The sequence below is a fragment of the Cottoperca gobio genome, chromosome 24, assembly GCF_900634415.1.
Source record: "Cottoperca gobio chromosome 24, fCotGob3.1, whole genome shotgun sequence".
NCBI classification, from domain to species: domain Eukaryota; kingdom Metazoa; phylum Chordata; class Actinopteri; order Perciformes; family Bovichtidae; genus Cottoperca; species Cottoperca gobio.
The window spans coordinates 5,151,435-5,223,523 of NC_041378.1; the positions used below are offsets into that span (position 1 = coordinate 5,151,435).

The 72,089-nt window shown below is 41.0% G+C and overlaps 2 protein-coding genes across 23 annotated transcripts in view; one reads left to right on the forward strand and one right to left on the reverse strand.

Moving 5' to 3' along the window:
- The window catches only part of ptprk (protein tyrosine phosphatase receptor type K), a 93,080-nt gene extending 81,800 nt beyond the window's left edge, over window positions 1-11,280 (forward strand). For 3 of the 19 annotated variants that reach the window (XM_029425196.1, XM_029425203.1, XM_029425198.1), the window contains 17 exons: window positions 1,168-1,179; window positions 1,358-1,545; window positions 2,022-2,121; window positions 2,365-2,510; window positions 3,577-3,594; window positions 4,119-4,155; window positions 4,240-4,337; window positions 4,734-4,850; window positions 5,077-5,231; window positions 5,375-5,510; window positions 6,173-6,322; window positions 6,668-6,841; window positions 8,443-8,574; window positions 9,214-9,339; window positions 9,450-9,613; window positions 9,874-10,009; window positions 10,545-11,280. In XM_029425196.1, the coding sequence (XP_029281056.1) occupies window positions 1,168-1,179; window positions 1,358-1,545; window positions 2,022-2,121; window positions 2,365-2,510; window positions 3,577-3,594; window positions 4,119-4,155; window positions 4,240-4,337; window positions 4,734-4,850; window positions 5,077-5,231; window positions 5,375-5,510; window positions 6,173-6,322; window positions 6,668-6,841; window positions 8,443-8,574; window positions 9,214-9,339; window positions 9,450-9,613; window positions 9,874-10,009; window positions 10,545-10,598 (1,943 nt within the window). In that variant the 3' untranslated portion in view covers window positions 10,599-11,280. The remainder of the gene's footprint in view (window positions 1-1,167; window positions 1,180-1,357; window positions 1,546-2,021; window positions 2,122-2,364; window positions 2,511-3,576; window positions 3,595-4,118; window positions 4,156-4,239; window positions 4,338-4,733; window positions 4,851-5,076; window positions 5,232-5,374; window positions 5,511-6,172; window positions 6,323-6,667; window positions 6,842-8,442; window positions 8,575-9,213; window positions 9,340-9,449; window positions 9,614-9,873; window positions 10,010-10,544) is intronic. The other 16 variants (XM_029425201.1, XM_029425204.1, XM_029425206.1 and 13 more) reach the window with 10 other exon arrangements.
- A 12,284-nt stretch (window positions 11,281-23,564) lies between these two features.
- Window positions 23,565-60,154, reverse strand: dlgap2b (discs, large (Drosophila) homolog-associated protein 2b). Of its 4 annotated transcripts, XM_029462710.1 has the most exons (12): window positions 59,017-60,154; window positions 51,844-52,061; window positions 48,992-49,142; window positions 47,627-47,846; window positions 38,748-38,783; window positions 33,982-34,038; window positions 28,954-29,312; window positions 27,724-27,809; window positions 27,215-27,621; window positions 26,848-26,939; window positions 25,154-25,306; window positions 23,565-23,780 (listed from the first exon to the last, which is right to left on the reverse strand). In XM_029462710.1, exons 1-12 carry the CDS (start codon window positions 60,094-60,096, stop codon window positions 23,565-23,567), a joined length of 3,075 nt encoding a protein of 1,024 aa, XP_029318570.1. In that variant the 5' UTR covers window positions 60,097-60,154. The 4 variants fall into 4 exon arrangements, with proteins under 4 accessions (XP_029318570.1, XP_029318571.1, XP_029318572.1 ...); XM_029462711.1 differs by lacking the exon at window positions 38,748-38,783; XM_029462712.1 differs by lacking the exons at window positions 38,748-38,783; window positions 47,627-47,846 and adding an exon at window positions 47,847-47,919.
- Between the last annotated feature and the right edge of the window lie 11,935 nt (window positions 60,155-72,089).

Sequence of the window (72,089 nt, forward strand, 5' to 3'; positions counted from 1 at the left end):
GCTCCAGCGTTGCGCTGCAGTGTGTTTAATTTTAGTGTTGACGCTGCAGCATGATGCGGAGTTCCAACACACCCTCAAGGGCTCCGCAATGCACGGCGCCACCAAGCTGTGTTAATTAACTGATCCATAGCAACTAATTTGGAGTGAAAGCCGCAGTTACAATCTGTCTTGGCCAATCACGTCACAGAGTGGGAAGAAGGCGCACGAAGTAGCAAATTAAGAGGCGGTGTCGGGTCAAGTTTACTGTTAATTGGCCTGACGGGGGCTCAGCAAACCTTTAACAATCAGTAACGAGCTAACATGTCCTCCGAGCAGAGAGAAGCATCAGTTGGATGAAATAAACAGTGTCAGTTAATAAACAGTGGTGAAGATGAAATCAGTGGGTTGTGCTGAAAGCCCAGGCCACTCCATTATACGAGCTGTCAGTCTGTGCATTACTCCTGCCGACTCACATTATCCCCCACCGCACACACACACACACACACACACACACACACACACACACACTCACCTGGAAGCTCTGCAATAATTTGATCTCATTTGATCCTGCAACTGAAGTACTTCTTTCCCAACATACAAGCTTCAAATGCAAAGTTAATTACATTGCAGATGCTATACTCGCAAGTTCTAATTAAAAGCTGCTGCCTCTCTGCATTATATATATATATATGTATATATATATATATATATATGTATATATATATATATATATATATATATATATATATATGTGTATATATATGTGTATATATATATATATATATATATATATATATATATATATATATATATATATATATATATATATATATATATATATAGAGGATGTTTGCTCTTCTGTGGTTTTAAATGTATTGATTTATTCCACATATAACAGATGTATCATATAGCTCCATACGCTGATATATGGTAAAGCGGTGAAGTCTGTAAATATTGAATGAAAAATACTTTTGCTATGGGAATAGAAGTTTGGGATAGTCGAGTGACTATCGAGCTCCATTATTTTGTGCCATCGTTTTCTTTTTCTTTCTTGTTTTCATCCATTACGTACGAACCTTTGAGCTCCTTGTAGCTGGAACAAGGTCTCCTGTAGTTCACGTTCAACTAACAAATCCTCCGATCCTAAACCTTTTCACTCTTCTCTTTCTCTGCTGCTTTGACACGCAGTTCCAATCACAGGTGAGTAGCAACAGAGAAAACAAAGTCACTAATGCTTCGAGTTCTGGGAAGAAAACGTTCTTTTTCATTGTGTGCAACTTACCTTAACTTACAACATCTGTTTCATGCAAACAAATGCAAACGCAAAGTTTGGTTGACTTGCGACCGAACTGAGCGGTGATTTCCTCCCTTGCTGTAGATGAGAACCACAGTGCCTCTGCAGCGGAGAACAGCCGGCTCCTGGACGTCCCTCGGTACCACTGCGAAGGAACCGAATCTCCTTATCAGACGGGACAGCTCCACCCCGCCATCCGAGTGGCCGACCTCCTGCAGCACATCAACCTGATGAAGACGTCCGACAGCTACGGCTTCAAGGAGGAGTATGAAGTAAGATTATTATTAACAGTTCTTTTAGCCATAACGGTGGTATTAGTAGCCCGGTTGGTTACAGCGGTAAAAGCTGCGGATGCGTGTCGAGTAGAAGGAGTCATGTTCATGTTAAGTATAATCCAGACACGGATATGTCTGATGTATATCGGAGGACTTGACAGAGCAATACAATAAATCTGAAATGTATTGAGAACAACAAAAAGCGTATTATGAAAATCAATTCACATTAAAATGATAAAATGACTATTAGGTTTAAATCGCCTCTTAATTTGAGAGTATTTTCTGCCTTATCGACGAAACAGTCAAAGAGATAAGAACCTGTTTTTATGAATCTAATAAGCTTTATATCGCAGCGCGTGTACCTATAGAACGAAGCCATTCAAGTCCTTCCCTCTGCTCAGATTCATCCAGTGCGAAGGTTGTTTTGCAGGATCCATGACGTGTAATTTTCTTTTGTATTGTTTTACGTGTTGTTGGTGATACAGAGCTTCTTCGAGGGCCAGTCGGCCTCCTGGGACGTGGCCAAGAAGGATCAGAACCGCACCAAGAACCGCTATGGGAACATTATAGCATGTAAGCCACGACGTTTTTATTCATGTATGTTCACAACAGAAGTTACAATGTGCTCAACAGGAGGAAGAGAAGGTGAAAGAGGGGGGTAAGAGAGAGAAAAACACTGTCACTACATCTACCTAAAATGCCCTAAAACCAATATTCTCTCTCTTTTTGCTTTCCTCTCTTTCTCGCTGCCTCTCTTTGTGTTTGTCTCTTTCCCGTCTCCTCTCTCCAACACTCTCTCCTCTCGTCTTTCTTCAGATGACCATTCACGGGTTATTCTCCAGCCCATAGAAGACGACCCCTCCTCCGACTACATCAACGCCAACTACATCGATGTAAGTGGAAACGCATCGAATGCTACTATTGGCTCCCAACGAAACCAACGAAACCACACTCCCTCGCTCGTATGTCAGGCCTCTATACCTTTATTGCGTCTACTAGTCATCCATCGTGCCATTTTACGCATCCAGCCACCCCGAAAACACTTCATACATACAAGCATATGTGTCTTTCTCCTGTGTCTATCCATGTGTTCATCCTGAATGTACCATCGTGTCCTGATGCAGCCCTTTTAAATGACTCTTTAGTCTGAGTTACATTTAATAAAGTTATCATTTGGATTTAGTTTGACTCAGTTGTACAGAAATGGGACAACCAGCTACGAGCTTTTACTTTATAATCTGCCTCTTTAAGTACATAAACATGATACACAACATGTTAGTTAGTGAGCTTTGAATGTGATTGTGTTACGTTGGGGCAGAGCCAGGCAGTACTTATGCTATGCTAAGCTAACCGGCTGCTGCCTTCATAGTTATTGTACAGACATGAGAGTGGTATCAAACTTCTCACGTAGCTCTCCACGAGAGAGAGAGGAGAGAGAGAGAGAGAGAGAGAGAGAGAGAGAGAGAGAGAGAGAGAGAGAGAGAATAAGAATATTTGTCTCTGAGTCGCTGCATTCAGCCTTCAGTCCATTCATCTGTTTGATCCATCTGTGTATCCACTCACCTGTCACTCCATAAATACACACACGCCTATTCATGCACTCTTCTTTTTCCATCTCCACCTCTCCACTCTGCTTCACCTTTGCATCAGTCATCTGCATGTCTGTCATATTGTACTTTATTTGAGAATAAATAATGCTGCTTATTACAGCATGCTCCTTCTATATGATCACAACCTTCCATTAATACTATGACATGCATGCCACCACCCATATGAAGCTAGAGTTAGCATGAATAGAGAGGACACTCCCTGCTGTGTCAGGAGGTGTCCCTTCTATTCGGCCTAATTCTGAGCTTTCGATCATGTTTTTTTTCTTTCTGCATGTCCTGTTCAAACTCCCATAATATCAATGCAACTTTTCTTTTTCTGATCGACACTCACTGACATTGTTGTGCTTTCTTTCTTCCTTCCTTCCTTCCTTCCTTCCTTCCTTCCACTCGTTCTTTCTGCCTGTGGCTTGGGCTGTAGATTTGGCTGTACAGGGATGTAAGTATCACTGTGGATTCTTTCATTCGACCCCTCAACCTTTACACGCATACGTCCATTTATATCGCCGAGTTGCGTTGTTCGTACATTTTGAGTTGCTGCTCCGCTGCATGAGCGATTTCCCTCCATCCTGCCTCCTTACGTCCCACTATGTGCTGCACATTTGCTCATGCGTGGTTCCTCTTTTTTGTCTTTGTGGTTTTTGCACCTGATAGTTTCAGATTCAGATTAAAACTAATAAATGATGATGTGTTATTATACAGATTAAACTACCCAGCAGTGCATAAAGTAGCTCCACCACCAGCTGCAACATTAAAGTGATAATATAATATGTTTTATTTTGAAAGGGGCCATTCTGCGTAATGAGGTGCTTTTGTTTTGGTGCTTTAAGTATATTTTGACTCTTAAGCAAAGTTTTAAATAAAGGACTTTAACGGCTCCAACTGTGATAAGAACGTTTTACAATGTGGCACATAATCTTTGTCTGGATACTGAGTCTTCGTGTCGTGGTGTTTTGTTTCCAGGGCTACCAGAGACCGAGTCACTACATTGCTACTCAGGGTGAGATTCTGCAACATGCGAGCTTCAGATCTACTGCTCTGCACACACAAAGCACTAAGTGTGTGTCTTTTGTCTCGTGTTCAGGTCCTGTTCATGAGACGGTGTATGACTTCTGGAGGATGGTGTGGCAGGAACAGTCGGCCTGCATCGTCATGGTAACCAATCTGGTGGAGGTCGGCAGGGTAAGTCGCTCTTTTTCTTCGCTCGGTTGTTCAGTTCGACATTTTATTCTGGCGCCCTGCAAAGCTTTATTCGGGCTCTTTGGCTATCGGGTGTCCAGATAAAAGACATCGCAAGTCAGAGAATGGTGAATCAGAACCACGTGACGCTTTTGAAGCAGCTTTAGCTCGTGTGCCAGGAAGATATTCTGCACGCGTTGTATTGTGCGATGGCGTTAATGTCACTTGAGTTTGTGCAAATGGGAAAACAAATGTAGCTCAGCTGACTGTTGCAAAGAAATGAGCAGCTGCCCTACTTTATTAGGGCATTATATTGTTACTTTATCTGCCACTTGATCCATGTTTTATTATCATCATTATACTGTATTTGATCAAATCTTAAATCCTATTTGTTAACAGGTTAAGTGCTATAAGTATTGGCCTGATGATGCCGAGGTGTATGGAGACTTCAAGGTGACCTTTGTGGAGGTCGAACCTCTCGCTGAATATGTGGTTCGCACTTTTACACTGGAGAGGGTGAGTGAAACATCTAGATCTCACAGTTTGCATCATGTCTCTGTGTTGTCTTGCATTTATTTTGAGCTAAGTGTAATTTACAGTCTCTTGTCTTGTCTTGTCTCTTCTGTGTGAGTTCATGGAGCTCCACATTAATATGTAGTTATAGTTCTATTCAATGAGGGAACATATATAATGACAGGTACCTGTGAAATGTAACCTAAAGATGTCTTTTGTCTTTACTCAGCGTGGTTTCAACGAGGTGCGGGAGGTCAAGCAGTTCCACTTCACAGGCTGGCCGGATCACGGAGTTCCATATCACGCCACGGGACTACTTTCCTTCATCCGCAGAGTTAAAATCTCCAATCCACCCTCTGCTGGGCCGATAGTGGTCCACTGCAGGTATAAAAATAAATTCAGATCTGTATATGCTCTACCACACAGATAGGTGACGTAGATCTGACATGCACGTAAATAACTCTGACAACAAATGATTTGCTTTTCTCTATCAATTACGGACATAAAGAATGATTTTCTCTCTGCAGTGCTGGAGCAGGGCGTACAGGCTGCTTCATAGTCATTGACATCATGTTGGACATGGCGGAGAGAGAAGGAGTGGTCGACATCTACAACTGTGTGAAGGCTCTTCGCTCTAGGAGGATCAACATGGTACAGACTGAGGTGACTGCATTACCCATCCTCCATCTGCATCCACATCTTAGGATACACTGAATGAGCCCTCACTGTAAGACTCGGCCGTCAGCGTGGTGCGGGCTGAAGTGACTACATCTATCAGCCACCCTTTCACAAACATGTCATGTCATTACATAAACACGATTTAACGTGGCGTATATTTATCGGTAGGAGTTATTTATGACTTGTACAAAGGGGAAATTCATCTGTTTGAAGGATTTTAAAATATCTCACTTTGGCACCACCCAGTGGTAGGATGAAGAATTACACCGTGGCAGACTGTAATGCACCTTAAATGAAGCACCTCCATGCCACAATGTTTTAGCGGAGCTGACGTGGTAATAAAATATGCGCTATTAACAATCAGTCACAAACACTTTATGTCCTCCATGATATCAAAGCCATTCACTAAAACAGCCTTCAATTCACTCGGTCGGTTCATTGAAAGCTCGACGGTCATCATTGCATCTCATTCATAGCTCCATCTCCCATCAGTCACTCGCTCACAATGTCAGCATGCTCTCTTTCAAGTGGCATCACAGCTGCTTATGTTATCCACGTGACACGTTGTGAGTGCTTTATTATTTTTCCAATGTTTTTATTTGATGTGTATGTATTAACATGCCTTGTCTTGGATTTCATGTCTTCAGGAGCAGTATATATTCATCCATGATGCCATTCTAGAGGCTTGTCTTTGTGGAGAAACAGCGATACCGGTCTGCGAGTTCAAGGCTGCTTTTTATGAGCTGATCCGCATCGACTCGCAGACCAATTCGTCACATCTGAAGGACGAGTTCCAGGTAAACGTCATTATAATCTGTATCTTCAGACCCTTAAAGTCATGTTGCTCTTCACAATGCGCCCGTAAGAAGATTGCACTTTGTTTTCCGCCAAGAAGAACAGAAGCTGTATTTTTTTGTAATGTCAATAGAGGTGTCTCAATGCAGTGTAATCCACATCTCTGCTGTTCATCCATATGCTTCGTGTTTTGCAAACAATCGTAGCTTCGACAAAGTTTATGTCCGTTCTTGAGCTTCTGACTGACACGCCTGTTTTTCTAGCATGATTTTTTCATTGCATATTGCAAAAACTCTGCTTATGCACTAACTTGCACATTTGATCTCCCTCTCTCTCTCTCTGTCCAGACGTTAAACTCGGTGACTCCTCAGCCTCAGCCTGAAGACTGCAGCATCGCGTTGTTGCCTAGAAACCAAGATAAGAACCGCTTTATGGACGGCCTTCCTCCTGATCGATGCCTCCCCTTCCTCATTACAATAGACGGAGAGAGCAGCAACTACATCAATGCCGCCCTGATGGATGTAAGTGTATAACACACTCACACAGTGAGGTTGTGTTATTTTCAACACATCAAGCAAAGAGTAGTTTGGGACATTAGAAATATGTCTGTGTTGCTTTTAACACCATTTTGAATGTATGCAACGTGAAAAAGTCCCAAACTGCATTCATATAATAAGGTGATAAAGAGAAATATTTACGCACACGTGTTTATACAGACAACACTCACTCTCACACACACACACACACACAGACTCCCCTCCCTGTTTGTGTGTGATGCTGTGTTTGTGGTTTTAGCCGCAGAAGGCTAGAGACAAATCCAGGTTCTGAAAAAGACCACTAGCTTCTCTGGCCACCATCTTTACCAGCTCATTGTTGCAGGACGTTGTTTAAATTGGCAACAGCTGACAACGTGTTGCCCGTGTACCGTGACTTGAAAAGCAAAGTCATTAAGTAGGTTGAAATGTAAGGTGGTCATTGTCTGACTTAAGTACAATTTAATGATGACGAGCAGGTCTGTTTTCATAGAAATGAGACAGAGGGAAATATATTTACGGGGGGGGGGGGCAACAGTCTGTGAGTTTATAATAACGGTTGAAACACAAACTGTAACATATGCATGGTGTTGAAAGAAACTTGGCTTCTCTCCAACAAAGCTGTCGGAGGACCAAAAGAATACTGTTAATGGCTGTAAAAGTTAAAGTTAAGTCCGTTCCCTTTGGCCTCTCTCTAACCAAGCTCTCAGAGGAGTTCCAGGTAAAGGGGTTTTCACTTCAAATCTCCAAAACTGGATTTGTTTCATGGCTTCAGTGTCGTTCTGCCACCAGGTTCATGTTTAGCAAAGCCATTGACCCCCCCCCCCCTCGACCCTCACATTAGATTCTCCTCATGGTTACAAGTCGCCAACGTCATTCACACCTACGTCACACATCTGGCTGCACATCTTCATTCGGGACGAGTCGGGCTCAGTTCATCTTCCAGTTCAGTCAAAAGAAGCTCTGCGAGTCTTTTAGTCCATTTTCTCTTTAGTTTTGTGACAAATTTGCCTTTTAGAGATATTTTGAATGTGAACTTTATCTGAACATGAAGTGAACTGACCCTTTCACATTAGGGCTGGGCAATATATGGATATTATATAGATGTCGTGATATGAGACTGGACATGGTCCTATATTTTAAATATAAGTGTTCCTGGTTGTAAAGGCTGCACCAGTAAAGTGATGTAACTGTAACATTATTTAGTCTATTGTCAACTCTATCGAGGCATTTGGTGAACGATATCATGATATTTCCTCTACATCGCCCAGCCCTGTATTAGTTATATATGTAGATATGCTGTACGTAGTGTATTTGTATCTGCAGTGCATGCCCCTCCCCCTCACGTCTGATAGGCCCACTGCATGATCATGTGACCAAACATCAACCGTGTTGCTTGCTGTCCCACTGATTGTCCCATCAGTGTGTGTGTGTGTGTGTGTGTGTGTGTGTGTGTGTGTGTGTGTGTGTGCGTGCGTGTGTGTGTGTGTGTGTGAGAGAAAGATATCGATATATTTAGGTAACAAAGCAGAGATGTTAAGGATGTGAAACTTACTGCTTACGTTACTTCTGTTGTCTGTCTCCTGCAGAGCTACAGACAGCCCGCTGCGTTCATCGTTACCCAGCATCCTTTGCCGAACACCGTCAAAGACTTTTGGCGTCTGGTTTACGACTACGGATGCACCAGTTTGGTGATGCTGAATGAGATCGACCTGGCTCAGGTGATTCACTTTGCAGTTGCCGCCTTAGTATCATAACTTCACCATTTCATAACGTCCAAGATCTGCCGCTGTCTCTCAGATATCTGAGATATATAAAGCTTTCACCCAACAACCTCAATAACTATAGTAGTATAACTTTATTATAAACACACTACTATAAATGCTTGTATACACAGAAGAGGAGCAGTTATTATAGTATGTTGTAATGTTTTACACTCAAAGTAAAAACTCTTGCAGAACACACTGGAAGGATTTCTATGGTCATCTAATGAAACTTCCTTCTGTGACCTGAGATGGACCTTTTATAAAACTGAAGAAGATAATCCTGTCTTGTGGTTACTGCACATTTGTATTAAAAGGACTAATATTGGCTTAAAAATTCAGTCTGGCCTTTACAACGTCAGCATATATGAACAGAATTTCACTGTCTGCTAAATGGGGTAACCCTTCCTACAGTCCCTGAATTAGTAAGTATTTACCCGGTAAATAGTATTATATCATTAGGTAATTACCACTGATACATAAGTAGGTAAATACAGAGAAATATTGTGTTGCACTGCTATTTACTGCGTCTCTATGTCTTTGTTAAAGTGTTCTTTGCACGTCCTGTATCTAAATGCCGTTTCTGTTTGTGCTCAGGGTTGTCCTCAGTACTGGCCCGAGGAGGGCATGCTGCGCTACGGGCCGGTCCAGGTGGAATGTATGTCCTGCTCAATGGACTGTGATGTTATCAGCAGACTCTTCAGAGTCTGCAACCTCACCAGGGTTAGTGCATTTATATTGTGTCGTTATGTTTGTGTGATTTACTCCACACAGAAACAGTGTTAACTCATCTCTACAGTGTAACAGAATGTGTGTGTCGTTTGATCTCTCAGCCACAGGAAGGCTACCTGATGGTTCGTCAGTTCCAGTACCTGGGGTGGGCGGGACACAGAGAAGTGCCCGCCTCCAAACGCTCCTTCCTCAAACTGATCCTGCAGGTCGACCAGTGGCAGCGTGAGGGAGAGGAGGGAGAGGGAAGAACCATCGTGCACTGCCTGTGAGTTCACACCAAAAGTCTCAGACACTTTGCACATTCAGCATGCATGTGCAAAGTGTACTGTATCCAGCAGTGACCTAATGAGGACGGGTTAATAACAGTTGGTGATTATTAAAGACTCATGAAACTGACGATGCACTAACTTCACTGACAGGATGGTTTGTGATCTGTGTGCCGTGAACACTGAGAGGTGGCAAAGCTACAAATGAAAATATAAAATTCTGTCACTTCTGACCGTATTACTGTCTCTGGGTTTACAGAAATGGAGGTGGGCGAAGTGGAGTTTTCTGTGCCAGCAGCATTGTGTGTGAGATGGCCAAGAGACAGAGTGTAGTCGATGTCTTCCACGCCGTAAAGACCTTGAGGAACAGCAAACCCAACATGGTGGATACTCCGGTGAGTGAGAGAGAAGTGGAGACAGAGGCTGCGGTCGAATAGTAAAAACACTTTTCCTTGACCTCAATGGAAAAGGTCATTAGAGGTCAAGGAAAGATGTGAAGGAGAATGAAAGACAACCTTGTTCGAAACAGAATCACAGCTCCTAAGAAGGATGTGAACGAGTAAACAGTGAGGATGTTGTGGACGGCCGAATGGTGCGTCGCTTTAAATGTTGCTGCCGCAAAGGATTGTGGGATGACATTATCTCCTCTCCTTTGGTAAAGGATGGTACTATGCTAAAGGAGATAAGAAAGGACGCATTGAAGCACCTTTCCTTAGCGTTGAGAGCTCTTCTCACGGCTGCCACTTTAAATAGTTCAGCTCATTTCATTCAGTTTGTGACTAAGCAAAGAGTAACAGGATGATATAAACCTTAAACGTTTGCTCTGGTTTTATAAAAACACAACACATCAGACATTGTGAGAGATTGACCTAACATATGAACCTGTTATCTCGCAGATATTAAGTCCAGTTTGTCTGTCTGTGTCTACAGGAGCAGTACCGGTTCTGCTACGACCTGTCACTGGAGTTCATCGAGTCCTCCTAAACAAAGGGAAGAAGAAGAAGAGGAGGAGGAGGTGAAGAAGAGCAGAACATCTTTTCACTTCACGTGTGTTTAATCCTTTGCTTTCGCTTGGTCCCGACTCCCCTCTGCGGTGGCCGTTCTGTGGCACCCATTTTGCGTCCCCACAAATGGAACAAGCGACATCGGCTCCTTGTACAGCGTTGTAACAAAGGGAAGCATTCAGACTATGAACAGAAGGAGCTGCTGGGAGTGCACCAGAGGGGGAGATGTTACTCCTTTTATGCTTATTGTACAGCTTTTTGAGTGCCAGCGGGCCCCTGTATGTTTTGGGCCCCCATTTAAATGTTTAGCCTCTCACCACAGCCCCCCCCTCCCATGGACTCGATGCCTCATGCTGTTTCAGCTGCAGTACTAAACCTGCCCTGTAGATGTCTCCCTCCCCCCCTTGTAAGCTGAAACCACAGCTTTTTGGAAAAACTGCGAGTTTGCAGTGGCCCCACATTCCTGCTCTCATGCTAATTTCAGAGTAACAGTGTTGAGCGTCTTATCATGTGATGTTTGAATATTTGCAGCCAGTACTTTTGTATAGATAGTGTGCAAACACGTGACAAAACTGTGTGACGTATGCGAGCGACGCCATGTTGGTTGGAATACAAATCAACAATGGGGTCTAAAGCGAACAACAACAACTCCGACTTCTTCAAAGTATTGTGACTCTCTGGAGTCCTCTGCAAAGGAAAGATTCTGAGAAAAAGTCCAAATGTGCAGGCCGTGACCCGTACACGCTAAAGCCGTCGGATTATATTGAGGATTTAGATTCATTACCGCCGATTGAATATCCGGATATTGTGAACTACCTTGTGCTACAAACGTCGTGGGCAACCAACGCACACATGAAGGCATACAAGCGCTTAGATGCTTATAATGTCTTTGTTTCTGGCTGGGTTGGTAGTCTTCTTACCAAACCAGTGAAAGATGACAGGGTGCTCGTCCATGCCCGTGTAAATCACTCGCAAAGAGCTGGAGATACACCGCTCAAGCCGTGGTTTGTGAGTGAGAAGAGCGGTGATGTTATCCTCGCACACTGTGATTGTATGGCTGGAGTAAGCAAAGCATATTCTCACATTGGTGCTTTGCTTTTCACAAGTGAAGTAGTCTCAAGAATACGCAAAACAAAAACATACACAGAAGAAAAGAGCAAATGACTGCTGTCATAAAGCTTTGCCGCTTCTCCTGGTGACGAGAAGTAAGGTCTTACGGCGTTCGGTAGACAGCAATTCATCCCTCTTTTGTGGATCGTTGTTTGCGATGATTGTAGGAAATCTAAAGAACCGTTTCTCTGGGTCACGAGTGGCGTTATTACTACAATTATACACTGCGCACACGGTTGGCATTTTCTTTCAATCTTAGACGTTTAAATACAAAGAAAGTTACGAAGCGTTGCAGCAACTCACACGTGAACGGGCGCAGTCTTAGTTGTGTATTCCAACCAACATGGCTGACTTCTGGGTTGGGATGATAAGTGTGACGTCACATGCACACGATCTATTAGAACAAGAAACTTAAAGTTACAGCCTGGCCAAACTCTGTGAATGCTTCTGTTTTCCACTCCATACATCAGCAGCATCTTCATGTTATTTTCAGGACATTATTATGTATTTAAGCACCTAATAGCCACTTCAAACCCATTTCCCATTGGTTACGTACATAACAGAATACATAGACACGGAAAATGTAAGCTTGCTGATTTAGATGAAGTAGCATCTTAGGAACAAGATTGACAAGAACGGAACGTTTACACGGGGAGTATTAGATTTTTAGAGTTTGTTTTTTACAATATCATGAAGTGGCAAGTTGAAAATGTTACATGTAGGATTTATGCTAAAATGTATACGTTTAAAAAAAACAAAAAGTGATATGTGTCATTGTTTATGTTTTCTGCAGTCGCTGCAGAGTTGATTTGTTGCATCATGTATTGATCTACCAGAAGTCTTCTTTAAACCCTACATTGTACAACTTTTGTTCAACCATGTGACATTAGCATAATCATGTTTGTTTCAGGGCTGGGCCCAACTGCACTTTCAATTCAGACAATTCACAAATGGACAGATTTTGGGTGCAAGGTAATCGGCTTACTCTTCAAATACACTGAGAATAAAATGCTCTTTGATGAAGCGTTGAATTACAACTTTCCATTTATGTTTTGAGTGGAATTGGAAGTGAACTGACCCCGGGCCTCATTTGTTTTGTGCACTGGTGGCCAACACTTTTTATTATTATTTTGTAGCTGATGTTTATTCATAAGCCAAAGACTTTGTGTAAATATGTCTATATGGATAAAGCACATTGTTTGTATTTATTGTTTGTTTACTTGCATTGCTTGTAAGAACAATCATTCTTCATTCCATGTTTACTCTACCACCAGCGTTTCTTAAACTGTGGGTCGGGGACGCAAAATGAGCCGCAAGTCTGTTCCCTCTGGAGCAGTGGGAGTATTAGCACGACGTAATGAGCCCATAATGGGTCCTGAGGTTAGAGGCTACGTCTGCTCAATTTGGGTCCATGAAGAGAAGTTTAAGAAGCCCTGATCGAAGCTGTATATTAAAGCATTAGAAGTAGCTTTTCAGTATTTAGGTGGAATTCAGTAGTATTGTCTTGTTTTCACTTAATGAAACTGTGATGTTACCGTGGTTTATTTGTGTAAAAGCCCATTGCTCTGTTTGTGGACAGTAGAACATCAGTGCATTTAAATGCACAGAGTATTTTGGATAATAGCTCGTATCCCTCTTAACGTCTTAGTCGGGATAAGCTGTTTATCTTCATCCTCACATCCTGCTCACCGTCATCCCTGAACACACACACACACACACACACACACACACCCAGTATACACACAGTGATGCAAACAGGCTTAGTGAGTGAAACATGCAGGACTGTGAAACAAAAAAAAAACATTTATTGTGCCTAATCATTTGAATTTCCTTGTGGATACAAGCATTTTAACCGCATCTTTAGATGGCAAACCAGGGCTTTGTTGAACGCATTCTCACGGACCATGTTTCCAACAACCTTTTGGACCATGATTCAGTCAGTGTGTTTTATTCATCGGAATGCTTCATGAGTCTTTACGGTCGTACTGAGAACCAGATGTGTTTCTGTTGTGCTCCAAAACTGATTGAGGAAAAAAAAACTAAACTTTATTGTATATAAAATGTCAGAGGTTCCACTTGGTTGGAACAAGAGTAGCCCGGGTCTACTGTTACGGATGTTATTGTAAATATGCTATCACGAGTACTCTAAAAGGCTCTATTGTTGGAGGAACAGTAGAGACGATGGATGCAATGTCAGAACATTAGTTCTGTTGTAGATAAAGTCAGAGATTGTACTCCGGTAGGACTCCACTTCAAATTTTGACAGATATTGTTTAAAAAGCATTATAGTCCACTGAATACAGAACTTTATTCTGCTGGTGGAACATCAATTTCCAGGTTTTATTTTCCTGCAGCCGTCTGGTTTGACCCACAGCCGAAACACAGTGAGTTTACCTCTTAGACAGAACTGATGGCCGTCTCTACAGCATGCACAGAGAGAAAAGAATAACAAGTTTGTCAACAGAATTTAAATACAGTAAATCAACCTTCTTAACGACACACCTGAGGGGGAAGCTAAGGAGCAAATCCTCTTAAGATGCCCGTAATGCCTCCTTAACCAATCTGAAGTAACGGCCCTGAGGAGTGACGCAGGTGTCTGCATGAGAGGCCAGTCTGAGGAATTGATATTCATGGTTCATAATTATTCTTGTCTGTAATGTTTGGCTTCTTTGCTGTAATAAAGACCACTTCTTTAAATAAAGCGTGTGTGTGTGTGTGTGTGTGTGTGTGTGTGGATTGTTCTGTTGCATCTGATATGTAGCTGTTCTGATCCAACGACCTGATGATATTCACACACACACCTGTAGTCCACAGGTGTTTTCACTTGTGCTGATCTCCTCGAGACTGTGAGGCGTTCATATTAGTTCATAGAGTTTGACGATGGAGACGCCTGCGCCGCCTGACTCGAGGTCGAATTAGCCGAAGAAATTGAGGACAGCTGTGTGAAACTTAAACGGTAAGAAAAGCTTGTAAAAAAAAACTTGTAGGAAAAGCACAGGTGTTACTAATTAACAATGGCTTCCTTCTGTCCCAGAACGGGGTGACGTCGTGCCAGTAGGCAGAACACCAGAACTCAACCAAAGCAGCTGTCATTAATTTAGCATTTACACCTGTGCCTTTCCTACTGGGACGTGTCCAACTGTCCGTTAAACCGGCCTAAAAGTGAATTTAAACTCCATCTCTTTGTGACATTCCTCTCCTCGGCCTGCTCGACTGAACCTACTGTGCCAATAAAACCTTTTATATATATGTTATAGATAATTTTGACTCATCATAGCAGGAATAACATTAATGATTGCTACTGGCTAAAACTAATCTGCTATGTGCACCATCAATGTTATTAATCACACATGTGCAGTTTCCTGCTGTGACATGTCACTACATCTGCCGTGATTAAAGAAACTGGGCAGGGCTGTTTAATCAGTAAGACTGGAAACACCTGGTCCCAAAGCCCCTCGAGCAATAAGAGGATCCACTCGTTGTTTACCTTCCAACAGCCACCACTTCTGACTTCACTCACTACTACACCCAATCTGTTTTCACATTGAGCTTTATGTTTTCTTTCAGTCTTCTAGGGCTTTGTACATAACTGTATTTTATTGTACCTCTCTATTAATAATAAGAATATTTATTTGTATAGCACCTTTCATACAAGAAGTGCAGCCCAAAGTGCTTCACAGCTAAAACATAAAAATGTGTGCAAAATTATACATTTACAGTACAATAATCCCAATGTTGATGTAAATGTGAAATAGCATTAAAATAGTATTAAATAGCAGAATAAAATTAGTAAATAGCATTAAAAATAGCATTAAAAACAGTATTAAATAGCATTAAAAATAGCATTAAAAACAATATTAAATAGCAGAATAAAAATAGTAAATAGCATTAAAAATAGCATTAAAAACAGTATTAAATAGCATTAAAATAGCATTAAAAACAGTATTAAATAGCATTAAAATAGCATTAAAAACAGTATTAAATAGCAGAATAAAAATAGTAAATAGCATTAAAAATAGCATTAAAAACAGTATTAAATAGCAAAATAAAAATAGTAAAAGTGGAATATTAAGAGATAAAATAGCAGCTTTATTATCCTATTATTCATCTATCAAATTATTTTCCCAAATTGGAAATTTCCTCCAATGACGAGCCAAAATGTCTTCTGTGAAAAAGACATTACCACCGCAGCAGCTGTATTAGTCATAGTAAGAAAAGCGCAGGTGTTACTTTAATAAATCACCAATCTGTTCAAGTGTGCACAATATCAAGACTCCCATCATGCTGCACACAGCTTCATAACTGCTTTATCTTTTACTAATTAGATCACTTAATTTATTTAAATCATCACAGTTGTGAACTGAGGACACTTCACTTGGAGTGCCCCTCAGCCAGCGTCTTTCTATTTATTATTATATTATCCCGCAGAGAGGTGGGATAAATGACTTATTATGTGGGTTTTAGTTATCCCCCATAAATAACTCATGACTTGTCCACTTTAAAGTGCAGCTGCATCGTCTCTCTCCAAACTCCCGGTGCTTATAGAAGGGGGGGGGGGGGGGGGGGAATGAAAGCGCTCACTCACAACCATGCTGTTTTCTTCAAAAAGTTTAATTTGCATAATTATTTACAACAGATGGTTGATAGCAGTACTTAGAAGAGGCAAAATATACTGAGCCACATTGATAAAGCAGGAAAATAATGTCATGATATAAATTGTTGAAACCATTTCAAAACCTTGCATTTAGAAAAAGAAAAAAAAAAAGAGTTTACAATTAATTTATAGGTAAACAAATCTAGAAATGAGATATTCAGCTTTAAATTAATGTTACAAACACAAACTGATCTGTAGAATGCTGTAATACTGAACAGCAATGAAACACTAAATAATACATTAATTTTCACTATCCTGCATGCTATCTGAAGATCTTATAAAATAATGTCGACAAAGGAACATTAAACAACAAAAACATGGTCAAGAGCGGAAAATAGTTCCATTTAAATTAGGCATATATTATATATTTATATATGTATATTTCTGTACAAATACTGAATATTTGGCATTATATTTATCATCATTATTGATATATCTAACAATTCAAAATAGTTTTAAGCTTACCACAAACCTTTTTAAAATGTTTCTCATGTCACATTGCAAAACCCACAAGAGGCCTTCTGTTATTTCTACCCACAGCCACGACACGGTACGTTTCTCCACCAAAGGCAAACTAAACTGTGACTTCTGTCTCTCCCCTCATAAAACATCGGAACATAAAGAACAGCACAGATATTGACGCATTTCTCCTCCCAGTTACACCGTGGCACGCAGTTCCAAAAAACGATATGCAAATGTGGAAAACGTATGCCTGTAGAGTTGAGATCGTGTGTCCGAGAGCTGGTGCAGTAGACGTCCTTCACATTGACACCATGAATCGGTAGATGGGCACTGAGGTCACAACTAAAAACAAATAACTCGTCAAATCAACCTAAAAGTTAAATAACATGACATACAGAAATCAGAAGTTAGAAAAAGTTACATCTACATTGCCTTTGCCTACATCAAATATTCACCTTTTCAAAGATATTTTGGGTAAATATGAAGCTACAACCAGGAGGTGGTTAGCTTAGCTTAGCTTAGCTTAGCTTAGCTTATAGACTGAAAACAGGGGAACAAGCTAACATGGTAACAAAATGTGCCTACCAGCATCCCTGATACTCCCTGATTCACATGTTATATCTTGTTTGGTAGTTCTATACAAACACAGATCATCATTTCAGATCAAACAATATATAATAAGTAAATTAATGAGCTTTAGAGTTGCTATTTTGTTACTTCTAGTTGTCTCTTCATTTTCAGTCTTTATGCGAAGCTAAGCTATTCGGCTGCTGCCCTCCGTACTTTTCTAACTCTCGCCAATAAAGCGAATATGCATATTTCCCAAAATGTCAAACAGTTTCTTTTTCTTTTTTAAGTGACAACCACCTAAAACAGTATTGCAACAGCCCTCAGATGTAGCCTAAAGATCAGGATGAAAAGCCAAGCTAAGTGTTTAAATTAGACTTATTGCTTGAGGAGCAGAAACACTCTCATACAGCCAAGTAATAATGCAAGCGTGACATCAAATAATGGTCCACAAGTACTCACTCGACTGCTGTTTGGCTTGTGACAACAGGCAAAACTCTGATCCAGTGTCATCAAAAGTCACATGATTTATGAGAGGAGAGAGCAAGCGATTAGAAAGACATCTTTGCAGTGCAACTGTATCAGAAACGAGGAGAAAAGCTTTCCATGGAGTCTGTAAAGACGCCGTCATGATGCGCATAAGGAAAACTCAGGGGTCGATCTGGAGGATGTGACATGACACTGCTGTTGTTGTTGTGTGTGTGTGTGTGTGTGTGTACGTGTGTGTGTATTTGATGCGTTTGGTGTGTGTTGATTGTCAGAATGACGGCAAAAAGAAAAAAGCACATTTTATGAAAAGTACAAGGAGAGAAGTTGGTTGATTCAGCACCTGTTGAGACTTCTCTGAGGTTTATCATCAGGACAACTATTACACGATGTTAGTCTAAAGTATGGTGCTGTGTACCGTGCTGCACAAAGCATAAACACATGTGTTGAGCGGTGACTCAACAAGGAAACGTGACCCTGCCAAAGGAACTCTTATCACATCCATGTGATTATTATTATTATTATTATTATTATTATTACTGAAACCATTTTTATTTTTTAAAGTAGCTAAGTGATCATGGATAGGGTTGAGTCCTGGATGACGGCACACGTTTTGTTTATTTTTTTTGCTCCTGTAGTGTAAAGCACGATAGACGGTGTGCTTTCAGCGCTCTGTAAATAAAAAGGTGATCCGCACCGGGGACTGCGAGCTCCGCCGCCCCCAAAAGAAGTACCGCTGCATAGTACACAGGCATGACAAAGTGTTCCTGTGGAGATTACTACTACTCCTACTTAACCCATGTTCGCTGAAACACTTACTAACCGTGAGGTAAATAGCTGTAGGTGAAGCCCGCCTGTCCATTGTATGAAAACACTATTGCACTTTTTGGCTGGTCAAGTTTAGTCAGTCTCCAGATTCTGTAGATGTTGATGCCAAAAAGGCAAAAAAAACACATCACAATATCACAGGTAGGAGGAGAACAAAACCTTTTTGCTCTGAGATGTTTACGTCATATCCGCTCTGAAAAATCCAAAAGATTTTCTACAGTTGACTTTGTTTTTAATCAAGTTTAACGCATTCATTAAAAAAAATGTAACTGCATCCTGGTGAACTGTAGCAGAACTTCTATGTGACTCAAAAGATATCCTCTACACTGTATTGTGCTGTAGTTTATTACAGTAGGACTCGTCAGTTTCCTGCAGCTCGACCCAGCCCAGTTTCCAGCCCTTTTTTTATTTTATTTTAATGGTATTACGGACAAACCTGCACTCTAAGAGGTGTTGAAATCCTTTCACATATCTCCACCCAAAACATTCACTCACAGAGTCCTATGAGAATCAAACTGTAAGGCACCTGAGGATTTGTCATGTACATAATTGCCAAACTCCTAAGCCCCTCATAGCATCGTGGGTAAAAATATGTGACACAGACGCGAAAACAAAAATACTTAGCTCTTCGTCAGAGACGCTAATGTCGAGTACTCCTAAAGTATCTATGATCATACGATAGCCCTGCTGGATGCCACAAACACACGTCATGATGTGTATTTCATGTAATGGTGAACATCACTCGCTCGTGTCCCTGTGACCTTTGAGGACATCTCTGTGTCTGGTCTGAAAAGTGACATCATTTCTCGTGACAGTGAGGTTGTGAGTCTGCTTCCTGTTAACCCCCCACCCCCCCTTGTATGTGCTAAACCTCATTACCCACTACTAACACTTCATAGATGTTACTCATGCCTCCTGCAAGAGGCAACACGCTCTGTTTTGAAAGGTTTAAAGGAAAGTCTGTATTGATGACGATGAGTACCAGGTCATTGAGCTCTACACATGATGGAATCACAGTATGCAGTCTGTGGGAAGTAGACTTGATTTGCATGACGGTCAGTCAGGTGGAAGAGCAGTTGGATTGTTAAAGTAAAGCCCGTCAACTGTCGTCAGAATTCAGAGAAGCTGTTGTTTGTCCCTCTGGAGGCGAGAGCTGTGAGATAAACGAGGACTTTCTCCATCTATGCAAAGGATGGGTGAAGATGCTGATATTAATGGACTTACAGGGGGAGAAGGAAGATGTTTGTTCTTCAGTGTGAGAACTTTAAATCTGTTAATACTTGTAGTGACATCTGCGTAACGACCACCACGGTGCTTACACCTTCAGGATAGCACATCATTCGTAAAGACAGCCGTGTCTCAATTACTCTTACTTTGTTTAGCTGCGTTATATTTATATTTATATATATATAAAAATATGTTATCACTCCTCTCTCAACGTGACGCTATACGCCACATTGTAACGGGAAGAGAAGAGCGCTCCTCTCTCTGGAGTACTGAAACATTTCATTACTGCAACTCATAGAAGATGAATTACAAGCCTGTTCTTCTTGAGTTTGAAGAGGAAAAAGGTTTAATAAACTGAGACTACTTCAAATAATTTGGCTTCCTGACTAAAGAGGCTTATTAAACGGAATCAGACACAATCAGTTGAGTTGTTCTTCTCTGAAATATATAATATGAATATGTTTTAATGTTGGAGGTAAAGCCCCTTAATGGACAAAGATTCTGTGTTTTTAAGTCAAATTAATTGAAGCCCTTTCCATCTAATCAGTTAAATCCATAGTCCTTTAGTTTATACTGGGGCACAGTGTGTGTGTGTGTGTGTGTGTGTGTGTGTGTGTGTGTGTGTGTGTGTGTGTGTATACAGTAAAGAGCTGTACAGGTAAATAAACTAAATGACTTGACTAGAAATTGGTTATTACCCATTACTGTATCTGTAATTCAATTGTGAACTTGTTCAATGTTCAATATATTTAACGCATTTCTTGTATTATTTCTTGGAACGTGCATGAATTGGACCAAATAGGACTTTACTTTGAAATAACTAAAACTATTTCTGTTGTGTGTGCGAGCGCTTTTGTTTGAGTGACGGCACACGCATCTGTACTTCCTGTGGAGATCGGGGAGATCACCTGAACTCTGTGTGAAATGAAGTATTGCCCTTGTTGACCTAACATGTTGTCACTCTATCATTTGTGTGCCCTTTTTTTAATGTTTAATCTTGAAACCAACGAAGCAGATGAATTAGAAAAAGTGACTTGAGTTTAGGAGTGACCTTTCTCCCGTCCAATTTAGTTGGATTTTCAACAGCTGCTCATTTTTTTTGCATCTTTTTATAGGCTCTACATTCATGAGTGTTTTTGGTTAAGGCCGTCTGGTAAGGTAAGGGTTTCAGCGTTAGCACTGATGTACACGTGTCACAATGCCAGCCTCAACGCAAAGCCAAAAATAAACCCCATCGTAACCCCCGACACATACGCCTCACACAAGTGTTTACAGCTCACAGACTGCCCTCCCCGACTCACTGCTATTCTAATTACAATACAATGGGAAACATTAAACACTGGACTGCAGCATAATCCTCGTGGCCCTATATCGACATTTGTTTTAATTAGATGGGGTTAGATTGGCAAATGTGGATGAATGTGCTGAGACATTGGTATAAAATATGAACCGGTACAATGCAGTATGTGCAGCCAGCTTCAGCTTCAGCAGTATGCCCTTGGCTCAGGGTGGGCATATTCCATTTGACTTTAAGGTTGGTGGAATGTCAAAGCCTGTAGTCTCTCCCATCTCTGGTAAATAAATAAAACTGACCTCTTTGCATGTTTAGAAAGGAAGTGAAACCATAAAGCCTTCTCCTCATTTACATCACTGAGGGCAAGAGCATTGCAAAGATGATCTTTTCTAAAGTCACAATCTACCACAAGTCATCGGAGAGACGACGGGCACCATATTAATAAATCTCTGTTTTTAAAAAGTCCGTGTGTGTGTGTGTGTGTGTGTGTGTGTGTGTGTGTGTGTGTGTGTGTGTGTGTGTGTGTGTGTGTGTGTGTGTGTGTGTGTGTGTGTGTGCACATAGGACTGGGTAAAGGACAACAGTTTTAGAGTAAAAAGCAGCACCATTTACTATAGTAACTGAATATTGTTAAAGTGTCATTTGCACCTGTCTTTCCTAGACTACATGAGCAGATCAAAATGACAACAGAGGTGTTTTCATTAAGCTCCCGTCGGAGCAAAAAAGGTCGGATGCAGTGTGTGTGTTGTGAGATGTGGTTTCTGTTAGCTGACAAACAAATCAGCGAGACAAACACACTGTCAAATCCACCCACAACTGTTTCAACTATAAATACTAAATGTATACAGTAGAGTGTGATGTCGGTCATATGATAGATACTGTAAGTATAATTAAAAGTGTCAGAATCACAATATTGTAATTACGAGAGGCCTGAAAGCCACCGGAAAGAAATAAAAAGAAAACACAAGGTTTATATGACCCTATAGAGTAACATGAAAGTGTGTAGTAAATGTTCCATATCTGTCCTTGCAATTCAACTGCAACAATATCACATGAGCTTCATAAACTACATTTCCCTTGGAAATACAAACATGAATATTATAAGGTGCAAAATGCATTGTTTGATACAGTCACCTCTTCCAGGCTGCGCAAAACTGTCTTTTGTTAATAATTCATATTTGTTCTGCAATGGAAATGTATCCAGCAGCTATTAACGTACATAGCTTAGAAATGTAGAGTCTTAAGAGGGGACGGTGTTACATGAAGTGATGAAATGATATACTGTGCAGATCTCATTCAGCAACACTGGTCAGCAGCTGCAGCATGCCTGCTCGAAGATGGATGGATGATAAAGTTGTGCAGCACCTCAGACACACCGTCGAACATCATTTAATATCGTTCTATTTTGACTTTTTAACCGTAAACTGGCAGGAAGTTGATCAACCGAGATACCAGGTTTGAGCCAAATCCATAGAAACGTCTGTGTGAAGTCTGAATAATCATCAAAAATAATTGTATTTGTATTCTTCTTCAGCAGTTTAGAGAATCATCTACACCGCTGTGGGGAACACTGCTCCTTCACACGGGACGCTTTAGCCCGAGACCAATGTTGCTGGTGAGAAACTCCAGAAGAGTTGCACGTTGTGTTTCCCTTTTGAATGATGCAAGTACAGCATTACCCTTTACTCAAAGCAGGGCAACAATAGAGGAGACTGGAGATGTAACAATAATGGCCAATAAACCAGTCATTTGAATGAATGTTGCTGAAATAATGAGGGGGGGGGGGGGGGTATAGCTCATTCTCATGGTGCAGAACCTGCAGCAAAGAGTCCCCTTGTCGGTTTAAAGCTACACTAGGCAACGTCACATATCAGCGGCTCATGTTTAGCAATCCAGCTGGTCTGTGATCAGTTTTAACCGAAGAATGCCAAAAGGGCAAGAGGCAAAAGAACCGCTGGGGTGTCCAGTTTTCTCAGTTTTGATCTTCGTCTTAAATGTTTTTATTTATTACTTTCTGTGAGGAAAACGACCATCTACACTCACCTGACTCCTCACTCAGGGAAGATGGGCCGTTCTTCTCCTATGGCAGTGCCACATTGTCATTTAAGCTGATTGGAGAAATAAAAAAAAAAAAAGGGATTAATTTACAACTGAAATCTTGCCTAGTGTAGCTTCGGTAGGGACGGCCCAGAGAATGGCGACGGATGAGGAAAAAGTGGACGAGCAAGGGACGGATGATGACAGCAGGCTGGAGGTGACGCCACCAGCTGGTGTCGGGTGGAAGTGGACACGAGGAGCTAAGGGTGAATCCGTGGACCTCAAAGCCGCGTCTGGGCTTCGGGGATGTAGATCTCGATGCTGTCGGCCCTCTCTGTGGCTGAGTTCTGTCTGAAAGACGCTGCTCGTTTGGCAGCCATGAGGCGTCTGCGAGCTTCCTGTCGCTGGCGGTCCGGAAGATCCAGAGAGCGCTCTCGCATAATGCCTGCGCGGCCCTTGGATGGCCGCTTTGTCAGAGGTGGTGGCCACTTCCGCTCCTAACGATACAGAATGACAAGATTAAACAAGGCAAACAATAGCTTATTATTATAGCAATGCCTCCGACAGCACACGTTGATTCACAGGGGAGGAATGCTAACAAAACTGTTGTTAGGAGTAACGTGCGCCACTTAATATAAATTAAACACCAATTTCCTCTAAAAGCGCTCCTCAATATACTCACTCATCTTAGATATCTGATTGAATTGTCTGCAGAAGACGCTTCCTTTATGGAAACATAATAAAACTGACAACAGCAATATGTTTTTCATTCTATTGAGGACATTTTAATATTGTTTTATTTAGTTTACACATTGTATATTATGTCATTATAGGAAAAACAAGAGGGACTATTTATCCAGCTCTGAGAGTAAAGAATGAGGAGGAAAAGCAATGAAAGGCTTAATGCCTTAAGGAAATCCTGCAGAAAATGTTGCATGTTGAATCGGCGCAGATAAATGAAACGCTAATAGGAGTTTTGTTCACTATGGAGTGCACTGCTTTGGATAAATGTGGCTTTAAAGCCTTAAACATATGGACTCTTGGTCACTTGGGTACATGTGTGTGTCATGGACGGGCCGATATCCTTTATCGAACAAAAGGAAACTTGTAGAAACATTACAGAAACGTTCAAGTTATTACATAGCCTTTTTGCAAAGAGTGTTTGCAACGTATGACTTACAAATCTGAACACACTAATATACAAAAAGTGTTGAACGTGAGGCGAGCTTTTCTAATTGCTTGGCACAGAGAAGCCCGACGCAGAGCATCTGTGTCCCTGTTTGGGCTCAGCTTCATGGAGCTTGCAATGTGCCTATCAGCTGCTGGAGGTAAATAACTCCCGTACAACTGCAACTGTAGCATGAAGATAATTATCTAAGTGCCCAGAAGGAGCTTGTCTATCTCTAAAACCACATTACCATCTAAATGGGCTTCTTACAAACGCCGCTCCCTCATCTACAAGCAATGTGCTTCTATTTCCGCTGCTGGGTGTCGGCGATTGATATTCTTAATGTTTTATGTTTTTCATTTTCTACAGTGACATACTTTGAAATTAAGTTCACCTTACTTCACCTGGAAATCTCAAAATCATACTTTGTCAGTTACGATAATAATGGATGTGAAAGATAAATATGGACCTGATGTAAAACTAGTACCAAGTTGTTTTAGAGGAAGCTTCTAGCTGTTGAAGCTGAACTGATGTTGCCTCCGAACATTGTCCCTGCAGTGTTATGATAAGAATGATTAACCCCCTGCTGGTCACAAACCTCAAAAGGGAGGCAAATGTTGTTACTGTAGTTTTCTCAAACGCTGAGCGAGTTCACCTGGAGCCCATTAGGACTAAATATTACGAGTGTGTGGAGTGTTGTACCTTCTTCTCTGGACTATCCACCAGCCGCCACTGGTTGCTCTTGATCTGCTGCAGCTCATCAAACTTGGCAGTGACGTCATCGATGGAAAGCTGCAAGAGGTCCCAGAATCCAGCCAGGTCCTGAGATGTGGGTCTGGGCATGGCACTGGGGTCCTGAAGACACAGCGGAGGGGAGGGGGGGGGGAAATGTGTATGGACCAAATGAGTAAATAAATAAAAAGTAACAAAAACATGTATTTGTTATATCACCTGTATCATACTAAACTTAAAAAAGATTTTAAAACTCTAATTACTTGAACAAAAAAATACATCGACTTAATCTGTGTTACAATAAACTACAACTTACTTTCAGCCACCTCACTATTCCCGCCACTGTGTGGCAGCACAACACTAATATTGGTTCATAACCGTAACTGCCTTTTTATTGCATCTTCTTTTTATAAAAGCAGAGACGAGCAATTGAGTGAATAATTAATTAAGTCATTTCTATGGTCATATGCAATGAGGACAGAATGCACAGGGGAGGAAATGCTATTTATTCCCCCTGTTTCTGTACCTTCCTCAAGTGTGCACACATTACTGTCAGCACAGGTGTTTTTGTAGAATTTAAAAAACATAATTACTGTTTTTCCACTCTACTGTCATTTTCCAAAAGTATCCCTGTTGTGTACAATTAAAAATGACATTTCTGTGGTGCATTGCTGCTCATGATGCATACTGTACCCAGTTGCCTGCAAACCACAACACAGCACACTCGACTCATCCGGCAGCCGCATACAGACTCATTACCACAGACGGCAAACCCAGAATGTGTGTGATCTCAGACCAAGAAAAGGTCTGTCAAGTCAAACTTCAAAGCACGTTTGGAGCATTTCTATCGACACATCGTGCAGTTCCTCCTCCGTCCACAAGGGGAAACAGAGTCGTTCTCTCATTCAGACACGTCTGAAAGCTCAGGGCAATCTAAGGCTTGTCACTACCAATGTTTGACTTAATTCATCATCCCATTATCTACGGAGAGAGAGAGAGAGAGAGAGAGAGGCACAAAACCATCCAAAAGAGAGCAACACACCGAGTTACGGCACACGCACAAAGAAATTGAGAGAGGAGGCAGATTTCAACCACCTCAACAAGGTTTTGCATTTCATTCAAAAAAAAAAAAAAACGAGCTTTGCTTCAGCAAGGTGTGATTAAGTACCTGCCTGTCTTTTTCACCGTCTCTCTCCACTGTATCTGCAGAAACATTCCCACTCATGACACTATCATCCTCTGATATATGCTGACTCTGTGGATAGTTAGCATTAGAAAGGGGATGAGTTTCCAGCCGACGTGACATGAGGGCTAAACAGTGAGACAGGGTGGCAGTCCATTATTCAAACTCTGCAGTCCCATTCAAACTGCTGCCTCCGTGCTCGAATGAATGGCCTCAACACAGGTGCTGCTTCCTACTGGAGTTCCCCTTTCCTTTACTGTGGGGTCAATAGCGGTAAAGGGACTGCTTCACTATTGATCTCTGTGGTCTATTTCTGGAAGGTGAACAAATGCGGCGTCAGGCCGAGCGCTTTCTCTCGCAGCTCTGAGAGAGAGGAGACTATCAACAGGTTCGCCCGAGATCCTTTGTGTTTTTTCTATGTGACATGTTAACAGCACGTCGGTCGATACAGTGTTTTTGTTCACAGACACGCAGTACTCACCAGATTCTGCTGACATAGCCAGTAAAACTGCTGAAACTTTTGAGACATGAGTAGCTGAGCACTTCCCACTGCACTCCGGATTTTCCCCAGGACTGGCGGAGATGGAGAGAGACAAGAAGAGATTCGGGTTTGATCACAACTTGGCAAAGGCAAACATGTCGAGCAACGTCTTTCAGACAGCCATTCACAAGGATCCAATTTGCTCACAAAAGGCCCGTCCAGATTCTGTGTTTTCATAGTCGTCATGACAGCTAGTACTGCGACTGTTCACTTTTGTACATTCTGCAAAAGAAGTGAATTATCATGCAGCACATTTCATGAAAGCATTGACCTCAGACAAGAACATAGTTTCCCTCGGGACACTCACTCTCCTCCGTCAGATCATGCTCCTCCGCTTCTCTCTCCATCTCTTTGCACCACCCCTCGAGCCGCTTGGTTTCATTGTGAAGGAGCTGCATGAACCAGCTGCCGTCCCTGCGGAGGGGGGACACTCGGCCCGTGTCCGTGTTCTCCAGACTGGGTTCCACCAGCCAGGTTTCAGGCTGCGGGCTGGAGTGGCCACTGGAAGGCCGGTAGTCCTCCCTGTAACTGAACAGGCCTTGTGTGCGCACCGTGCGGATGGCCCCATACTGCGTGGGCGTGCTGGGCTCAGAGTGGCGACCGAAGCCGCCTCCGAACTGCAGGCCCTTGTCCTCCATGGAGGGAAAGCCCTCCAACTCCATGTCTGCTTGTACTGCAGTGGTCACACTGTTGGAGCGCTTGAACCTCCCGTGCCTAAAAATGAGTCAAAAGGGACAATGTTTGTTTTTTTAATGCAACTTTAAATGTACTAATCTCTGACTATGGACACTGTGGTTCTTCTGTCTGAGCACATACCGTTTGTGATCCTCCACCTGGATCCCTATAGAGTGGAACTGAGGAAGGCCTTTACTTTCAGTCTCAGAGTCGGTCACAGTTTCCACCTGGTACAGACAGAACACCGTCAAATCATTCACAACTGAAAATGAACACCAAAGTACAGACGCAAATATCATCTATTCAAGTTTGACATTTAGAAATGTATTATATGTTTCTTACTTATTACAGAAGATTTCCTATTTGTCCTTCACACAGCGATATAACAGACGCTGACAGTCTATAAGGCAGACAGCTGAGCCAAACAAGAAAGCAGTACTGATACTGATGTAAGGATACACAATGATACATGGTCTGGAGGATACCATTTTACATTTTAAAATCCAGCTACAGTGTAATTGATTGACTAAACCTTGTGCTGCAGTGTCGGTAGTTGCATGGATGTGAAGTTTAACCCTATCCAAGCAATCAACGATCTGGAACTCTGAGTCTCGTCTGGTACAGTGTCCACTCTTAACAGCTCCGTTTGTAAGAGGGACGCCAACTATCTTGGACATCATGCTCAGCACTGCCCACAAGAGACGTCGGTGAGATCTCCAAATTGGAGCTGGCAACTTTTGCACATTTGCCTTCAGGAGATGCAGGAGCGAGTTACAGTAAGTACGTCGGACAGTTAGCACGCAAAGGCAGAATCCTTATGTTGCAGAGAAGCTACTCTTTCAGGTATGAGCTCTAATGTGGCCGATGTTATCTGTGAGCTCAAGAAGAACTTAACAGGTGAAGCACTCAGATCTCAAACTAGAACAAAGACCGTAAGAGAGACTTTACTTTACTCATCACCGCAGCCTCTGTAGTGCTGTAATACAGCCTGACACTTGTAAAGGTCAACAAGCCTCCAAAACCTTGCGCAGTACTTCACACAGATTGGTACATTTGTGAATTTGTAATACTCAAAGAACATGGCAAGACGATCCAATTTGCACATGTTTCGTTGTATTGCCAGTTCATCATTTTGAAGTGTGCTGGGACGTGGACATTTTCTATAAAGGAACCTTATACTCTTGTCACGTCATGGTGCAATGAAACAACTACCTATATTACATTAAAAAAAGTGTATTTGGTTGATTTAATAATAACTTTACTGAGAACCCTTCCAGACGAGATAGAAGACAGATGAGATTGGTGGAGTAGAGAGTGTGGTGACTGCAAAGAGAGCAGCACATTGAGTGGCATTGTCAGTTCTGCAGTTACCTGTATCCCGATAGAGGAACGTGGGGTTTTGAGGTACTCCTCGGCCTTGGACACCAGCACTGCTTTGTCGCATGTCTGGACGGAGCTGTGGCTGCCCAGAGATGCATGCCTCTTGCCTGCTGCTGACTCCATGGCCATGGTGACCGCCTTGGTGCTGTCCAGGCTGTCCATGGAGCTGTAGATGGGACGACCAAGGCTATCCGTGGTCCACAGACCGCCCCGTGGATGCCTGCCCTCGTGGTAGGCATCCTGGGTGGACTCTGTACTGCTCTGGGCTGTCACAGAGATAAGAGGCTTGGTGGTGGTGCGCGGGGGCACAGGAGGTGGAGTCTTCTTGTAACTGGGAGGATATGACACCACTGGATAGCACAAGCAGGATGACAGGACGAGGACAAGGCAAGACAAGGGTAGAGGATAAAATAAAATGTGGCCAGAAGCTGACAAGGGCCCAGTGCTGCCGTTCACCTGTATCACAAAATGTGTGATAGAAGAGCGTCATAGCATGATGGGAGATTAAGCATCAGGGCACTTTAGCACTCAAAGCGAAGGAAATGTCAGTAAGTCAAAAAGCAACGGCAGCTTTGTAATACGTGTGTGCAATAAAGGATTATGGGTAAGATTTGTTCTTCTAAGTGTAAATGTGAATCTGATGGTAATCCATCCAGATGGACCTCACAGCAGAGTTGGAAAGGTACCAAAGTTATGATAAAACATTGACTTAAAGGGACAGTCCCCTACAAAATCCAAAATACGTATTTCTCCTCTTATCTCTCGTGCTATTTATCAATCTAAGTTGTTATAGTGTGAGCTGCAGATACCAGCCGTAGAGATGTCTACCTTCACCTGAATATAATGAAACGAGATGGCACTTGGCTTGTGGTGCTCAAAGCGTCAAAAACATACATCAACAGCAAAGTCTCTTCCCATAAATCATGACCCGGTTACTCAAGATAATCCACAGACGTTATGGTGAGCTGTTTCATGTTCGGTCAGTCTAGATTGATAAAGTATAGTAAAACATTTCTATAGTAAAATATTCCTGATGCTAAATACATTTCTGAATATAGCAAGGTTCTTGTGCTTTGCCTATTTAAACACACATGCTGTATACTGGCGTAAACAGGTGCAGGCAGAGCCCCACACACACACACACACACACACACACACACACACACACACACACACACACACACACACACACACACACACACACACACACACACAGATAAACCACTTTGGATTACAGGTAATTAAGTGCAATAAGAAATAAGAAACCACAGGGAACTCTGTTAAGCTAAATCCAGTCACAGACTTGACTTCCTTCCAACTTGAAGGGGCTGCAGCTCTGCAAGACACAGTGGGTGGATACCAAAAGGAAAAGAGCAGAGTGACTCAGGCGGTACGCAACTCCACACGTCCTATTTTTACACATTCTATCCATTTTAATTATTTTCAATTTTTAAAAAAGTGCAATATAAATGCACTCCATTAGTTCATTATTGTCTCTTCTAAAGCACGCTCTCTTTTTAATCCCTTTAACAAATAACAAACTAGCATTTTATTTTTTAATCAGAGACAAACTGGCAGTGATATGAACATTAAGTTAAACTCTCACTTCCTCGTATTCTTTTTAAAGACGTGTAAAACATTTACCTAACTTGTTTTTGTTGTTGTATCAGGTGAGGTCATAGGGTCTCCAGCATTAGACTTCATAGTGAGGATGTGCACTATGTTGGTAACAAACAGCCATACACACAATCGAACAGTGACATTGTCCTTTGCAGAAGTAATGAATGTGACTGTACTCCCTCAGTGGGCTGATGATAAGTCTCTAAATTAGCCCATCATCAGCACTACACACTTCCTCTGCAGTTCATTCATGTGCGTTATGCCTGCCTAAATGAATTGACATTTGCACACCCATTTATGTGCTTGGCAAAATGACACAATTATTTGCCACGGTTAATATTGTTTAGTGAAGACATTTAATTAGCCGACTCCTCCTGGGCTGTCATAGCACCACATCTGAGAGAATTTCCATACTCTAACTGGAAAAAAAGAACAATCACAACGTCTTGCGTTGACATTGACTGGACACCAGATGTCCCCCTAAAGACTGTCCACATGGAGATCTGACGGGGCAATACTGGATTAAGATAAGTGTGTATTAATATCCTTGTATTAAGTTTATCTCCTTTTTACAGTGACACTGAAGCTGCTCTACTGAAGTTGATTGGAGCAGTGATTGAATGTAGCGCCGTACATTTACTACCATACTTTTTCGTACAATTTTTAGGTACAGTGCTTGTATTTAAGTGCTACCATTTTAGGCTTCTTAACTTTCGACATTATTTCTGAAGGAAATAATGTATTTTTTACTCTCCTACATTGTTTGACAGCTGCAGTTACCAGTTCCTTCAGATCATCAGACATCACACAGGGAATTCAAATGTTAAAGAGGAAGGAAATCCCTAACAATTGATGCTGCCATGCAGTCACAAGCCCTCTCCTGCTCTTTTCACCTACATGTCGGACCCACAATTTGAATATATGCTTAAAAATGTTCAGCATACAGCACGAGCCGTTACAGACCCGGGGCTACAGTGCAGCTGTTTTTCCTTTGAAATACTCCAGCTTTAGTTGAAACTTTGAATAATATAGTCCAGAGAAGCATCCTGTCCTCTGTGTTGTCTGTGGTGCCCAGCTGTGTTTGAATTTGAATGTTTGGTTAAGCATTGCTGCACTGGGCAGCTCAGTTGACAGACCCACACAGTGGAGGTGCAGCCAAGACTAAATGGACCTGAATGTCATGCTATAAAATAGTGTTGCTGCTCTGCTTAAAAGCTTCTGTATTATTACAGGTAAACAGTGAGGACCCTGGTAGTGTCTGCCTTCAAAACAGGCATTTAGACACATCCTCTGCCCCCTGCAGCTCAGACGCAGGGACATGCTTCTGCATCAAAACAAAAATTAGTCAACAATTAATCCTTATGTAATCTCCTCCCTGTCCGAATTGACTATCAATCTTTCTGGTGCCCATTCTAACTTCATCAACAAAGTGAATCAACAGTGTGCATGACACAAGGCTTATCAATCATATTATAACGTTTGGGGAGAAGCAGTCTAAATTAGTATAATTAATCAATTGACTGATCGTCAGGAAATTACGACTACTTTGATAATCTATTAATCGTTTAAATTGTATATAAAGTACTGATGTCCGTCATACTTGGATCAAAATTTGAGGTTTTAGAGCTTTTCTGTGTTTCATGAGCTGTCATTCTGTTATGGACTTGTGGTTGGACAAAACAAGTCATTTGAAGATGTCACCTGATGGGCTATTTATTTATAAACAATTAATAATTATGTATTGGTAGTGTATTTAAAATGTCAGAAAATTATAACAGTTTTCTGACACACTACACTCCACAATTAATCGATTTGTATCAATTACTCGAAAGAACTCTGAGCAGATTAATGATCAGATTAATCTATGATAACAGATACATTTCCTTGATTTAAATTAATCCATTTATTTTCTCTCAGCACGTTACGTTACGTTTGGCGCGCGACCAACGTCAAATGCGTCAAACCAACGGCAAAACGACGTAAACAGGTGAGCTAGCGGTTGCGACAAACAGAAGTTGTGTTTTTAGCTCAATTATAATATTGGAGAACATTTAGTGATTAAAAGAGCATGTAGGAACGGAAAGAGTAATGTTACTTACATGGCTTGAAAGGTTTTTTGCACGTTTCGTTCTTTTTTTTAAAGTTATCCAGCTAAACTGTCGTTGGTTTCCACTTTTAGAGTTAGCTAACTGCGAATCCAGTTGACGAGGTAACGTTAGCTAGCTAACTGCCGACAGAGGTTGAGTGTTTAATGTTCACAACATAACGTTAACAGGTTTTCAGACCAACTAATTTTCCGTTAACCCATTGTGCCCAAGAACTAGGCTATATTTAGTACGATATGGAAAAATGCCGCAACATTAGCTTTTTTAATTTCAAGCAGAGGTCTTCAACAGGGGGTCCGCGACGCCTAGGGGATCCGCAGAGGTACTGCAGGGGGGTCGCGACAGTTTTGGTTGATTAGACAATTCTTTATTTTTTTATGTCTTTAAATATACATTAACATGAATACAACATATTGTAGCGACCGGATAAATGGAGGCAGAATACTTTATCTTTCAGTCAGCAATGCACACATTCAGTATTAATTGAATAGCTTAGTATTAAATGCACAATAACAGGGTAGCTATGTTTAGACATGGCACTAGGCCCAGTTTAATATAAAACACAATTTTATACAATATATATAGTAGGGGGTCCCTACTCCACCTCTCCATCAGTTTGGGGGTCCTTGGCCTGAAAAAACGTTGAAGACCCCTGGTCTAAAGTATTGTAATAGGGTACGGACGTAACGTTATCTACTTGAATTTATCACACGAAAAATCAACCTTTTTTTAAATAGTCAGGATTTCTTTTTCAATTATGAAAAATGCTACCATTGTGTCTCATAAGGCTTCCATATGAAATATGTTTTCACTGCATAGTGTTTGGGCACATGGGACTACTGTTTTTGACCTAAATATATATAGAATTACCAGTAGTCCCATGTGCCCAAAGACTTTATACAGAATGTGAATATGAAGAACTCACTTTTCAGCCAAACGGTTTGATCGATATGGAAAATTTCTTTTCAATTAAAAAATTCAGCTGCAGGCAAAAAATGTGTTAATGTTTTGAAGGAGATAATATAAAAATAAAAGTAAGACGATAAAAAAAATTCATGAAACAAAAGCTTCTGTGTTAACAGCCCTTGCATGCAAAGTTAGCCTAATAAAGTTATGTGTAACCCAGGAAGAGATTAACTTTTTTCTTTCTTTAATTTTCTCTCACTTTGTCGCTCTTGTTAGCAAAAGTGACCGGCCTCCCTTAACTACGCCCATGGATATATGACTGCGACTTAAATGTAGTTTGCAAAGATAGATGCTAGTATGGAGGAACAGAGAAAAGATGGACTGGTACCTGGAGGTGGATGAGCACGGTCCACACTGCAGGAAGTAGGGAGACGAAACTGAATCCCTACAAGGAGCAAACAACACCAGTTAGAAAGGACAAATGCAGTTATCGAACACACTAATTCACACCTACAGTGAAAGATCTTTGTATACCTACCACAACTTACTCCAAGAGGTCTAACGCTCATTAAATAATATTTACAGAATGTTTTCTTTTAGCTTATCCAGTTGTTAAGTCAGTCAGTAACAGGCAGGGAGAGAGAAACACAGATATGCTCAGTTTACAGTGTTATGGCTCACATCAAGTGTTTTTTTTCCTAAATGTTGAGCAGTGCAGAGCTTAATGCACTTGGCAAAGGTCCATTTGGCCTATTATGATTTCATATGAGTGAGTTAGACTGACAGTTCTAATGTAAATAACTAAAACACTGCTTCACCACGTAAAGAACAAAATGGGAAATACTGATTTCTGGGTAATTTTTCAGCATTTGCTGTGTTTCTGTCTCAAAATGCAAACAATCTAATGGCACTGACAAAACTTGCAACTTGATGGTGTCGGCAATGCTCATAGGCAACAATTCTGCAGAAGGTGCCTCAACAATGTGTCTGATAATAAAACTTATTACCAGGAACATTTGAAAATTTATTTGTCTAGACTTTTTTGTTGTAGCTGCCAATGTTGTCCAAAACAGTTTATTGCATTTTCAAACCAACAAAAATAATCACAATAAAATTTTGTGGCAAAAGATTATCCAAAATGGACCAAATTTGAAAACTATATTGTCTTTTAGCAAAAGGGTCAATGTTTGCCAAGGTTGTTAGGAATATTGCCCATCTTCATTGCCTTAATATGTTGACCATGTATCATTATATAAAGTTCAATTCTTACTTATCAGGCATGAGATAACATGCATCATCTGATTCTGAAAACAGACAGCTACACCTTATCTTAATATACATATAAGACACAAAACAGACATAATTAAAACATAAATATGAAAATCAAGTAAAATTTAAAAATTCAGTATTCAATAAATGTATATTTTTTCCAATCTTTAGATATTATTTGAATAAATATTTAATATTCAAGTATTAAACTTTGTTTATTAGCAGTACGGTGTGTCTCCTGAGAGAGGCACAACATTTCTTTTTGGAGTTTAAGGCCAAAAGTAATGTACAGAAAAATACTTAGAAGAGACATAGACTATCACTATCTGAATGAACTACTCCATAACTGTAGAAAAATGCCACCAACATGAGCTTAAATTGAAAATGTTAGTCTCAGTCAAGTGGCATTTTTGTAGATCTAACAGAAATAAAATTTAGACAATAGGGAAACAAATAAAATCAGACAAAATGTGCTGAGAGACCCAGACAAAGAACATATTTTTAAACAGAAAAGTAAGAAAGTCTAACAGTCGATTCTTCTATCTTTTTTACGTCTTGACGACCTCCGGTGATGCAACAATATAGTATTTTGAAAAGCGTTGCATGCTGTACTGCAGCATGTCGAGTTCCACTTTTCACATTCCCATTTTTCAAATCTTACGCTGAGCAGGGTACGACCGTCCCACTTATATTTATAGCCAGTTTGCTGCATTTAAATGCCATTGCATTTGGTTGCGTGAGCTTAAGCCATACTTTACATGAAGTGCAAGTACACAGCTGCACTTAAAATACAATTAGAATCCTAATTACTGGAAAAATAAATTGTGAACACAATAAGTGCAGCTGAGATTCCAGATTAGGCACAATAATAACCGTGGTACTTACATGGACTTTATGTAAAGTGTGACCTAATATCATTTTATAAAACTTTTGGTGCAGAGAATATGAAACAGACCTTCTCTCTCGTGCTTTTTCAACAGGGCCCCTCAAACCTTTTGCTCCTTTCTGGTCAAGACTTAAATTTCAGAAAAATCGTTGCAAAAGTTCTGACTGCGTCTCCTCCCCGTCCGAGTCCCTCCATTTGTGCCAGCGGCCGTTCTCGCCATAGTTGTGGACTCAGACTGGCAAAGAGGCTGGTGAGATGCTGTTCTTACTCAGGGCAGGGCGGATTGTGGCTTAATGACGTGCAATGACTGACGAGCTGCATACATGAGCATGGGGGCTGAAGATGTAACAAAGCGAACGTGAAGTCTCTCAGATCTTGATGTAACACTATGTTTTCTTTGACTAGAGACGGTGTTAAACATGGAAACGAAGTTACTATTCGCTCCATTTGAGCAAAGGTACAGAAAAAAACATTTATTAATTTTATCCAAATAATTATATTGCAAAATCATTGTCGTCTAAAGCCTAAAAACCACCGCCTACAGTTTTATCTAGTCTGAATATAATGATTATCTCTTGTCTTTAACAGTTTGTGCTACTGGCTGTGCGCTGTGAGTGCATACTGTATGTGGATAAACAAGTTGAAAGCATTGCTTCTATTTAACATAATTGCATAAATGTAGCATGTAGACTACAACGTTTTTCATGAAAATCTCTATTCAGTGATAGACTCCAGGATTAAAATTAAATCCTACTTGTGTACTGAAATAGTCTAAAAACATTTTTTCTGCTCACCTAAGTGGCATTTCTTTAGTGTGCATAAAAGACACATATTGCCACAGGCAAAACAAATTACTTGTGTTAAGCTAAAATAACACTGCTTTTACAAAAAAAGAGCATTGACTAAAGGGAAATAATAATTATGTTCTATTAATGTTACTACACCTGACCCAAGCATTGTGAAGATATTTCTTTAGGCTAGGACTGTGCTTGAGTATGGCACTAGTGGTTAGCAAAGTTGGATGAGAGGATGGATCTATAAATAGATGAATGTATGGATGGATGATTTGACAGAGGACAGCTAGCAGGACCCGAGGGTGTGTATTGGTCAGTGATTCCAGCTGATTCTGCTGGATTTACAAAATTTAAAAGGTAGATTTGTGTTGCACTGTTTTTTCAAGAGCCGTACAATAAAGCATGTTGTTCATAGCCACATACATAGATACATACAGTGGTGATGCCCCCATGGATGCAAGGTGGATTAACCTGTTATGTATGATATATCACAACAAACCAATACAAATCAATGGCCCGAAAGTGTCCTTTTAACAAACTTTGCTTTCATTGCCTTTGCCCCAGTGATAGTGATAGGTAGTGAATAGCATCCTACATAAATCCACACAAAAAGTTAACCTTCTCTCAGCCTTCACAGATAAAAAGAAAAGTTTAAATCACCTAAACAAAAATCCCTGCTAGCAGCCCCTAGAAACTGTAAAGTCATTGTATCCTATAATCATAAGTGTGGGACAAAACAAACCTAGACCATATTGCTATTGTCAAACCCTCTAGTTGTGTTAAAAAGATGTAAGAATTAAGAGTTGTAAAAATTAAACAAGGTTTCATCCTCTTGAATTGAACCTGCTGAGCTAAATGTATTGTAAGCTTCCTGTTAGGTTCAAATATTTTGTGTGTGCAAAGATGACATTTTGGTCTGAGAGTGGCACTAGAATAACAATATAACTCATTCAATTTGGGAGTGTGCATGTGCTCAGAACATTTCAAGCAAATTTGACCGTTCCATATTTACAAATGGGAACTTTGGCCTGTTGGTGGAAACTTTAGGGTTCATCCTTTGGGGATCGGAATCTCAACAAATCTTTAATATCTTCTTTAATATATTGCTTTGAACCAACGTGTTGGACAGATAACACAACAAAGAGACCGTTGGATATCACCATTCATGGGCTCTGCTGCTAGTGGGGCCATTAAAGTGGGTTTGCTATAGTAAAGCAATGGCATCTGAATGTATGTCACCACATAAACATTTCATTATGAACAAACATTCCACCTTTCAATTACTTCAGTATGTCAGAATCTGCAATCTGCAAGCACACCAACTTTTTAAAATGAAGTTTGAGTATTGTTAGTATCTATCGTTCCCTTAAAACTAATGTTAGATAAGAATAAGCTTCATTTAAACTGCCAATAGTGTCAAAGTCTAAACTACTGTACGCTTGAGTACACATCTGAAAAGGTCTTTTTATACATCAACTGTGGCTTTCCCACAATTTGAGTATGAAAACTAACGGATGATATTAATCTAAAAGCGACATTGATTTGTGCTGGTTTGTTGAGCAAAGCTGTTATGTTGGTCATAACCGGCCTTGCTGCATGCCAGGACATTTAAAATAAAGACACACGACTGTGTGCTAATTTTATTCCCCTCTGTTCGCTTAAAGAAAATGTATACAATGGTTAAAGCAAGAGGGTGAAACGCTACTAATACCAATGAATCTGAACAGAACAGTAATATAAATCATAACAAATAAAAAGAAACAAGTAAATCAATTTATGGATTTTGTAAAAAGGCTTCATGCACATCTCTGTTAAAAGTATTTTTCATTTGTGCAGAAGAAATTTGACACGGAACAGTTATTATTGTGTCTCACTATGTTCAAATGCAGTTTATATTCTACAAGAAATGCCAGCGTGCTTACACAAGGCCGACCCGCGGGACGGTAGTCAACTGCTTTAATTTAGTTATGTCGGTTCATTATCCAGTACCAGAACATACTCTTGAAAATTACACTGGATTCAATGTGGAAACAGATGAAAACATTTAAACGTATTATACATACTTAGTGAGTATGACAGCATTTTCAACTTATGTGACTTTTACTTTTAAGTGGAAAATGATAATGAGTCAGACAAATCGTATGAAAAAGTGTAATAACAACATATAAAAAAAGATAGAATAAAGCGGTTCCCTACCAGACCTACCGTACTCTCTACGCCCCCCAGCTAAGCTACGGACGCCTGAAATGGGGGGAAAAAAAAGAAAAAGAAAACAAACAAACAAACAAACAAAAAATAATGATAACTTAGTAATAAAGCAAATATTGAGAGGGTCAAAGTAAAAGACACTGTGCCTGGCCCATGCTGTGTTTTTGCGGTGTGTTAAAGTGTGTAGACTACTCACTGTGGACACAGAAGATACTATTTATGCTACGAGTCAGTTTCATCTTTGTAACCATTGTAAAGCTATGACCCCCATTTTGCCATTTAAATTACCATAAACATCATAAACATTTTTAATCCATTGTTTTTTATCAATTTATGAAAAATACATAAGGCCAATAAAAGTTGTAAAGGAAAAAAATTCACAATAAACACCACAATAAGCAAAGAAAAGAAAAGCATCACATACTGGTTTCATTCTTTTTAACAAAATAAGCTTAAGCTAACAAATGCAAGCTAAACTACGGGTTTTCAAAAAGTGCTTTATAACTTTGACAAAGTCCGATTCACTAAACAATGCAGTCTGCGATCCCTGAAAATTGCAACATGATTGATGCAAAACAGAGTAACATGTTTTCTCCAAGAAACCTTAGAATAAATGCAGGAAGAGAACATAGGGGTAGAAAAGGATTTATATTCAAGCAGTGTTACATGTTCAGGTGAGATCAGATTCCATCCAAAAAACCTTTGTCCTAATAGCTGGATGTCACAGAGTTGGCACAGTTGTTGCATCAGATCTCTGGATGACAACAAAATGTAAACACAAACTCATGGGGGGGTAATTGAACTACATACTGTAACATATCAGGTAGACAATTCAGAATTTCTTACAAATAATTATATATTTCATTACACAAAATATGGTTAAAAATAATACCCTTTGTCTATTTCCTCTTTGTTAAATGTACATCTTTCATGTATATATATATTTTTTAAATAATACTTGTTTTTTGCTACATGTCAACTTGTTTTAAAGGAAGGGTCATTTCTTTGGGCTAAATGGTGAAATGATAACGACACACTGGATTAAACTCATTTCTAGCGCGGGTGAGTTCCCTGGGATCAATCACCAGTTTGCAGTTCAATTGGATATAAATTTAGAAGGATGTTAAGCATTTGTACAGCATTTCCAATTTGATCATCACAAGCTTCCTTTTGTAATTTTGCTGTAGTCAGTAAATAAATTGACAATGTGTGACGCACTTATGATTGTTCATTTCTTTTGTATACGATGTCACAAAGCACACGGATGCTACCACTAAGCAGGAATCTCAAGAATCTCACCAACAAACTCTTTGATTCTAGTATACATAGAAGATAAAATGGGAGAAATGTGAATGAAACAACTGCCAGGAAACACAAAAAAACAACAACAACCTGTAGTGTGGCCCCTGGCTCATGCAAAAATAACAAAATTATTGTTTATTGTTTTTTAAAAAGAGCCACCAATATTTTCTGAAAACATCATTCCATTCCCGGCATTGATGGCTTGCATGAAGGCTTAACATAAACACTTAATATCTATAACCGCAAATATTTAGATGATGTAAAAATACAACGAAGAACAAAGGGCTTGCATAGAATGAATGGATGTAGATTAGAGACATCATGATTGGTCTTCAGCACCTTTAAATTAGTTTGCATCCCCCAAACAATGGGAACGCCACTGCAATCCCCTCCTTAATCATTCATAAAGCAAACATATGAGTACAAGCCTTTTTTTTCATATATACTTTATATATATATCATATATTAAAATGGTTATAGGCTAAATGTTGTCACAGTTATATGCCTTTCACTGAAATCATGTATGATTTAGGCTTTCCCAGCCTTTGGCCGGTCTGTGATGTAAAAACTAAAGATTGCGTTTGTTTGGCTTGTGAACAACAATAAATAGGTTATAAGCTTCTTCTTTTTTTTATCTTATCCTGTATTGCAAATAGTGGAGAATGGCAACAATACACTTGAACTTATTCTTTACCTATTATTAGTTGTAAATACAAAACCTCAAGTTTCTAGTTATGGAGTCGCTGCTTTAAGTGACCGGCCAAACATACCGTAATGTTCCTGCGTAGCACATGTTAGATTATCAAGGCAAATGATTTAACTCATGTTTTAAGCTAAAGTTTAATGACTCACTGTAACAGGTGTGTGGGGCGGAGCTACTGCAATAACTTGAAAGAAATTGTCTGTGTTTTTCTTCTTCTGTGGCTTCATCTTTAATTTAGATCTTACCTCTCTAGTACAACCTTTTGTATAAATATCATCTTTTCAAAATGCCACTTTTCTGCATGTATTGTCTTTTGGTCATGCAAAAAGGGGGAAGAAGATCCACTCTCTTTATAAAGTGAGATATGATGGCTCTCCTTTATTAAAAGTCCTTTTGAAAGGTTCACATTTCAGTCAGGGGTCTGATACATACAGGCTTTCCCATGGTCCTGTGCTGCAGTGATCGTCCAAAGATCAGTGCTGTCAAGCTGGGAGACGTTTGTTGTTGACCTCAGTTCCACGGGCCTCAGTATTACAGTAACTTTGGTACACCATGTTGGTACAATGAGACAATGGGCCAGATGAGTGGTTGAGGGGAATGCCAGTGGCTAATGAGCAACTTTTATTTTATGAGTAACAGACAAAATGAGCAATAGGTCAAATATAGCAGATGATTGAGGGCTCCCACCCATTAAGGTTTGACAGGAGCCCAGCTAAGCCATCACTAGTGAGGCGGTGTTAGTACATTCAGCGGTACTATACTGCACCTCTGGGGACATGTCGAAGAGGTAGAGGCCCTCAGTGGCTCTGATTGTCTACTTATAGGGACCAATGTTTCTCTGTTATCTTTCAGCAGTGATGAACTAACCCAGCATGAGAAGGTCCAGATTACTAGAGAAATGTGGCATTTAAAAAAAAAAAAGGTGAATATGGTAGAATGTAGTCAACATAATTTTACCTAAAACAATATAGCCAATTCAGTATTTTTAAACCTTTTCCTCGTAAATAAAAACGAATGGATAGGTGAGACTCTTAGTCAAACCTCCAGTCACCACTGCATGAAAAACCATAGCCGAAACACTGGCATGAACTACCAACTTCCTTATGGAGGTGCACACACAGCTGGATGATGAACATGATGCATAAATGGCGACAGAAAGACTGGAAAAAGTGCTGTGTTTGGTTTAGAACCACAATTACGACTATAACCCCTCAGCGCCGTCAAGGAATGAGTATGTTTATATTTGCAAACAGTACAAGTATTGAATATAAGTTTCTCTATATACAAAATGGTACATTTATATACATATACAGAGTTTGAACATGAATGCAGTTTGTGCAAGAATGAATTTAAAGCCAATACATTCATACTTCTCGATCCCCGTGATTCTCCCTCACTGCTTCCTCTCCACGGGCACAAACGTTTCCTCTAGCCTGGGACTACGTCCACAAAGCATTGAGACGATGTCATCCATACAATATTCCATTAGGCTTTCACAAATGTCATTATAAGTTGTTGTGAGCACTGTCTACTATTTATCAAATGATTACAGTTACTTCTTTATGCTGCGTGGTTCAACAGTTCGCCATTGAGAAAACTTTTGTACGTCGAACATTTTCAAAATGCTCATTTCAACTAGAACTGGCTACAAAATGGATGAAGGCCATGGGGAAGGAATGCTTCGATTTAAAATAACTCAAAATGAAATGATATATCAATATATTCATAAATAATGTATTCATCTTTGATGCATTCATTAAAAAACTAGGGTTTATAAAGTTATTCACAGTATTTTTTCAGTATACTCAGGTGCTTAAGAGAAAGTTTCTACAGGAAGAGAAACTGGAATGAACATGAACTATTCATTTGCAGAAACAAACCAACTTATGCCTCACCTCGCAATGGCTGATTATTGAGATTATCATTAAATGACCCTCAGATTTCCGATCATATTACCTTGAATGGACGTTTTCTCTCTGAAGGTTAAGATAGCGGCGGGAAGATGATGTTGCGCACTTATTGGCACTTGAGGATCTAAGCATCAGCCACATTCTCTCTCACATTCTTATGTCACTTCATTCTGGTGTAAAACAAAGTCATTCTCTTTTATTCCATGGCTAACCAAGACACTTATTAAAAGATTGTTTGAACAACATTGTAACCTGTTCAATGGATGACAGACTCTGTGTCTGCATAGAGTAAAGGGACATCTAACAACAGCTCTGCCTTTTTCTTGGTAAATGTCAGGTTTTTATCCTGGCTTCCTCGTCTCATTTTACAGTATGCGTAGAATGGGAATGATTAGAATGACATAGACAGATATGACATGGGCCCACTGGTGTACTTCCTGCTCCACAGTTCTAGACTGGCGCTTCTGTGACCACCTGTGTGGCCAACTGTGTCTGGCTGCTTTTGGGCCTTTTGCTTTTTGGTGATCCTCCCATGGGAAATCCTCAATTGGAAGTGGGCTGGCCGGGCTGCCTGAACCCTCCGGCGTGCTCTCAGGAGTTCCCTCTATAATCTCAATTCGGGGTGGGTCCATCAAATCCATAATGCTGAAGGGTGCTGGCTCTGGTTGGCACATCACTGATTTGTCCTCCTTATTCTGTCGAATGGACCAACTTGAGCCTGCTTGAATACCTATGGACACTCTGTCGTCTGTTTGTGTGGTGCTGTCGCTGCAGGGCTCTCGGCACAAAGTCCACATGTTGTAGCACTGAGTAAAGTTGAAGAAGTTACTGTTGAAAGTCTTCAATTCACCACAGACGTCTCGACGCAGCTCTGCCAGTTCATAGCGCATTGCTGAGATTTCATCCTTCCACTGTAAGTTGAAGGCAGCGACCATGTTAGCAGACTCTTTAAAGGCCTGCATGGCCTGAGGGACCGATGGCTCAGAGGATATGGGCGAGACAGAAGGGATCCTGTATGAAGGTGGGGATGCCGGTGGGACAGAGATGGCTGTTACGGTGGAGCTAGTACTGTGATGGCTGCGAGCAGCAGCAGTCTCTCTCTCCAGTCTCTCCAGCTCCACATAGGCAGAGGAGCTAGCACCGTCATCATCCTCTATCATGTCTTCATTTAGTAAAGAGGTCCCATCCAAAACATCATATCCCTCTGGAAGAAAAATTTGAATATGCAAACAGAAGGACATTCAAAGTGAAAGGAACAGCTGGAGTGTGATTTGATTTGGATTCTGAACTAGAAAATAGACACATATCTATGGAAAACATACAGTATGTGAGTTGTAGGTAATTACAAAGACATACAAGTCCCATCAGTCCCGATTATTTTCCGTTTGGTTTCTAAAGATTTAAGCGTTTAATCGGGGATGAGTACCAACACAAACACAAGTGTGCTTCTCAAATACAACCTCGTCTGCAGCAGAGCTGTACAAAACCAAGAGGCAACTGAGTAGTGTCACAAATGTGAAGAAACTCTCTGTCCATTTGTGATCAATAAGTGCATTTACATGGACAGTAGGAGAGTATCCCATCAATGATCAGGTTTTTGAAGTATCCCATGTAAAAAACCATATCCCAATTTCAGAAAGCTAGATAAATGTTTTCTGAAAGAAGCCGAGGTATCATTGCATGTATGCACCTTATCCCGGTTATTGAGAGCTGCAACTTCCCGCGCAGGCGATGCTTTTGCCAAGTGACGTGACATAAACACAAACATCATATCCTAAACATGATCATAACCTTTAAAAGCCTTCTAACTGGGATACTCAGGTCCATGTAAACACTTTCTAAGTATATTGTTAGTGGAATTGCTATCGCATGTTTTTGGAAGTTGCTTGTCATCAGTACACATTTTCTGTGGTGTTCAAGTTTAGCATTTTACGGAAAATCCCAAATGGGTCAGCTCCAAGTAATAGTGCGTCTTCCTGCCAGAGACGCTACAGAATACACAGCAACGTTTTGTGTAAATTGGTTCTTGAGTGCCTTAAGTTCTTAAGTTAACTAAGACAATAATGATTGTTATTAAACTCACATACTGTAGGCTTTTCACAATGTTTTTACACTGCCTTCTCAGTCATCTCAAGGCTTCTTTCCATCTTTTCACTGCACAGCACAGCAAAGAGTGGAGTTAAACATGAAATACATCAGTCATTATCAAATCATCAATCCATATTCTGAGAACCTTTTTTTTTTTTTTTCAAAACGTATCAAAATGTTTATTTTTGTGCCATTTTGTGCAAAAGAAAAGATGTAAAGAGAGTAGAAGAATCACAACCCACTGGGTCAAGAAGCAGATATGAACCCTATTGAACATATCAGGTCCAAGGTGGCTGATTAGAAGTAACCCGGGGAGGGGAGGGGGGTCACTCCCCCCTTCGGGGCTGCTCCAGGGAGAGGCTGCAATCCCACAGTCAAAGAGAGCTGACAGACTCAATGCTAAGGGTTAGACTGCCACATGTGGCCTCGTTTAAAAAGAAAAAAGTCTGATTTTCATGGAAATAAAAAATAAAGTTGACACATTTACAGCAGACACATGCTGCTCTCACAGATGATTGGAGACGGTGGCAATGCGATCGCATTCAGTGCTATTTTATGGTTGCCGTATGAAAACATTCTCTCTTATACATTTACACTTACAATGTGGTCTAAGAACACTTAAAATAGAGACACGGGAAACCACTCACAAAAGCTAGCGTCACATTCATCACTGTAATTAATATTCTTCGTCTGAGGTTTTGTGAGTTGTAAAGAACCGTGTTTGCTATTTAAGATAGACATGAGATATTTCTACCAACTATATATAGACGTGTATATATATATATATATATAAACTCTACGTATCTATATTTTTTTTACTGAGAAGGCAGTGCAAAAACACACATAGATATATGTATGCGTGTCAACAATAAAATACCTGCAACAATCATCACTGATGCCTCCAGTTGTTCATTCCCCCTGGTTATCCTTCAGGAGATGGTCAAATGGAGAGGGGTTTGCTGCTCGTCTGCCCTATGGAGCATCATGGGGTCCCTTCCCCACTCAGGGGCCCACTAGCCTCAAACGGGGTTTGGTTCATAAGCCGCTTACAATTGAATTCTAAACTAATACTAACATAAAAACATGATTCCAGGAATCAATGTTCTTCTTAGCCAATGGATAAGTTACGCTATTTAATTTCAATGCCACTATTCCCTCAGAACAGTGCAGAGAGTACACCAAAGGAGAACTTTACAGTATGGCTTGACTGGGAGGTGACAGTATATCATTAATCACCATCCAGGGAACCTTTCCTCTGGGTGACTATAACCTTATCTGACATATTATAATTGATGCATCATGCCAATCTTCAAAATACAACTTCAAAACATATTGTACATTCAACTGCTTGTTTTAGTCCACATAGAGCTGACAGATTTGGAGCAGAGAGTTAAATGAATATAGTTCAGCAAATAAGACAGTGGGATTGGAGAACACTCCTTTATCTTCAGTACTTCTGTCACATCGAAGATATCGTAGATGGAAACCCAATTGAAGATGAAAGGCTTCCAAAAACAAAAGTCCAGATTGCACAAGAAAACAAACCCACAAAATGAGTAAAAGTGCAAAAGTCTCCAATATTAGATTGACAGAAAATTGTACAAAAACAATAAAAATCCAGGTCATAATATTTAAAAATGCAGGTAATTAAAGAAAAATGTTTCAATAGGGTTCATAGCTTTACTCTTGCAGGTAAACACCAAATGCACTTAGTGAGGGAGATACTGCAAAGACTCTGCTTGCACAAAGAACCTGAAATGCTTATTTTATATTGCTCGCACTGTGTCGCACAAAACCTTGACATTCTTGCATGTTATGTTACAAAAAAGCAGCATTTAGGACAAATAAATATGCACGTCCATAAACAAAGTATGCTTTAACATGTTGAGCCTGGGTCCACTGTCATATTGTAAATTATAGCTACAAATAAAATATGAGTATTGCCGTTTAAGACGACAGTGATTAGGAAACTTTAGGAAGTCCTGAAATGAACTTTGCTTACGATTCATTAGTTATTTTGAGACCGCTGCTCAGAAGCTTGAGTTTCATGCAACACAATACAGCAAATAGTTAAAGTTGTACTTCTGAAACAAATATACCATCAGTAAACGGTTCCTTTGTGCAACCAGCATGTGTGTGTGTGTGTGTGTGTGTGTTTGTGTGTACGCATTCTAGTCTCTAGAGGTTGTTGACTTACCTTAAATTGGTTACAAGATTGCGTTTTAGAATTTGATGAGGTCAACGACCAGGTCAGTTACAAAGCATATGCTAATGTATTGGTGCAACAGAGCAGGGGGAGGACAGTGGGAAGGCTTGTCCAGTGTATCCTCTCAACACAAAAATGTCAACAACCTACCGCTCCCCTACCCCTGGCCCGTTTCGGTCTTCATCCCTCCCTAAGTAACACGCTTCGCACAACACATATATAACACCACAGTTTAACATGCTTAGGGTAGGTCTCGTTCCTCTTAGGCATGCCATGTAATGTGGCTGTGCTGTGTTGTAATACTGTGTACCTGTGAGCGTGTGTTGCCACCTCCAGTGTTTTATGCGACCCTCCCACCCTTTTCCTAGTCAACAGCTTGGCAACACCACAAGTGACCAACCAGAAGCTTGGCTAATGATGCGTGAATCGTGCAAAGTAACACACAAGCAAATCCATCTAAACAATCGGGAGTATGCAGAGGCAAAAAACAAACACAGGCACGCCGTAGCTTCCAAAGAAAAATAACTGGGATCATTCAGCTCGGCGTCTCTGAAGCTCAAGGGTTCCCCACTGTACATATGCAGGTATGTCAAGTTTGTGCGCATGTATAGGAATATGAGGATATGTAGTCTAAGCCCTCTCTCATTTAGGGGGGGGATTGTTTTACCTGTTGTGGATCTGAGAGTTGAAGTGACAGTGGAGGATGTCATTGAAGGCAAGCAGTCATCATCTTGGGAATAACCAGCCTGAATTGCACGGAGGTAACTGTGGCTTCGAGTGCGGAACGAACCAGGCAGGTCCAAGGCTTCCATGGCCTGGGATTCTACTTCACTAAATACGGACTCGCAAACTGACTCAAACTGGCCATTGATCTCAGTCTCACTCACCTGAGAGACAAAAACAGGAATAGCAGTCCTTAATTTTTCCTCGTCCTTTCTCTTTCTCACTTTGATTCTTCCCCTTTGCACAGCAAATATGAAGGAGTGTTAGCGTATGGAAATGCCACTGTCATTCCGACCTTAAACTGAATAAATGTCAAGATCAAATGGAAAAAAAGGCAGATGACAACAGAAAACAATCAGAAAAATATTCAGTTTGTGTTATAAAACATTCCATTTACCACATACCCCAAAACTAAAATCTACTGTACTGCTTACTGTATGTTACTACATGGGAAATAGGAAAAACACTAGCTCTAGCAAGTCTCAAGAACATGCAACACAATCATGTCACTATAAACAGGAGCTATCTATCCAGTTATGTTTCATGCTGTCATGTCCTCTCCACATAATCTTCCCTTTTTCTTATTCTGTCAGTGTTTAACATACTACATTATATTACAAAGAAGGAGTTACACCAGCAGGAGTAAGCTTATTGTGCAACCCTTCTTTTGGACACAATGTCTTCACCTCCTTTTACTCCTTCTCCTTATGGAGGGTTTCACAAATCTTCATAGTAACCACATGGAGGTCCAAAACAGACTTGCACAATTGATCCAACTGTATAGATTCATACAGGGTATGAATGTGGCTGAAAAGGTTGGTGTGTGTGTGAGGTCAGACATGAAGTTACTGTGTCTCCACATCTAAACATTGACAGTAGAAAAAATAAGCTCAGTTAATCAAAAACAAGGAGAGTAATGAATTGTTTATAAGTGGTCTATTCCAGACATCCATCGGCCAAATCAGGATACAGACTGTCTGATGTGAACTTATGTACAATTTCTCAATTGATAAAAAAAACGTAAACAACATTAGACTGTGTCTGCAGCTTATCCAGAGGTACGTTATCAGGTAAATCCTCTATTCCCAGTCCGAAACAGCACATTGGTTATGCCTATTGACTTGAGTTGAGAGCCATGGCTATGTCTACTAAACAATCAGCTGTGGACCTCCAATATGGACACCTGTGGCTGTTTCATTCCTCTGTAATGCCCTCTACGCAAAGCTACCACATTGAAAACAACATAACATTAGCTGTCATTGAGGTCTCCTGTTGTTGCCTCTGTGCGATGTATGTGTTTAAGACTCACCTGGCTGACGCAGCTAGCCTGACTGAGGGTGCTGACGGCGCGCATGTAGCTCTGGTTGCGAGAGCGGAAGGGCGGAGGGTGAAAGGAGGCAGGGTCCAGCGTGACACTAGGGTGGGGTCGCATTTCTCTTGTTTGCAAGTGGTAGCCCTGGCTGAACAAGGACAGGGGGTAGGGATAGATACGATTGAACAGTTCAAAAGCCACATATGGAATATCACTGGATAATAATGTAATTAACAAATCTACTGGCTGGCATCTATGCGTCTTCTGTAATAGTTCATGATTTAGCATCTCTATCTATCAGCCACTTGTATGACTCATCTTCTCACAACAGTATGTTAAATAGTTCTAGTGCCTTGCCTTGTTAGCTTTTATTTGAGCTCTAAGTGTCCTGTAAGAAAGCAGACTCTCATCCCAAAACTATAGAGAGCATGTGTATGACTTGTCGCTGGTTCTTAGCAGAAAAACAACGAGAGCTCGGAGCTGCAATAATAAGAGTATTACATTTTCCACCAGAAGCTAAAAGAAAACAAAAGGGTTGATTTGTTTGTGGACAAAAGCGGAAGTGATCAGAACCCCGCTGAGACGACGGTAACAATAAATAGCACAGAGAATTGAGTGGCAGTAGGGATGGGAGGTTCACATATATCTGTAAATGTGGAGAGTAAATACCACAAACACCTCTAAGTATAGCACAATACAGGCAACACACATTGACAGCACCACACAACTACAGCCTCCAAAATGACCATTAAGTTGAATCAACACCTCTAAACTGTTCCAACAGAACTGAGCCTTCATGAAAGTAGGATTCTTGTGCAAAGCTGTTGTGTTACATAACATTAGTTTTAGCTAGATGCACGACGACAAGTAGGCCTAAGTCTTTGTCTTTGTAATGCAAAACGAAAAATAATATTTCTGGGAATAACACTTTGCTGTATTTCTGATATATGCATCTCTCCTACCCTCATACAGTATACCTCAACACAAGAGTCAGTAGCTTTAATGTATACCTGATACCATGTGACCATGATTCCCCCGACCCCCTCAGCCCAGGTCCATTAAGCCTGCTCTCTTGAGTCTGACATTGTATAAATGAGACAGTTTTGCTACAGGTTTGTCAATAACACTGTGATAAAATGAGGAACAGTGCCCATGTAAGGTGCTGCACAAATATTGGAACTAGCAGATGAAAAAGGTCACACACACGAAACCACTTTGGCACTGCAGTGTTCAGCCGAGCCCCGCTTTACCCGACCTCCTGAAGCAGTTGTCGATTGAATACTTAGCCAACAATGTTCAAGAGCAAGTTAGTGAAGTGGTTCTAAAACAAGCCAGCAAGTAAGCACAGCCCAGCTCTAAATAGCAGCATAATACAGTTATCCAGGCATGCGTACAGTGATGTAAGAAACGATAACCAAAACTCTTCCTCTCATTGTGTTGCCAAGCAACTTCACTTGGAATCAGGAACTAATGTAAAACCTCTTCAAATCTCTCAGGGTCAGCTGAGCAGCTTCAACTGAGCAGCTTCAACTGAGCAGCTTCAACTGAGCAGCTTCAGCCGAGCAGCTTCAACTGAGCAGCTTCAACCGAGCAGCTTCAGCCGAGCAGCTTCAGCCGAGCAGCTTCAGCCGAGCAGCTTCAACTGAGCAGCTTCAGCCGAGGAGCTTCAACTGAGCAGCTTCAACCGAGCAGCTTCAGCCGAGCAGCTTCAGCTGAGCAGCTTCAGCCGAGCAGCTTCAACTGAGCAGCTTCAGCCGAGCAGCTTCAACTGAGCAGCTTCAGCCGAGCAGCTTCAACTGAGCAGCTTCAACCGAGCAGCTTCAGCCGAGCAGCTTCAACTGAGCAGCTTCAGCCGAGCAGCTTCAGCTGAGCAGCTTCAACTGAGCAGCTTCAGCCGAGCAGCTTCAACTGAGCAGCTTCAGCCGAGCAGCTTCAACTGAGCAGCTTCAGCCGAGCAGCTTCAACTGAGCAGCTTCAGCCGAGCAGCTTCAACTGAGCAGCTTCAACTGAGCAGCTTCAGCTGAGCAGCTTCAACTGAGCAGCTTCAGCCGAGCAGCTTCAACTGAGCAGCTTCAGCCGAGCAGCTTCAACTGAGCAGCTTCAACCAACAACAGCTGTACTTAGAAAACATGAAAAAAACTATGCTATGCACATCATTTAGGACCATTATTATTTATATATTATATATATATATATATATATATATAGATATTTTATTGCTGTCCCCTGCCGAGCGTCGGCTCATCCAAATGCTCTCCACTTCTTTTTTTCGTTCATACTGCTTAGGCGTAGCGCCAAAACTCTGAGGCTGTGCCTAAGCTGTATAATGGCACAGAGAACCTTGGTACTGACATCACTATCATTGCTCACTGTGATTAAGGGTGCTGATCAGAGTCCAAGCCATGGTGACGTCAGTCACAAGTTTCCGACTGTATTGAAGCTTGACAAATCCAGCACCTTCCCTGACGCCCTGCATGTCAGTTCCGCCACCATAACTGTTTGAGTATGTGTTTGTGTGCATAAGTAAATGTGTAACACTGCAAAGCTTCACCCTAACCATTTGTACTGACCTCATAGTACAGTTTATGTACCATTTACCACAATCTGTCAGTCACTGGAGACAACAATTCCTGACTCCTCCGACTCACACTGTAACACAATCTAATGATTGAAGCTTAAAGCTAATAATATATTTAAAAGAATAAAGAAAACGTTGAGAAAATGCAGTCCTTTTGCCTTGTTTTCAGCAGCCTCTATTAATCCTTTAATGGTTTCATGAAAAGAATTAGAATAAATTGAGATCAACACAGCTTTGACATGGACAGATTAAGCTATGCAGCCGGGCCTACCTTTGGGAGTCTAAATGGGGTCTCTGCATGGCTGATTTGAGGACGAGAGCATCAGGCCGAATGGCCTTCTGTGGGGAGGTCTTAGGGCTGGTGTCAGAGTCACCGCTTTCATCATCCACCTCTCCCATAGCTTTGACATAGCTACTGCTGCGCATCCGCCGACAAGGGATCTCATCATCCTTCTCGCCTGGGTATCCAGCCCACTCATCCAGGGGCACCTGTGGAAGACAACACACCTGCCACATATTACACATTCATAACCATAGGGTTATATAACATTTTACTCGAGCCATTGTCTGCTGTGACTTGTAAACCATGATGGATTACGGATGTGTCAGTGGGTTGTCTCGCTCAGAGACAGAATGTCAGCCTCGTACAATGAGCTACATCAGAAAAATTATTTGCAAGTACAATAGGGCCCAATTAGCTAAACGAGTGTGAGAACTGTATCCGACAAGTAGGATAAGCTCTGGCTGGTTTTTCCCTAAACAGAAAATTAAGCTGATTCACATCCCTGGTTTCAAGCTCCACTTCATTTCATTTCCCTTCTGAGCCTGGGCGCTCAAATTAAACTCAATGCTTAACCTTACTCCGCCCACGAGAATCAGATCCAATGGGTCTCTCTAAACTAAGTTCCTCTCTCTTATCTGCAACCATGATAAGGGACTTTTGTAGCTGATGTCAACAAGAGGTGACCACTAGGAGTGCGAATCCTTCGGTCTCTCAAGGTTCGACTAAGAGAAGATTCAGTAAACTGGGGTGCTTATTTCAGGATCTTCTCCAGTCCACTGTGCGCTAATAAAGGCGGTGTGGCAAATTATGACATGAAGGCAAAGTAAAATTTTCCTCTTAAAGAGAGTAAAACTATCACTGGTAAGAATTTAAGTTACAATGTGCAATATGTTCATGTGACAGTGATTCAAGCTCGCTCTTTAATGAGCTGTTCTCAACACCTCTGTCAGCTACTGTAGGTCTTTCTCTCGGTAAGATCCTCTACTGCACAAAGAGTCGTGGGTTTTACACTTCCGACAGCAGCAACAGCGGTTTGGCTGGAACAAACGGAACTAGGTGACCACTGTTTATCCGCCTGATGCTGGACGTGTGTGGGGGAGTGTAAGTGAAGGCTGTATCCCATCTGTATTATTTGGCCTAGTGGGTGGTAATAACAAGGGGAAGTGCATCCTGTGAGGGAATTGGTCATGTACTGTGGATTTAATACAACCAGAAATAAATCGACGCTGCTGTTGAGTATAACCACGATCTAATTATGTTTTTACTGTGTTTGCCAGAAATGTTGGTCGTTAGATATAAAAGGTAACACCAATACTTTTACAGGTTTTGGTAAGTGCATTCACTGTAGTGATCTTAATACTTGCACCTTAATACTTTTAGACATTTCAAACAGCTTACAGTGAGCTGGACCCATCATTTAAATGCACAATATGTCATTTCCTGCCGGTATAGGTCTACATATTATACCTATAAAGGATTTGTTTGTATTTTTCTAAATGATTATAAGTAAATATCAATTTTTCCAGTTTCACCATTTACGGTATGTCAGCATTTACGGCAACTTTATAACTTTAATAACATCCACCACCTCGCCTCCCATTCATTAATTTTAATAGAGTCCATGTTTGTGGCTTGGAAGTAAATGAATGTGAAGTACCGTGTGAGATTCATCAGCATATTTCTAGATGGAGCTCAAATACTACTTTACATCTGCAGGATCATCAAACCATGTTGAATGAAAGGGGTGAAACAACCTTTTAGAAAAACACTCATATTGCAAATCAAAACACGGGCATACTTAATTCAAGGATTTGTAGAAAAGGATTAATAGAATTCTCTTCACACTCTTGGCCGTGATGCAGTTTGTGTTGTGTTTTTATGCTTGCACAGCTCAGGCTGCCAATCATACCCCCGAGGCTCGAGCTGTAACTTTTAAATCAGCACACTGTCATTAATGGCACAGCATCACTGCTAACACAAAACAACATGCGAGCTCTTAAATTAGCTTTAACTGACGGACAAAGGAGCACAGCATATGCGTTTGACATGCAGTACCTGGATAAGAAACTACAGAAATCTTCAACTTTCAAATACGTATATATAACCAGGGCCATGTAGCATAGCTTTCTGTCATGTCCCGTCAGATTATTTAATGTAATATTATGTATTTGTGTTATAGTTTAGTTCATGTTCAATGTTTAATATCTATGTTAAGTTATCGTCACTCTTGTCTAGTGTCGTCTTGCACTTCCTGTTTTATTTTGAAACTTTCCTTTCCCTCTCGTTCCAGGTCACTTAACTTCCTGCCTTTGTGTGTTTTCCCGCTTCTGTGATCGTCTGCCCCTGATTGTTGTCACCTGTGTGCCCTTACCTCATGTATAAATAGCCCTGTCTCCCCTTGTCTTGTGCCAGTGTGTCTTGTAAAACTAATCAAGTGTGTGTTTGTTGTTAATGGATAAACGTGGATTAAAAGATCTTTTTGTTTGAACGTCAGACACTGTTTGAGTCGTGTATTTTGGATCCTGTGTATTTTCGTGCCGTAGTTCGTGACACTGTGTTAAATATAAGTGCAAACAGGGACTGTCTTAACATTACAGCATCAGGATTAACATGTGATTAAGTAACTATGTGGTAATTACTGTACACTGTGGTGTTCTGCTACAAACGTCTACACATAAGCTCATGTTCTGAAAACCAGTAGGTTTTATTCTTGCTGTGATAGTAATCAAGGTAGAATACAACTAAGCAAATACCTTTAACATGATTGATTGTCATATTGAATATACTGTTCACATTCCTTTTTGTTCCACTGAGATAGAACTGTGATTAATATCGACGTGCCAAATTATTCATGGGATCTAAATCGATGCCCCTCGCAGACACAGTGAGGTTTCGTGTTCCTGGAGATGGTGATTTACGATGGCAAAGTATCACACACTACATGCTCGGGCGCGTTACTGTTCAGTCATGTACTAAGTACAACATTGTGTCAGTGTGCGGTGCAGCTGGAGCCCTGGACCCAGGGGACCGGGCAGCCTCAGCTCTTGAAACAACAGCCCCGGGCGCAGGGCTGTCCAAAAATGCTCTGCCAGTTACTCACTTTACCCAATCATATAGCTTTGCTGTTTCTCTGCCACGGTCCCTGAACTGTTCTCACAGAAAGCACAGTGGCTGGTACACCTCTCTTCTTTTTCACCTAGAGGTAGAGTAATGCTTTCTCCATCACATCGGTTCTCACTATCTGTTGTGGTCTTTCCTTTAACACATACACTCTTCTCTGACTCCACGGCCCACCTCAGCAGACAGGTGAAAGACTTGACAGCATGAAGCACGTAACATTAAAATGCTCTACGGAAGGTGGCAAATGGGAAAATGTAGAGGGATTTAGAAATGCTAATAATAGCGTTCCACCGTCATAAATCTAGTATATTTTTCTCTGATGTTTCCCCAAATATTTTTGTAGTCAAGATAAAAAGGTTTGTGAAGCATTTAGACCATATGCTACTCCATCCCTCCTTTGAATCCAAAACAAATGAACTTCTTTTGGGCCACATGGCTCACGGCCACGAGTAGGGAAATAAATGATTATCATTCGGTTTGCTAATGTATTTGTATATGTATGTATATTAGGCATCATCTTTGTGTGACATCTGCTTAAAACCCTGCCTAACCTGGTAGGATAACATGAATTAGCTGACCTGCTTCTGTCTTCCTTCAAAGACTTATCAGTAAAACTATCACGCACGCTAATATGCCGTGCATACATTTATCCTCTCCCACATGAGTGGAATAAGATGCAGCAATTGTCTGGAAACTAAATTAATCAGGCTTAAAGACAGCAATAAAGTAAAATAATCATTCTCCTCATAATGCACGACCATTGGTCGTCTGGGGCCGTGGTTAACAAGGCAGCCATCACTCACGGAAGCATCGCACTAGCTCATTAGCATTTCCTAATGTTTGTGCTCATTTGATGGTGCACCTGAAGGAACATGTTCAGCTGGGCCTCTGATGCAGCTATACAGGCAAGCTGTTTTCCACCATCATTAGTAAATACTAAACACTGAGAATGCTTTGTACAAAAATAACCTTGGGATAAAGCATCTCCTCGCTGCGGAGGGTGATATCGTACGACCAAAAAAACACCGGCTTGTAAGGAAACAAGAAAACAATTTCTAGTTTGGAAGTGAATGTGTCCTGTCATTTCTTCCCACAGTTTGCTGGTTAGTTGTTGAAATGATAAGATATGTCATGTGTGACACTGTGTTCTCAATTTTGAAGTAGGTTTTGAAAGCTTAGTCACCTACTTGTTGTGACTGCAGAAAGAAATTGCAGGTTCTTAAACGCTCTTCGACAGGAGTGCAGATTATTACCCACATCTGTCTCTGTCATTTCACCTGTGGCGTGTATTTATAGGCAAATGCTCTGTTGGTTTATTTGGGCACACAGTACCACACTCTCTAAATGCAGGGTGCCCCAAGAGACTCCATGTGTTGCAATGGCCACTTAATATCATAGGGAGGACAGCAGGTCAACCTTTAGGGATATTACAGAAGATGCTCTAATAGAAACATCAAGAGGAGACTAGGTTCCTCCCCAGATAATCTTATCAAATTCACTACAAATCGCCTCACGTTAAAATGAAGTATTCCTCTCGCATAGGAGACCTGGCCAAGTTAGCAATAGAAGCTCAATCGCAATATTGTAGAGAAGTAGATACTCGATAGGCTTTTTAGACTTGATAGCAGGCCTATACATATGAAGTAAATTGTCCGTTTTTCAAGACAATAGTTGTAAAATCACTGTGGAACATTGTCACTATCTCTGCATTGAGCCATTTAAAGCTTACAAGTTATGATTTATAGCTCTAAATTATTAAGGCTCCTTCAGATTTCCCCATGTGCATCAGTCATTTTGTTCAAGCTTCACCCTACAAACATCAGCTGTCGGTTTAGCAGGCCAGCCTGAAGACTTGACACTTGCTAAAACAAGATTATTTCAACCACTTGCCCAACGCAGACCTGTCCTCCTCGTCACAAGAAAACACCGACCTAAAGGACCCGGACACATCAATCAGATAAGAATCCGATGAGCACACAGAGCGTTGACCACGACGCCCGTGTGCAGATCTCTCCTCACGTATTCCAATGAATAGAGCTTTCAGTGTGGACACGCTCAGTGCAGAATGTGCCCATGTGGCAGCTGCAGGGTCTCTGCCTGCTGACACAGAAGCTTGTCAAATGCCAGTTAGAGAGCCTCTGTATTGACAGTCTTCCTGTCCCCATGGCACACAAACAACCGCAGTCTGTGTCTGTGTGTAATTGTGCACTTCACATAGCATCAAAGTGCATGCACTGGGCAAAGATTCAACCTCTTCTCCCTTTTCAAGCATGGACATAAATGCCTCTAGAAGCTGCATGTGAGAGCAGCACTATTCACTGTCTTTAGTGAAGTACCATTACAGTGCTATATAACTCAGTTGTCAATTCTTCTGAAATTGGGTGCAAATGCAAGTGTAGCCAACTACGTCTTTGTTGCATGTTTGGTGATCATGTGACGACTAGCACAATCCTAACAGGACACAATGTTAAAAAAGGGCCGGAGCAGAATGAGTGCAATGTTAAAATAAGACATACATCATCTTAAAGGGGAGTTGGGGCAAGCTTTAATAATGGACAATCCCTTCAGCTCTTCTCATCCCCATTACAGTAGACCTTTGCATAACGGGCTGAGAGGAGAGTCCAGGCCACCTTCTCTTTATAGAAATGTGTTCTTGGAAGGTGCCATAGCACAGCTAACCCCTAAACATGTTATTAAAGCCTGATGATGCCCCCGTCACACTGATCTAGAATCAACTTCCTGTGACGCTATTTGAAATATGAATTTAAGACAGTGTTCGACTGCTGCACCGACTGTGAGTCAATCTGGCTGTGAGCATTTTGCTAAATGCTGAATATTAACAAATGAAAAGAGATTGAATCAAAGATAGCCATAACCTCAAACACTTGGCTTTAGGCTGTGCTTTTGAAGCCAGCACCTGTAGCTAAACTAGTTCATACTCGTAATGTGTCAGTGGGCTAGCAAAGACAGAGGCCTGAAAAACTGTGTAGAACACAATTTATTTCTATTTTAGTGTGCAACCTCCTACATCAGCTCTGGCTGAACACTATATATGTTTTGTTCAGACACCAAACCTGTGTGTTTTCTGCCTTGCAGTTGCAGTCTAGCTCAGGTAGTCATTTATTCTCAGTCTTTCAGCATGACTGATTGATTCCCACGATTGATTTGTACATCTTAATAGACAATAGCTCCCTGAGGTGACTACACAAAAGGGAATCCTTGTTAAATATACTGGCTTCTCACACCGGACACTGCCGTCAGGAGAGCAACAGAAAGGTGAAATCCGAAAGGCCCCCCTGGCACGACTTCTAATCAATACATCAATCACTGCTTTTAACTCACAAGGTCCTCCATGGGGACGAGTTGATATTGAGCTCAATTATTTTTAGCTATATTTTCAAATGACAGATTTCAGGTGATGTTCAGGGTTTCTATGTATTTTCTGCGCTGTTAACCTACCGCTGGAATTCAGCCTTGAAATACTCTCTTTTCACAGCCATTTCTAAAGAGATAGATATTATATATAAGAATCTTAGCTTCGACCAAGGCTACTAATTTTAACTTTTGAACAAAGAGTATGACCATCGTCGTACGTATGTCAAGGTTGCTTTGACAATTGACGGTTTCGTATGGTAACTGGAATAAGAACATTAAAAGTTCCAAAGTTCATCTATAAATGTTTTCGTTCATATTGTTCATGAACTCTTCAGCTCAGTGATATCCCCACCTTGACAGGTGCTCCCTCTCAAATGGAATAAAAAGAATAACAAACTGTTAATTCTCTTCCCGAAAATCCCAACGTGGAATACAGCGTTTCTATATGTTGACACATCCCAGCAGTAGCACATAGACATTCATTTTAGTAGCTCCAAACACGGAGGCATACCATCTACATACAACATAACATAAAGAACGTATATACATATATATATATATATATATATATATATATATATATATATATATATTGTATTCATCCTGTCTTTCCCATTTTGTTCAATTTCCATTTAAAAAATGTATGAAGTAAAGCATCACACACACCTGCAGGTAGTGATATGTCCGCGATGGCTTGAGGTCCGAGTGCATCGTGGGTTTATCTAGATGAAGCGATGACTTCCTATAGGCCTCCTTGGCCTGGCTGACTGTCAGCGTTGACCAGGAGCTCCTCTTCATGAATTTGCCCTCGGGCGCCATAGCCATGCTCTCGCAGGCCGAGCACTTGACATCATTGTTACTCTTAGAGGTCTTGAGTGACAGGTCTCCAAAGTGGTGGCTGTGCATGGAATCCGGGTAGCAGTGGCTGACATGTTCCCCGTGGTGCCGTGACATGACACTGGGTGTGCGGTAGGTGCTGTCACTATCCAGATTGTCGTCGGAGCTCCACCAGCCGCCAGAGCGGTGCTTGCGTTCTTTGCTCTTGCTCCTCTTGCTACCGTGTTTGGTGGAGTGGTGGCCATGATGGTGATAGCTCCCGCCTCCACCTCCCATAATATCCCCCTTTGTGCCATTCATCTTGGATGAGCCCTCCAGGGAGTGGGACTTGGTGAATAGCTTCTGGACAGAATGAACGAGGTGTCTGATGCGGCCAGGACTCTCGCTGCGTTGCTCAGTGGTGGTGGAGGTGCGCTGGTACTGTAGCGTGTGGAAGCCGTCGCGCTGTAGTGGTATTTGTTTCTCAAACTGGTCTAGTAGGTTAGCAGGAAGGCGGTTGCTCTTGGTGCCGGCGAGATGGGAGGAAGCGGCCGCCGCGGCTGCAGCAGCAGTGACAGCCGGGGAGGTGGCTGAGGCTGTGATGGCAGCGCAGTCGTCCCGCGTTGCTGAGTCATAATACTGAGAGCTGTAGTGCATTCTGGGGAAGGTGCTGCTGGAGATGTGGTCAGACGCAGCAGCTGGGGGCATCATGACCGAGGACATCATCATGCAGTCAGAGTGGATGGAGCTGCGCGGCGAGTAGCGGTGGTGGAAGTCCATGGGGCAGCTCTCTGTAGGGCTGAGCAGGTAGGACGAGTGGCGGGAGTCAGAGCCATGGTGAGCGTGGAGGTCATGGACGTGGGGGTCATAGTCCAAGCCGTAGGGTAAAGGGATCTGGTGCTGGGATCGGCTGCCCGATAAGCCCTTCATGTTCCTGGCTGGAGGGAGGCGTCTGCCTTCATTGAACTTTCGAGACGGGGACCAAGGTGGAAACTTCTGGTCTGTTTCAGAGAAGGGGGGGGGGAAAGAAAGAAAAAAAAGAAATAAGATACAAGCGAGTTGGAGAGAGATTTGCTCTGATTGCTCTATGTAAATATTTCATCCTCCCACTTTATGTTTGCAAGACAGTATATACCAAGGGACCAATAATGCAAGTGAACACTCTCGCAATGGAGAGACAACGTTAAGTGAGAAGTTGTTAAAATATTACAGTACACATGGAAGCAGAATTATCTATAATGAAGTGCTGAATTTAACTTAAGTTGTTGTGTGGATGTGGATAGACCTGCAGTATAAAAGAGATAAACACAACAATAATAACTGCTGCTTTTAATGTAGTATGGCGGCACATATATACTTCTCAGGAGATACATTTCTCTTTTAAATAAGGTTTGAATCCTTTCTCTTCTTCTACGGGCAAAAGCTTTGTACTTGTACTTAATGACACACTGTGTCACTTCTGCCCTCAAAACAGCTCGGAGGTTTTAAAGCTCAATGAAAAGGAGTTTACTTCTAATGTATAATTTGTCATAGATTACTGATTATCTCCTTCAAGCTGTGATGACTTGCATAATGTATTGGAATATTATCACACAACTGGTTTTAATTGTTGTCCTTAAGGGTAAATGTCTTGAGAAGAGGTACATACTGTAGATATGCATTCGACACTGATGTGCATGAGTAGTATTAATATAAGTATATTGACCGATGCAATAGTTTGGATACTTGTCGATAACACATGAGAATGAAGTTTGCTCGTAGTATGACCATTTGAAAGTGTTGTCTCAAGACCGACACACTGGTCCAAAATGAAATTTGCTCAACGTCCTGTTTCAACAAGATATAGAGAAGCAAGGCTGCATCCAAATGCTTTTTCCTGGTGTTTGCTGCCAGAGAAGCTGAGTATTTATGTCAGAAGTTCAAAGACCAGGGGCCACCTGCTTCTGTTTTATAAATATCAGTCACTGTGGAACTAAGCACACGTGCACAAGCCTCGTTTCCACTCCCACGGGGGGGGGCCATAAATCGGCGTTTGCATATCGATAGTTGTGGTTCTCCAACAGCACCAGAACAGCTGTCATTACGCACGACCATTACGGACGGCTGTGGCTATTTATAGCACCCATACCACTAATTCATCACATGTGAATCATCATTATTAAACGTCAGAAGGATGATACATGATTAATTCATAGAGGTCATATTGAAACCGACTTTACAAAGTGCTTCACAATTCAGGATCAAATTATAATATTGACCCAGGAACATAATGGCTCAATTTAACAATCATCACTTATAGATCATTTAAAGTTTAGTTTATAAATGCACCTTTGACATTTTACAGAACACTGTGTACACTGCAAAAAATAACAGTCAGTGGAATTGGCAAAACACTTTATCATTTCACTCACAGCTTTCTCTTGAAAACCGTGTGTACACCTGATCTAAAGTACCCGCAAATTCATAAAAAACTAATTTGCATTTGGGGAATTGTGTCAATTGTTTGTAGCTACATACAAAACCTATCCCACAGCAATATTGTAAAAAAAGGTAGGGAGTTAACTCCTCTGGAATCTGTGATAAGTGTTTTATTTCTGAAGCCGGGTGGTGGTGAACCACTTGTTACTAGCTGTACGCCTAATTATATTGAGAAGAGCCGTGCACATCACCGGGTGATGCCGTGATGCCGTGATCATGAAGAGCAACACATTTTGTGCTACTTCAAAGAGACTATCAGATGAAAGAATTTAGTAGATTTTATACGAGGGGTTAAAAAGTTCAGCGTAAAAATCCTTTTGCTCTGCCAATCTGTGGGCGGCGCTTTAGGATGAGTCTTTCATATCTCATTATCTTCATACAATGCTGAAACAATATGCGCATAGTAAGATCATAGTTTATGATATGCAACATTTGTTGTACTCAACGTTAAAAAATGACAAAAAGATTAATGTTATATGCCTGCTTTTATATCAAGGCAATTCCTTTGGATTCATTCCACTCACGTGATATTATGATAGCATCGTTTCTGAACACAGAATGGGAGTTCACTTCTGCAGTTCCTCTGATTTAAACTACTACAATCTGCTAAATGAACAACAGAGCTGCTCTTCTAGTTATAAAGCTTTGAGGACACAATGGCTGCATGCAACACGGGAGTCTTATAATTAGTATCTGAGAGATACTGTAAGTCAGTAGGATCCGTTCTTTGTGTCTGCAGCTGGTGGAACTCAGTAACGGCTAATGAATAAGTACGAAGCGATCTGTTCCAATACAAGCAAAATGTCCAAAATTGTGTGAAAGTTAGCACAGCAGATATTGTATTTGTGACAATAACCACGTAAAACCTCTGTGCTGCCTATTTCTATGTTTTTAGAGTTGGGACATGTTTTTTGGCTCAAAGTGAGCGCTCCTTGGTTTGTTGGTTTCCTGGGGGTGTGTCAGAGTGAGCGTTCCCTGCTTTGCAAGGATCTTTGTAAACGGAGCACAGAGATCAACACGTGGAGCAGAGACTCCATGTAACGTGTCTGTGATGCTTGAGCCTTGGAGACTATTTGTCTGTGAGTTATTCATGTGCAATTTGGATGTGTTATGTGCAGAATGTTTGAAGTTTGTAACTTTTGGTCTGAAGCTCGTTTAATGTGTGCTAATTTAGCTAATGGTGATCTGTGCTATTTCTAGCTAATAGTGATGCTAATGATAGCTAATTCCTCTAATAGTAGTATGTGTGTCGTTTGTACAGTGCTACTTATATGTTATGTAAAGCCTGCATATTTATATGTGTTTTATTTCTGTATTGTTACAGTTTTACAAAGTAAAAGAAGAACAGTAAAGTCAATGAAGCAAACCTTGCATCTTTATTGGAGGACTTAGCTAACTGTCTAGCTACGCATAGGGATACGCGCTGTAAGGGCAGAACAACCTCTCTTTGCTTTATTTGCTTAAAAACTGGGAGAAGTGTAAACTATGTTTGACTATATTTATCCAACAAGTGATTAGCTACTTATTTAAATCCTAAATTGATGCCACAGTTTGTCCTGTAATCCTATTAAAGTTAATCCATTATTCCTCGGCCCTATTTATTATAAATAGTCAAAAGGCACTAGCAGTATTATTCTCCATTTCCCTCCCCCTCTTGACTGACGCACAAATCTTGATCGTATTTTCTCTTCTTCTACGGCCCATCAAGATTCAAGATGACATCTTAAAGCAGACAGAACCTTTCAACCAAATGTGTCAGAATGAGCAGCATTATTCAAATCTAATATCATGCTTAGCTTCCTGCATAATCGCAGCCTACATCTCGCCAGTATGTGATAAAAGCTGGAAGGTAAGCGGGTAGAGTGTCTGCCATTCCCCTGTAATTAATTACTTTAAGTTCTCTGCAGCAGGAAACCCCAGCAGTCTGGAACAGTGCACATCGCCTTACATAACATTTGGGATCTCTGATCACACACACCATTTCAAAAAAAGGAGCCCGAAATAAAAAATTTTTGCAGTTGTCATAGCAACCACTGCTGAAAACCCAGGAACTGTAACAGGATTTTTTTTTTTCAAGGTTGTTTGGGGTGGATCCCAGAGAAAACAGATACATACAGTATGTGATACAGAAGATTGATTTGCCGTGCGGGCTGCTGTGTTTGGTGCATCGTTACGACTTGTGCTGCATTTTTGTGGCGTTCGAGAAGCACCAGCTTGAAAACGTTACACATAGCCAACGCAGAATTAACTGCACATTATGATTATAACTCATACGTCTTATAATATGGCTTTTGGTCACCCAGGGACCCCCAGACTTGCATAACCTCCGTTTGAAATCAATACAGTTTGGGAAACACTTCACTAACCCTTAAAATCCACCATCAGTGGGATTTGTTGCGCTGCAGGTTTTTTACAACATCACTGAGTAGATGTAATTATTGTTTTCATTTGATTTATGACTTTGCCTGGCTTCGTATTTTGGTTTAACTACAGTAAAAGACATTAAACCCCACTATTATTCACTAGGGAGTGTAATCCGCCACACATGTCATTAACTTTTACATTTCATTTCTGTCTTTATTTTTAGCAGAGGGTGTATTTCTGGTTAATACTGAAACACACTTAGTGTAACTATTAGAGAGCAGAAGATGTAGTGTTGTAATAATCACTTCACAGTGAATATAGCACCACCCTTCTGTGTTGCTCTCTTTTCTCTCATTTCCACCATCATAGCGCTCTGTTGTCTCCCTACGTCTCAAATTCACCACATTGAAGTAGATGACATTGAGCGGTTGTGTCAAATTAAAGCTAACAATAGTACAGAGATTGTGTGTGTGTGTGTGTTTTGATATGTACTATATAATGCAGTCAAAACATGTATATGCAAACGTACAATATCGGCTGCCTTCCATCCATCAACATACTCTTCAAACGCAGTCTCTCTTACACACTGAGGAAGGAACCTAATTTAAAAATAAAGGCCAACCAAAACATTTCATGTTTAGCATTTTGCATTAACTGGCTGGATCAAGCTGTGTAATTGAGATGATTCACATTACAGTAAGACATTAAAGACATCAGCTTTAAACGTTAGAGGTCCTAATATTTTAATACCTGCTTGAGACCCATTTCGTTCTCTCTCAAGACAATAATCTGTTTAATCTCCCTCTAAATGTAATCATACGGGTAGCACTGCATGTTACTGGGTTACAGCGGATTCATCTGAATGCCTCAGTAGTGCTGCCACCATGTTTATCTATCTCCTCTACAAATAACCAATAGTTAAAGACGCTCACCTTATTGGATCAAACCCCAGTCAAAGTTCTACATGGAAACATGAATATTATGAAATAATGAAGTAGCAGACAGGCACACAAAACATCAGTTTGCTCCCACAGAGTGGTGTCTGTATCACTGTCAGACTGATCTGCATTTTTGGTCTGCAATCACCCCAGCGTTCTGATTACATAAACCCTCTTGAGGTGGTTTGATTACCCCATAATCAGCTGTTTAGAGACTAATCTTTCAACCCAGATTGGTCTCTTTAGCTATCAACCAATTTATTTCAAGCAGAGTCAATTCGACATGAATCATTTCTAGAGAGAAGAGACAGAAGGAAGAAAATAATAAACCACCAAGAAGGTGATAAAATGTTTTGCAGTTGATTGATCAATCGTTAAGCAGATGTAGATTACGGCTGCGATACGATAACTTTAGCGTACCCCTCGTTAAGTCCACAGATACATTCAGCCACTACATATCTTATCTTTAGTATCACATATATTTGGTGTTATTAGAATCAAAGCAATGATTTTGCCTCATTAACCCACGTTTGAAACAACTTAGTTAACATTAAGACTTTGGGCTTTCTTTCACCTGGGGTTTGGTTGTATGTGCGTACTATCTCTGTGCTTTCACACGGTGAATACAAAAGGAAAAGGTGAAGTTAAATATAGTAGAAGGTGAGCACATCCAAAATACTTTTACAGGTGCTTAATCAAAAAACTCAAAGCAAAAAGGTACAAAGCAGACAGCGGATCCATACGCTAACAAATAGCTCCCGATAAATGCAGCGCAACACTTTGAGATCTTCTTCAGGCTTTGTCAAGACTTGTGCAAATTGATTGATGCTTTTTTTACCCGAGAACATTCTAACTGGCAACATTTATGGATAACTTCACCCCCCGAGAGCTATTTCATCCATGAGGAGAATGTGAATGAGTTGAGCTGTCAACTCTCTGTAGTTTTGAATCTCTGCATTGTAGAATAAAAATGTGCACCATTGTATTCAAACACAATATTCATGTCAAGCCACGTATCTATATATACAGTATATCTATCTCTATATATGTTCAACTGTATTGAACGCTACTCTGCATGCGTATGAAGTAGCCTGTGGCAGATGTCCCGGCGGAGCAGGAGGCCAGTGACACCTGCCACCAGTCCATAGTGACGATGGTGCAGTCAAGTTCTGGGAGTTCATATCGTATAACAACTTGGTCCAGTATGGCAACACAAACACACACTGACTGTCTGCCGGAGGAGCCTTGTGTCATCCAATATTTGCACCAGACTGCTCTGAAAACTACTGATACATAGTGACCAGTGCACTGTACACTGAGCGGGGGAGGTGCCATCAAGGCAGGGGTTGCCGGGAGGCTCAACAGACAGGGAAAAAAAAACCCATTTTAAAATAAAAAATGACTAGCTGTGTCACAGGGATGAGTCTGGATACGCTGCATGCAGTAACAGAGGGGAGGAAGAGCTCCTCCGCTCTATCTTGGACAGTGCCGCCCACTCTCCCTGCGATGAGCTGACGCAACTATGAAGCACCTTTAGCCTCCAGCTCATTGGCCTGAGGTCAACCATGGAGTGCTTATTTGAACAGACTTCTATGTGGCCACACAGCTCTCACTTCTGAGTCTACAATAGCAAATAGAGTGCTGCAGCCTGGTCACAAGCAAACCTCCATCAACACCTTGACTGGACTAGTCTGCACATCTGCCCTGCTTGGCACAATCTGTATTCTACACACGACCAGTTGTTTTTTTTTTTTACACGTCTTTTCTATGTCAACCAGTAGCTTTGAACACATTTCTCTACAGATAGTGTCTGTGGATTTGCAGGAGCCGCAGTTCAAAACCTGGAATAATAAGTGAGGCTGGGAGGTGAAAGAGCAACACTTGCTGCTCTGTCATCACCACCACTGTTGTGCCTTTGAACAACGACTTAACACAAATCTACTCAGTGGCCGACATACTGTTGAACTTGGCAGCTCAGGTGCGAGTGGGTGAATGCATAACAGGCCATATGTGGAGCAGTTGTGCTTAGATAATTGTAGGTTTTGAAGAACACATGTGCATTACGTGACAATATAATCTTACAGTTCGAGAAGGAATCTGAAAGCAGAAGCGGAAGGAACAAAAAGAGGACATGTGGAGTGGGGGAGATTGATGGACTTCAGAGGGGAGAGAATTAAGATCCTGAAAGGCTTTTGACTAAAGAAAGCTTGTTTCCATTTAACATTTCAGAAGATTACAGTTATAGTTCAGAAGATTACACGCGGCCATGGTGTGAATGTAAATCAAACTGTAAAAGTTGATACTATATTAAAAGAAAACACTATTTCATTATGGTGATAATCAATGCTGTAGCTGGCACACTGAATGAAAATGCTTTTAGTAGTCAAGGTTAATATTCTTTTCTTCAATACAACAATGCGTTCTATAAATGCAAACACTCCCTCTTGGCTCTTTAAGACATCACATTGCAAGTCCATGAAACATTGATGAGAGCTTCCCTCTATCACAGCTTTTGCAACAGCTATTGTGGTGCATGATCAACAGGCTGTTTCCTCTCTGCCTTAAAAGTGCTTCAGTCAGCACCTGATGCAGCATGTAAAACCTTGTTGTTTTTCTCCTGACAAAGATGCCACACAGTGAATGGGGAAAGCCTCACTGCTTGCTTTGCTCCCCGGGAAAGCAGCGTGCTGCTGGCTGCGAAGTTCGAGCTCTGCTGCTATAATACAGTCAGCGCCTGGCCAGCATTTCCCAAGATGGTTGCATAACTTGGAACAAATGAGGCCTTCCTCCTCCACACCAATGCACAGCTAGCTAATGCCACAGGGAAGAACAGAGCAACAGGCTGCCAAACTGTAGCGCATGAATCACACTGTTGAAAAATAACATCCTTGAGATGATTTATTGATCACCAACTGAGCAAAAACATCCGTTTTCTTAATCGATCGTTATTACTCGCCTGGTTTGTGCCCTAGACCTGACCTCTAAAACAATGACCTGACCTCAGATATATATTGAGAAAAATAAGACGCATGGAGTCAAATCAGGACGGCAACAAGAGCTTTCAGACGATGTCATGATTCACATTCAAGGTTTACAGTGATACTGGAGGGCCAACACAAGCAGTGATATGACTATCATGAGCAGGGACTGCCAGCTGTTATCAACCTCAATCGTGGACAGTACAACCAAGCAAAGTCATTTTGTATTAGATATTTGTTAAAGTTTGAACATGTAAAGAATCCAAATTGTCCAAAAAATCAACTGCAAACACTAACCTTAAAATGGAAATGTGTTAAAATGAAGGGTCACTAGCCAATCACCTCACTAGAGTAAACATAATGTACAACAATGGAGAAGTTAAACACAAATGCAGTGTAGTATTAACATAGTTGGCTACCTTTCACAAGCTCAGAGTAACACTGCTGCTGGCCACACTCCATTTCAGGTCTTATTCACGTTAAGCTGTTTACATGTACTTTCCATAGCCTGTGATTTGGTCCATCTCCCTGTTGCCACAAATAAACCAATTAAAAGAATATTCCTGATACCTGAGATGTACTGCCCACGGCTAGAACATGTTGCCAAAACGAAATTACGAAAGCATTCAGCACCCCCTTCTTTTTCTTCCGACTAAATAATAGTATTCAGTAATTTCCCGTGCCCACTAATTGCTAATAAGGGTCACAGGAGCGTATCCCAGCATGCACTAGATTGGAGGCAGGCAGACAATTTTTGGAGAGGTTGATATAATCACTCACTGACATTCAAACCTGTAGTCAATTTAGAGTCTGTGTGACTGTGGGAGGAAACTAACCGTCCTGAAGACTGAACTGATGAAGCCTCTTGGATAAGTGATGATATACGGTGTCTTTTAAACACAAACAGAATGACATGGAGTTTGTTTATGTGCATGAGCATCCTGGTTATGATCAGGAACAACTTGGATATGCTCGCTGTAGTCCGCGACAGTTTTGTGGAAGTGAGAATGCTAGACCGTATCTGCTCAGATGATCAAATGTACAAGTTGGCATGTTATGATATAGCAAATAGTAGCAGCGAGTAGTAACCATCGTACCCTTTACAGTACTGCAGAGTTAGCAGAAGGGAGACGGTATTGAATGGTAACGTGTGTTCGCTCATACACACAGGGACAGCAGTGAACATTATATAAGTGGAAACAGTGTTAAACCTTGCAACTATCGTATTCAATTGGATGGAGCTTTGCAGCAGAGGCTGCATTTCACCTTTCGATATATTCCGCCCCCTCCCTCCCACTGCTGCTGCTCTCTCCGCGGCTTGCAGACACTGGCTGATGTTGTAGTGATGCCACACATCCTGGACACTGCCTCAGTCTCTTCTCTGCACCCTAAGGTGGAAGAAAACGCCAAATAGGGAGCTTATAGGCCGTCACTGCTCACTGCGAAGCCGGCGGTAAAGCCTCCCACACTGCATTGATTTAAAACAAAAGATAGGGTCCTATATACTGATGAGCTGTAACATACGATCCCCTCAGGGTTTAAGTGTATCGCTGAATACTTTTAAGGATATGTATACTTATTGTACATGTAATCCGAAAGAAGAGCAACATAACGTAGGTCTGACGTCCTAAGGACCTTGTGATCCATGTCCCCCTGTGAGTCTATGAGTTCCAGGTTAAATCTAGTACAACACATCAATGCAGCCATGTGAGATGACCAACATATCATATCACTGCTGATGATACAATATGGAGAGAAACAAAAGTCAAACCCAGGTGTCGCAGGCTGAGCTTTGGCATCTTGCCTTTTCTCATTCAGGCCTTGCAGCAAATGTTGACACATGTGGAACACGAAGGCCTTCTCACGTGTAAGTCTCGGCCTACAAAACATTTACCTCAACATTTTGTTCTGAAATATGAGCACACGGAGACAACTGCTTTATTCTACATGTGTTGTGTTGTGTGTGTTTGTACCTTGGCTGCCATGAATTGTAACAGACTGTATAACTGCTGATGCGCAGGTGCTTGTTTTCAACTGTAAAGTTAGGTTAGTTTAAAATGTAGCCAGCAGTTGCTGTAACTTGCAAAATATACTTGCATCACTTTTAAATCTGCAAAATAAATCTGTGCAGTTTCTCATTAAAATAGTAAATAAATTGCATCTATATCAGTCTGTTTGTAAATACCTGAATTCCTCCAGCATGCATACAACTGTTAAGGCTTTCGGGATGTTTTATTGTTGCCAGAGACACTGAATAGCTAAAAGATGTGGATATCAAGTTCAGGAAACACTGTGGCAACAACAACAACAATGACAGGAAACAACCAGTCAACCTAGATGTCTGACACATGTGCAGAAAGTGCTGTAATTAATAATGAGAGTGATAGTAACACTGTTTTTAAAATGATGATGTAATGCATCATCGTGCAAACCATTGATCTGTCGTTATTACATCAAGGTGGTGTATCATCTGTTGGTGCACAGACAGAAAAGTACAAAAAGAAATCCTATAAAACCAAAACTCGTCCCAAATGTATTCTGCTTTTTGATGATTTCTTTATTATGAGGAAACAGAATGAAAAATGAGCTTCCTCTGAAAGATATCCTGATATCCGCACCTCATATCTGCTACAACTGCAATATTTAAGCTCGAGCCAGAACATCATCCTTAATCCTGAAAGCAGAACGCCTGCTTTGACCGGATACTTTGTGCGGCTTTATTACAGCAATAGAAAAGTAATGCTCTTGCAATATATGTCATACATACACCTTGACTAAGAAGCATATGTTTGAGTGCTATACAGGGACATCATGGTGCAGCTTGCCCTGGCCTGCAGCAGGCGCCTCTGCACAGAAACACGTTACCCCCTGTGTATCATTGGCCTTCATAGCTGCATGCAAGGACACAAGTGTACCTCTCTGTAACCCTCTCACATTCATCCTAACAGCAACTTCATCACTGACATGCTCAAGCAAAGTTATCCAGTCTTCCCACGCAGAAAGCATAGAGACGCAAAGTTACAGTGAAACAAGTGTTGTTTTCAGAATATTTTACCCCCCCCTGACAAATAAGCATCCTACAGTTATTACAGTATCTGTTGCTTTTTGTGGTAAATGTAACATATACTTTGCAAAACAGCTGCTTAGTGGTTGTTTCTATGAAACTACTTCATTATACTTAGACACAGGCATTAGCTGCTAATGCATACAGTACTGGGCATACGTACTGTAATACACAGGGAGGTATTTAAATGTGTATACAGCATTACAACATCTCGGATATTAGTGCTGTGAGAGTAACACAGATATTATGTGAATTAAGTGTTTTCTTCTAACTGGGACCCTTAAATTTAAACACTGAAGATATTATTAAGTCATTGGCTCTTAAGTGTCCTCAAGATGATTTAACATTAGTCTGTGTGAGTTGTGCCGTAAGGAAAACACAGAGCTATTTAAAGCTTTTGAGATGCTGACTTTTGGCATTGAATGTTTAGTAGAAGAGCCACAGCAGCACAGCTCCAGATGTCACGTGACACAAGTCATTTTAAGAACCATGCTATACCAGGAATACTAAATAAAACGTTGACATTTTTATTGATTGTCGACTCGATTGTTGATTTTTTAAATTGCTTTATCTACAAACTATTTTGCGACCCCCCCCCATCTAGTGTCAAAGTGAGCAGCTGTTCTTTAACAGCATCAATCCTTTAACTACCTGTATTTCAAGCTAAGCAGTTTATCTTCATCTTCAAGTCAAGAAAACATCCGCTCTAAGTGTGCAGGCCTACGTCTAAATCATCTTCAACATGTAAATGGATTCAGCCGTGTAGCTCATTAGGATTTACATGTTGTCGTTCTGTGTTGACTGCAGGTGATGTGTTATAGAAACCGTACGTTTTAATGGCCTATTTGTTCAACGCTCTTCCGCGAGGGTTTCCAGGTAGCAGTAGTAAAAGCCCAGCACTTTGAAGACAAAGATGGATGATGCAAATTGAAAAATGTTTTTTTTCTTCGTTCTTCGCTGCCAACATGTTCTGTCACGGTTCTGCAGAGGGTTTCCACGGGTGGGAATTCAAAGGTGCACCACTCTCTTAATTAGGCTGTTTTGTCATGTACCGCTCCAGCTGTCACGAGCCTACTGCAGCAGAAAGAGAGAGGTGTAGGG

Excerpts from the sequence above, each read along its gene's own strand:
- dlgap2b (XM_029462710.1), bottom strand. The coding sequence starts at position 60,096 with ATGAAGGGCTTATCGGGCAGCCGATCCCAGCACCAGATCCCTTTACCC. Across the intron at positions 34,039-38,747 it reads TGGGGGGCGTAGAGAGTACG|GGATTCAGTTTCGTCTCCCT; the intron begins GTAGGTCTGGTA and ends TGCTCCTTGTAG. Across the intron at positions 25,307-26,847 it reads GGCTATGTCAGCAGAATCTG|GACCCCAGTGCCATGCCCAG; the intron begins GTGAGTACTGCG and ends CTGTGTCTTCAG.